The sequence below is a fragment of the Mytilus californianus genome, unplaced genomic scaffold (genome assembly GCF_021869535.1).
Source record: "Mytilus californianus isolate M0D057914Y unplaced genomic scaffold, xbMytCali1.0.p SCAF_6, whole genome shotgun sequence".
Lineage (NCBI taxonomy): Eukaryota > Metazoa > Mollusca > Bivalvia > Mytilida > Mytilidae > Mytilus > Mytilus californianus.
The window spans coordinates 108,867,436-108,930,152 of record NW_026262712.1 but is presented as its reverse complement, the minus strand read 5'-3'; the positions used below and the strand labels follow the sequence as shown (position 1 = coordinate 108,930,152).

General features: G+C 32.3%; 1 protein-coding gene across 5 annotated transcripts; it reads left to right on the top strand.

Annotated features, from left to right (window-relative positions):
- The first annotated feature begins 4,458 nt into the window (after positions 1-4,458).
- On the top strand, positions 4,459-45,769 carry LOC127704255 (SCY1-like protein 2). Of its 5 annotated transcripts, none has more exons than XM_052208217.1 (19): positions 4,459-4,548; positions 10,249-10,451; positions 13,133-13,290; positions 15,158-15,302; positions 16,140-16,292; positions 17,076-17,306; positions 20,078-20,194; positions 21,436-21,561; positions 28,743-28,919; positions 29,681-29,803; positions 31,480-31,593; positions 32,409-32,541; positions 33,049-33,167; positions 34,322-34,422; positions 35,448-35,483; positions 37,334-37,412; positions 39,367-39,516; positions 40,174-40,194; positions 42,786-45,769. In XM_052208217.1, exons 2-19 carry the CDS (start codon positions 10,299-10,301, stop codon positions 43,599-43,601), a joined length of 2,952 nt encoding a protein of 983 aa, XP_052064177.1. In that variant the 5' UTR covers positions 4,459-4,548; positions 10,249-10,298; the 3' UTR covers positions 43,602-45,769. The 5 variants fall into 5 exon arrangements, with proteins under 5 accessions (XP_052064177.1, XP_052064175.1, XP_052064178.1 ...); XM_052208215.1 differs by having other exon boundaries at positions 40,159-40,194; XM_052208216.1 differs by having other exon boundaries at positions 4,462-4,500; positions 40,159-40,194.
- The last annotated feature ends 16,948 nt before the right edge of the window (positions 45,770-62,717 follow it).

Below are 62,717 nucleotides of genomic sequence, written 5' to 3'. Positions count from 1 at the left end.
TTCCTGTACATGGGGCCTCGGATTTAACGTCCCCATCCGACGGACTCATACATACACACTTTAAACTCTATGTACACTATATACACATATGATACATCTAATCATCTACTCTTCACAGTGATCATTTCCTCCAAAACGCTTCCTCTTTTAAGGCTCATGACTACTTTCTTCCAAACACTACAGTATCTGTAATTAGTTCAACACCATCTGTAATTCCTGAATCATTTTCATTTTGGAAAGAATTAGAGGCTGAAGGCATAAAACTGTGTCTTAAGCTGTATTCCAATTTTTCAATTTCACTTGTTAAAACTGCAATATCCGAATCAAACAGATTTTCTGCCATTTCAATATCAACTGACTTAATGTTCCTTCTTACTTAAAAAGAAATGATCTATGACAACTAAGACAATAACTTAAAACATTGAAAATTACAACTGGTATAATCATACATGAATTTACAGTAACGAACTAAACACATGAAATCCCACCGCTGCCACCAAATTTGTAACGTGTAACGGGCGATCAATGGATCCGTATCTGAATAAATCAGGACCTCAAGTGTTCAACTCAATTTTTCACCGAAGCCAGTTGTCCTATTCAAAACAATTAACACATCCTTAAATGGATTCACAACGCAAAATATATACAATGTACATAAATCAAAATGCAAGGTGAAGTACCTCATTCACAATGCATAAACACAATGTTTCATAACTGAATATATATACACAATGTCACAATGCAATCACTATGCAACATGTATAAGACCGATTTATTCACAATGTCACTAACAGATCACTATGCAACATGCAACAGGCCCTTTATTACACAATGTCACCAACAGATTAATATGCAACATGCATCAGGTAAGTATCACACAAAACGTATGAACACAAAATCACATATATACAACTTCTATTTACAACGTCCACCAATATGTAGTATCACCTTGTTAGTCTGCAACTAACCACAATAACACAATGACACAAATACACATGCACAAATCCTTCAATGCACAAGGAATATATATATAAACACAGCTGAACTCACGCACTAACTATCCCTTTGAGTTCCCACACAATGAATATTATCCAAACTGGTAAGGTTTAACACAGTGCACTTTCACTTATACACTTCCACAATACAACAACTTGCAACACCAGCAAGCATACACCTTGTACTTTCACTGTACAATAACTTATTATATAAGTTTCACTTTATATCACAATCACTATTGCAATATCCACATATAAATCCGAACACTATTCATATATATCCTTTGGAATCACTAAATTCACTCTACTTACCAGTTGGAATATAATCCGTGATGTTATCACTTCAACGGTCCACATAAAACTGACAAAGTTTCTCTGTCTTGAGCTGGTTTATATACTACCATCTGGAACGGTCCATTATACTTGAAGGTGTGAAAATCAAGACTATACCAATTTTAGGGGTGTTTTAAGTAACAGATGGTGCTCCAACTATGGAGAAACTTATTTACATAAAGAAACACAATAAATAGGAAAAGACAATTGGTATTTCACATCAAAATAAATGAACTATGACCGATTTCTGTTACATTACTATTTTCTTTCTGCTTTGAACTATAGTCCAAATTTTTGAACTGTTTCCAAAGACCTTTTGGACTATTCTTATTTTCTTCAATCTTGTTCTCAAAATATGTAGATATGCGTGTCCTCAGACATATTCTTCTTTTATTTATACATGTATAATAAATTGTCTCTCAGACATATTCCTCTTTTATTTATACATGTATAATAAATGGTCTCGATGTTTTATTAGTTCCAAAATATATGATAAAATCCAGGGTTCTGTGTATTTTTTAACCCTAAATTCCCTCATTGGTGCTACCTCATTGAGAACTGATATAAAAATATCTCTAAATACACCCCAAAGCCAAATTCACATTTCTACACATATATGATTTTGACCAATGTGCTGCATTGAGTTTCTCAATAAACTCATTGTTATTCTAAGTTTTATTGGATCTTATTTTTATTTTATTTTTATTTTTACCACTGGAATTAGTTTTTTACCAATTTTCCTTGTACGGCATGGAAGGAAATGGTCACTCAAACCAATATTTAAGATTCCTGACTGACTAACATTTTCTTCACAATTTACAACAATATGGTCAATTATGGTTCTACTTTTATATGTTATTCTAGTTGGCTCTTTTATAAGCTATTTTAAATTAAACAAATTCAACATATTAGTATAGTTTTTACATAATAAAGACATTTTATATATTAAGTAAATGTTCATATCACCTAAAATAAACAGTTCATATCCAGGATTTATTTTATTTAATAGTTTTTCAAACAAATTTAAGAAATTATTATCTTTTTGTGGTCTGTAAACAGTTACAGCAAGTGTTGGCTTTGTCTTTGGAAGTAAAATGTCAATCCATAGGGCCTCAACATCGTCAGATTGAAGATCTGATCTAGGTGAAAATGCCAGGTCTTTTCGAACAAACATGATCACATCACCGCCATTTCTGCATCTATCTGATCTTACCACACAATAGCCATCGATGGAGATTTCAGCATTTGTGATTGTTTCGTCGAGCCATGTTTCTGTAACTGGTATAATTGCTGCTTTGTGGACGGGGTCGGAGGTTTGGTGCCGTAAAACGTAGTCCTCACGCCTCTATTTTATGATCTTTTGGCACAACCTGTCTCAAATTTGCATAGCCCTCTGGTGCTTTGTGAATAAAGACAGGATTACAATGAATATTCTGCTTCCACAAAATGCAGGTTATAGTTGTATACAAAAGTGATAATAAAAAATTTGTTCCCCCAAAATACCTCTTGCATTTGTTAAGATTAGGGACGACGGTCTAGAGAATTAAATTGGATTCAACCCATCGCTTTCATTTGCGAAGAGTCTGCCAGAGAAAGTGGGAAATGACAACCAATCGTGCATTAATTCACAATTCCAATCAGTATTTACAATAAAGTCAAACAACAACATTCCAAACATAGGTATAAAAAAAACTCACATCATATAATTTCCCAACTGGAAATATCAGTACCACGGAATACTCCATAGCATAAAATCCCTCCAAGGCAAGTCGTCCAAATAACATCAATGCGGAAAATTAAAGGAGCTTAAAGAACAAACGGCTCCAATACTCACTCTCATCTTCAAAACATCGCTAGAAAATGGAATAACACTCACAGATTGAAAACATGCAAATGTAGCAACTGTATCCAAAAAGGTAGAAAACTAAAAGATAAAGATTTATCGATCTATTTCACTGACGTTTATCTCAAAAGAACAATATATTTATCATCTCCAGGATGGCTTTCGTCAGTCTAGATCATGTAAAGCACAACTGATTTCATTCATACAGAAATTAGCATCAAATAACAATAGTAACATACAAACAGACCTTATCATAATGGACTTTAACAAAGTCCCTCATCACCGATTATTATACAAATTTCATATCTATGATATACAAAACGGAACACTAAACTGGGTCTCAGCCTTTCTCAACGAAAACAAACATGTGCATGGTGGAGAGTCATCTGACAGTCTTAATTTTAGTTTATATATCAATGATTTACCAGGATATTTGACATCTAGTAAACTCACACATCAGAACCTAAAATGACCTTGACCCCCTCAGTGCAATCTGATTTAGATGCTGCAGCCAGTTGTGTGGGAGAGTTACTGGTTGATGGCTTTCCAACCAGAAATGCAGAGTTCTCCTTTTGTTAAAACAAAATAGAAACCATACAAACATGACTACATTCTTCTTAACCCCAAAATTGAACCTTTTTCTTCAGCTAAATATGGGCATAATACTACAATCACCATAAACGATCAAAACATACATAGAACATCGTAGCCAATGGTAACAAATCACTAGGTGATCTAAAAAGAAATTTTAAAACATCAAGCCAGAACATCAAAAGGCAAATTGCACTTGTTTGTCCAATCCTAAACTGGAGAATTTATGCTCAGTTTAAGATCCTCATTCTGCAGAGCAGACTTCAAATATTGAGATGGCCAGAGGAAGAGCTACCAGATTATGATAAGTCTGCAATCGATACCACAAAATCGGTAGCCGGTATCAGAATGAAAAATACTTTCAACTGGACAGCATTGCGAGAACACGTCAAGACTAATTATGTTCTACAATATCGTCATAATATCATTGTAGAAATTTCATCCACTATACTTATACCAACTTTCAGTTATTGCATTTGTTATACTCTATTTTGAAGTTTGGAATTTAAATGACACGAACAGTTGTATACATTATATACCTACAGATCATTGGGACACCCAAATGTATACATAAAAGACTGACTGGGTATTAACAGACGTCTCTAAGTGCGCTTCCCTAAAGTGCACTACAAAATAACTATATTTCCGGAAAGACGGCGTCGTTCCCGTAAATGTTTATTTCTTACATATCAAGATGGCGCACCCCACATCGTCAAGAAAAATCGAATAATATTTTCAGTGCGTATAGCATATATCTTCGATGTACAAATACACCCACCATATAAAGTAATTACACATACCTAATTTATTGATTTCAGATGAAATGCTTAACCCTCAATGGAGAAATTTCTAATGATTTAAGTTGTTTCTTGCCGGCTGTCTATAATTTCTAAAAGTAAAAAAAAAAGGATAAATTATTCCAATTGAGATTGGGAGTTCACTGCAAAAGAAGTCCATTACTCCTTATTATAATAGTGACGAAATCAAGCACACCAAAGATGCACTACGATACCACATTATATATATATATATGGTATAGTAACAACATCTTGTGAAGATTGCCATTTCACCATTTGTCTTAATGATTTTGTTGCTGGGAAGGGAGAATTTATAAATACAACATGATCTTATTGTGTCAGGTTGTAGACTGGATCAATCAATATCTGTTAGCAGTATTTTGAACCATATTGTCGTGAATGTCATCAGAAACTACAGGCAAAATAAACCACCCTCCATTCTGAAAAGAATGAGCTACATTGTACATGTACCATTCTTAAAAGGGACACTAGTAAATATGACAACCAATTATTCCTTAATACACAATTCTAATAAGTATTTACAACAGACTCAAACAGCAATGTTCAGCAGAGATGCAGCTAATCGTTGGACCTGTCAGACATAAGGGGCAGAATTTTAGAGGGTCCGGCAAATGACATCTTTGTGTCAGACCCAATGACCGGCAAATATTTTTACTGTTTGGGGCTGTCAAAATTGAAATTGCTGTTGGTCCTGGTGACCTTGGCTTCTAAATCAATTATATAGTTTAAAAGTATTGAAACCAAAAGTTCTAATGACACATTTATTGCCGGTAATAGGTCAATGTGCAGCTGATGTAAACAGATTTCGATCTTCTCTGCGTTTATCTAATTAGCGTAAGTCATGTGATCATAATTATTTTCCTATTTCTCTGGATTTATCATTACCATGATTACAGCTAGCAATGATGAAAACGAAAGTAAATTTCCGGTAAAAATATTGCATAGAAGCATGTTTTCAGCTTCTTTTTGATAGCTGAGAAATAATTCTGATGATTACAATACAAGTGTTATCAGGATGCGCGGTTCATGCAATGGTGTGTCCAGACAGAAAACCATGCATCCAGGGCACGAATACACGCCTTGACAAGAACATTGTTAGTATGACAAATCAGTGGTGCATGAATTAAAGCAGTTGGAACAATAGATGGCCAAATCAATTATGTACATGTAGTTGAAAAGCATTAAAAACCAAAAGTTCTATTAAGGACCAGATTTATGTAAATTGAATTGAACAAAAACAAGTATTATTTTAGCTTTCTAAGAGTATTTTTTTCATTTTAGTTAATGTGTGAACATACATATTCGTTTTGACTTATATGTAGCTTGCCACTGTCTTCGTTTTTGATCTAATTGTCCTTATGCCAATTAATAAGACAACTATCCATAAAGTTAATGGATAGTTGTCTTATTGGCAAGTGTAGTACAACATTCTCATTTATTTATTTGATGTTGCAGGATAATTTAAATTGAATGTGGTGTCAGTCATTAAACCACCCCATGGTCATACATGTATCCTTATTTATCCTGGTCGTTCTAGTCAAGGTTTTAAGGCATATGTCACCAGGGGCCAACGTATCTTAATCCAACTGGGAAATAAACATTATTTTCCAAAAAAAGTAGGTCTAGCAAACAGTTGATAGGACTGGCAAAACTGTCTTGCATGCAGGACCCAATGTCTGACGGAAAAAAATTTATCTGCATCTCTGTTCAGAATTTCCAAACAAAGGTCTTACTTATACAAGTAAAAAAAATCATCCTTTCTTCTTTTCTTGAATTCTTAGGACTTCTTTGCTCTAATAGAATTTTTGATTGTCTGTCCTTTGCAGATGTTTTTACTAATCATTTAAGTGTAATTTCATGGACAATGAAAATCTCATTTGTCTGTCATCTTCAGAACACTGCTCATTTACAAGCCCCCAAGGGGCAATTTTTGAAGGCCTTGGCAAATACTTAAGATCTTTGCGCAATCAGTTTCTTTGTTGAATTAATGAGATGAAACATTGAACTCCTATCAAAAATTATGAGCTAACCTGAGAAAATTTGTTAAAGGCATGATTTTACATCTCAAAACTTGAGAATTTTTGTGGGATTGTAAAAAAAAATTACTTATACAAGTAAATTTTTGAGAAAATTAAGCGGAGATTATTCAAACATTATAATTAACTTATATAAGTATATTTTATTTACTTCTTTAAGTAAATAAAGATTACTTGTTCAAGTAGTACCCCTGACTGATATATAATAATCTATAAAAAAAAGCAGAGCAAAAGGCAAGAAATAAAAAAGAAAGAAATTTCAGCTATGAGGCAGCACTGGATAGAAACGGCATGAACTGCAATTACATTTTTGACCCCCAAATTTAAAAACCAGGAAATTATAAAATTCCTAAATAGGTTGTAGTAAGAAAAACAGATGGGTTCAAACAGAAAGATTTTGAAAGCAGAGAAAACTGTGCACCTTATAATCAGCATGACTTATCAGATGACAATACAAATACTTAAAATAAGGCGTAGGTACTTTCCAATTTGTTAGCCGGCATGACATAAAAACGATGAATCAAAGAATTCAGCTCTATATATAACTAATAAAGGGCAATGCTGTTGATTGAAAATTGCACCATTCCAGATTTGTATTTGATATCTAGATCATAGAAATTAGCAACAGGGGCATGAAGAAAAAGTCAGGAAAAATGATTGGTACATGTACCTTAAAGAAGTAACATTAAAAAAGAGGGACGAAAGATACCAGAGGGACAGTCAAACTCATAGATCAAAACAACGTCATGGCCAAAAATAAAAAGACAAACAGACAAATAATGTTTCCATGATAGTTGTGTTCATTAGACTTCTCTTGACATCATGAAATTTAGATCATTGACTGCATGTTTATGATAGGCACACAACTGCTGATTCCACTATTTTGAGCCGTGTCGTATCATAAGACAATAGCATGTATTACATGTAACTATTAATCTTAGGATACATTAAGAGACCCCCCTTATACAGGCATCCACCCTAGGCCACGCAGCACCCGATGACATATGTAGATATCATAAGATGCAATGTAAAGGAGCATATATCATTGCCAGGACACAGCATTACTTCTTCTTTGCCTCCCTGCCATCACTTGATGTATCTTAAACTTATACATCAAGGTTGGATACACCACACCGGTAACCGGCATGGATACAGTGGCCAAGCAGAACATAAAGTAATGGTGAAATAATATATAAATGTAAACAAAGACAGGTTTGGGAAAAGCTAACCACAGTTTATTAAGCATAGTTAAAATTTCAAATAAGGCAAGAAATATACAATACATGAACAAATGTATATGCATGATAAACAAAATTTTAAAACATGAATAACTGAAAGTGTAAGTCAAACTGTGGTTCTCCACAGTAATATAAAATCACTGCGGATAAAATTCTAAAACTACAATAATGCACATAGAGTCAAAACGCACAAAACTAGAAAATAAGGGAGCGGTGGGTGGGAAAAGAAATAGGATTATGCTTGATCGATTTGACATACAACTTGCTTGCTGCTTGCAAAATTTTTAAATGTTGCGAGATGCTGGGATGCATACTGTGCAAGATAAATTTGATTGAATTTATTGGATTAGGTTAAACTGGGAAATTTGAAAAATCAAAGCTGATTGGTAGATAAATATATCCCAGACAAAGCAAGATTCAAATAGGACAATCCGATTGGCTGTTGTCCGTAACCAGCCAAAACAAACGTGAAAAGGAGGTGCAGGGTTTTATAAAAAATAGCAATCAAATAATACGAAACTAAAGAATGTACAAATGCTTCTACAATACATGTATCTATATTAATACTGTATTTTCAAAAAATACTTCCGTAAATGAAAGAAAGAAATGGGATATAGGATGGTGTACAGAAACCAAATGTCATTAAAAATTACTGTTATAACCAATATATTAAAGAAACAGTGCTGTTATTTGTTGCTGTTTTACATCTTGCTAATTTCAGGAAGGTCGAACGAATTTTTACTTGTCAAAGATACTAAGTGTAGCCACATTTTTATTTTGAGGACACTTGCAGTCCCATTAATAATATATATAGGACAACAACTTTTAAAGTCAAATTCAAAAGGATGGACAGTCTATTAAATTGAAAATTAAAGTTCAGCTTTGAGAGTTAATGTAAAATATGTAATATGTAAAATAATGTAATGGACATAATTGTACTTACCACGAGCAAGACAACAGATGCCACTAGAAGAGCAGGATAGGCTCACCCTACTGGTCAAGTTCTGGACCACCTGAGATCACACCTAGTTTTTGGTGGGGTTTGTCAATTTGTGTTGCTTAGTCTTTAGTTTCTCCATGTAGTGTTTTATAAACATGTTTGTCTATTTGGTGCCTTTTGTTTTTGTCATGGTTTTGTCAGTTTCTCTAGACTTATTAGGTTTGAATGTCCCTTTGGTCTCTTTCTGCTCTTTTTTATGGATTCATATTTATTTATAGCAAACCAACCGAGCATGTATAGCATAAGGTTAAAATCAATAACAATTTCACATTTACCTCACCAACCCTATTAATAGATGGCAATCCTGTCATATTTTATTCAGTTTTTTATATGAATGCAAAAAAATTTTGGCGTATAATGCTATCACATCATCGTCGTTTGAAGACATTTGGTTTCCGGACAATAACTTTAGTTTATGTGTATGGATCTCTATGAAATTTATCCAAAAGGTTTAATACCACAAAAGATAGGTTGGGATTGTTTTTGGGGGTGATGGTCCCAACTGTTTAGGAATTAGGGGCCCAAAAGGGGGGAGGCAAACAAAAGTTTTTTTAGGGGGATCAATTTTTTTCCTCAAGATTTAAGAAACTGTCAATTTTTTTTCACAATTTATTTTGCTAATTCTTTGTATACAGTCTGAAAACAGATTTACTAAGTATTGCGCAACAGCACAGTGTATTGCACAAAAGCAAGAAATCTTCAACTGAATATAAATTCAAATCATATAACCAATTTCAAGTTCTTTGACTACATTTATTCTGTGTCAGAAACCTATAATGTGTCAAATATTTAATTACAATCCAAATTCAGACCTGTATCAAGCTTGAATATTGTGTCCATTTTTGCTCCAACTGTTCAGGGTTGGATCCTGCGGTCATATCCAACTGCGCTAGGCAAAGCAGTTTATCTGATAATATAAAAAAAAAAGGAAAATGTACAAAATGTATGATTGCCAATGAGACAAGTTTGTTATACAGAAATAAGCCATGACTTTGTAAGAAAGAATTCTACACCATGTCTTTAACAAATTGTTATTCTGATGTTAGTTAGCAGAAGCAAGTTACAATGTACCTATGATTCCTGATGAGTTCGCTTTAAAGTTCTGGTTCAACAAGTCTCCTGATATAAAAATATATTGGTACAATAAAAAATGGCTTTTAGAGAGAATAAAATAAGATTTTGAATGCCTTCACATTTTACAATTATAAGAAATAGCTTTTAGACAGAGAAAAAGAGCTTAAAAACTTTGATTCTGGTCAAATCAAAGAACAAACACTGGAATTGATGTTACCTGAATGGAAAAAAATGTCCATGCTTCAAAATTGTGCTTTACATGAACATTCATGAATATGTTAGTTTGAATACATTTATATGTGTATAATTTTTATTTTTAGGACTTAGTGAAGTATATGATCTGCATGTGAACATACAGAAGAAATTAACAATGGATATGTTTAACAAACTAAGAAGTGCAGTAAGCAGTGCTTTACCGGGAAACCCTTTGTCTAAAGATTTTGATGTTTTAAATCATATAGCTAGTGGTGGTCCTGGTCTTGTCTGGAAAATTTATAATGCTATCAAGAAAACTACCAAACAGGTGAGAATGCTTGACGGGAAGTAAATGTGGGATGTACTTCTTTAAAGTAAACTACCAAACAGGTGAGAATGCTTGACGGGAAGTAAATCATGTAAATGTGGGATGTACTTCTTTAAAGTAAACTACTAAACAGGTGAGAATTCTAGAGGGGAAGTAAATGTGGGATGTACTTCTTTGAAGTAAATTACCAAACAGGTGAGAATGCTAGAGGGGAAGTAAATGTGGGATGTACTTTTTTAAAGTAAATTACCAAACAAGTGAGAATGCTTGACGGGAAGTAAATGTGGGATGTACTTCTTTAAAGTAAACTACCAAACAGGTGAGAATGCTAGACGGGAAGTAAATGTGGAATGTACTTCTTTAAAGTAAACTACCAAACAGGTGAGAATGCTTGAGGGGAAGTAAATGTGGGATGTACTTCTTTAAAGTAAATTACCAAACAGGTGAGAATGCTAGAGGGGAAGTAAATGTGGGATGTACTTCTTTAAAGTAAACTACCAAACAGGTGAGAATGCTAGAGGGGAAGTAAATGTGGGATGTACTTCTTTAAAGTAAATTACCAAACAGGTGAGAATGCTTGACGGGAAGTAAATGTGGGATGTACTTATTTAAAGTAAATTACCGAACAGGTGAGAATGCTTGAGGGGAAGTAAATGTGGGATGTACTTATTTAAAGTAAATTACCAAACAAGTGAGAATGCTTGACTGGAAGTAAATGTGGGATGTACTTCTTTAAAGTAAACTACCAAACAGGTGAGAATGCTTGAGGGGAAGTAAATCATGTAAATGTGGGATGTACTTCTTTAAAGTAAACTACTAAACAGGTGAGAATGATAGAGGGGAAGTAAATGTGGGATGTACTTCTTTAAAGTAAATTACCAAACAGGTGAGAATGCTAGAGGGGAAGTAAATGTGGGATGTACTTCTTTAAAGTAAACTACCAAACAGGTGAGAATGCTAGAGGGGAAGTAAATGTGGGATGTACTTCTTTAAAGTAAATTACCAAACAGGTGAGAATGCTTGATGGGAAGTAAATGTGGGATGTACTTCTTTAAAGTAAATTACCAAACAGGTGAGAATGCTTGAGGGGAAGTAAATGTGGGATGTACTTATTTAAAGTAAATTACCAAACAGGTGAGAATACTTGAGGGGAAGTAAATGTGGGATGTACTTCTTTAAAGTAAACTACCAAACAGGTGAGAATGCTTGACGGGAAGTAAATGTGGGATGTACTTCTTTAAAGTAAACTACCAAACAGATGAGAATGCTTAACGGGAAGTAAATGTTAGATTTACTTCTTTAAAGTAAATTACCAAACAGGTGAGAATGCTTGACGGGAAGTAAATGTTGGATGTACTTCTTTAAAGTAAATTACCAAACAGGTGAGAATGCTTGACGGGAAGTAAATGAGGGATGTACTTCTTTAAAGTAAACTACCAAACAGGTGAGAATGCTTGACGGGAAGTAAATGTGGGATGTACTCCTTTAAAGTAAACTACCAAACACGTGAAAATGCTTGACGGGAAGTAAATGTGGGATGTACTTCTTTAAAGTAAATTTGTTAAAAATTTTGTCATTGTATTAAGCATTTGTTTACTGTAAATTCAGAAATTATTGCAAAAAATATGACAATATCAGGTTCGTAATAATTAGAACTGGCATTCATTATTTCAGTAGTGATTTTCCTTCTGATAATTTTTGCAATCGCATTAATTAGTGTTTAGACTATGCATTTTTGCCGGTGGTCAAGAATTTGCAATAATATTTGTTAATTGTACATTAATTTCTGAATTTACAGTATATATTCATAAATGTGAAATTTCATTTTACACTAGTCATTTATTATCATCATGAAAACTAATAAAGCCCATGTTACTCAAAAATAATTTATTAAAAAAAAATATGTTTTTTTTAAACATTCTCGTTTTATGCCTTTAGCAATATCAACTTTGAACATGACAGTGTATCATTTATGTAATCAAAATTTGAGAAAATTGCAAATATACGTACTGCACATTACTCATCAAATAATTTTAAAAACATGGTAAATATTTGACAAAGAATTTCAAACCTTACCTTACTTACACAAATGAACACTTGCCCTTTTTTAGATATATAATTAGACCATATAATTCATATCTATAATACAGCTGCCATGTATATGATGGCCAATGCATGTACATTTAAATCAAGTGATATTATTTCTCACTCGAGTACAGTAAACTAGACAATTCATTAATATTTGTGAAACATTGTAATTTCTTGTTGAATTCAAGTAAGGCCTGTTACAGAAATAAATGAATGGGGAGTTAGAAAGCACTTTTCATTTCATCCTGCCATGTATAAAAATCCTATAATTGTTAAGGCTATCTATTTTACATAATCACCCCTCCTCTTCCCCATTATATTCAATTGTGGAATAGCTTTAATTCCTATCAGTAGGTGAGATATGAGTTAAAAACTTATGAAATTATAAGGCATAAAAAATCATGCAAAACTACGAGAACATGACATGAGGTACTTTTGAACTAGTGAGTTATTGATAGATCATCTGAATCAGTAAAAGTCAATTTTTGTTACCAAAACAAGCAAGTTAATGGCATCTCTTACAAAACATATAGAAGATTGTACTATTATGACCTAATACTCTCCTGGAACTTTTTAACTCTTTTTGTTAACAGGAGGCTGCAGTTTTTGTATTCGAAAAAAAATTACTTGAGAAATATTCCCGAAGAGACAAAGAACTGATTGTAGAGACACTTAAGAAAGGCATATCACAACTGACAAGATTGAGACATCCAAAAATATTGTCAGTTTTACATCCATTAGAAGAATCAAGGTAAAATGATGTTCTCAATTTATTTGTAAATGAACTTTATTTTACAAGCGTTGTAATGTAACTTGTAGTATTGTTCACCAATTTTTCCTAATTTCTACCACTTACTATGAAGTCCTTAGCCATATTGGAATATTCCTTTGTAGTTAAAATCCCTCTGTGTTTGTTACTGTAAAAGGTATTATTTGCAGCACTTGAATTTCAAGATATCACGACCAAAACTGTTTGCACAGTTTCATGATTTCTGAATTTCTTATCCTTTATTTATATCTATCATAAAGATGACATTTAGGCACAGGAATTATTCACAATTTTATATAAATAGCAAAAGATACCTCTTAAGAAAATTTCACACATATTTTATGATGTATACTTTATATTTTATTGAAATTAAAACTTACTGACCTACCAACTACATTTTTCTCTGCATCTCAGCAGAACGACAAGTATATTGTTCATGGATGTTTTTCCTTTTAATAGATAACTTCTTGATCATGATGTAGATAAATATATATTTCTAATGGTAAACGTATGTATATGTACTTCTTTCTAAAAAATTATTTGAGATCTCTGATCTGGTAAGCTTTATAAGTACTTATAAAAGGGACATCCTCTATTTTGTATATGCAGTGATAACAAAGGGTATAAATTTTGCCACTGGAAATGAAGCAAATAACAAAGAATCAATCAAAGCAGATCAGATACATCTCTGTGTTAACATTTATGACTTTTGTTGAAGTTTCTAAATTGTAGTAGATGTCTATTTCAAAAATCAAAAGGATTATTGGTAATTTTATTTGTTTGTAAACTCATTGTATAAGATGTGCCAATCTCTACATTTTGGTGTACACTTTAGAAACTATTACCCAGAATGCATCAGATTCTGAAAAGGCAAATTTATGTATGTTGTTTAATCAAAGCTTAACCAACATTCCTTTTTATTCGTCAACATGTAGGACATTAACTCAAAAAACGCTTTAAATAATATGCATGAAACTTTGGTGAATTGTTTATATCTATTGACTTGAGCTCCCTTTCGTTTTTTATACATTTCAGATTTACCGTTGCTGAGTTTTGGGGTTTTATTCATTAAAAAAGGGGGAATTTTCCAGTTATCCGACAATAACTCAAGAATGCTTTCACCAACTTGCAAGAAATTTTGGTGAATTGTTTATATCTATTGACATGAGCTCCCTTTCGATTTTTATAAATTTTAGATTTTACGTTTATGAGTTACAGGGTTTTATTTATAAAAAAGGGGGATTTTCCAGTTTTCGGACAATAACTAAAAAATGCTTTCAGCAGTTCTCATGAAACTTTGGTGAATTGTTTATATCTGTTGATGTAAGCTCCCTTTAGAATTTAATAATTTTACTTATTACATTTCTGAGTTATGGGGTTTTATTCATTAAAAAAGGGGGCATTTTCCTGTTTTTGGACAATAACTCAAAAATGCTTTAAGCAGTTCGCCTGAAACTTTGGTGAATTATTTATAGCTATTGATGTAATCTCCCTATTGATTTTCATAAATTTCAAATATGACATTGATAAGAAATTGAACTTTATTTGTTTATAGTCTGACAACAGATTTACTAAGTATTGCGCAACAGCACAGTGTATTGCACAACAGCAAGAAATCTTGAATTGAATATAAATTCAATTCATATAACCAATTTCAAGTTCTTTGACTACATTTATTCAGAAACCTATAATATGTCAAATATTTAATTACAATCCAAATTCAGACCTGTATATTGAATATTGTGTCCATTTTTGCCCCAACTGTTCAGGGTTGGACCTCTGCGGGCGTATCCAGCTGCGCTCATCGAAGCAGATTATTATCTTTTTAACTACTACTTTCTCCTTTCAGGGAAACTTTAGCCTTTGCTACAGAACCAGTGTTTTCCTGTTTAGCCAATGTATTGAATAAGCATGATAATATGCCAACTCCATTACCTGCAGACTTCAAAGACTATAAATTGTATGAAGTTGAGATCAAGCATGGCTTGCTACAGGTGAGCTCATTTTTCATTGAAAGGAGGTAAAACAGATTTGGATTTGACTTTCAAAGGTTTTTTGTCTTGCCTCAACAAGGTTGAAAAAACAAGACTTAAGCATACTGTTAACAGCGGTGGCATCAACAATGTATTATTTTATATTAGGTCAGTTTATTGGGAATCACTAGTGGTAGGTTAATGATACTTGGAATGCAGTTGTATGGGCATTGGCATTTCCTTTCCCATTTCCACAGAGCTTATTCTGCCCTGCATCTTCAGTCATGGTTCATTAGTTTCGAATTTTTTCATTGTTAAAGTGTTGCCACTTCAATTCCAACATTTACATTTTACTATCAAAATTACATTACAGGCATGACATATGACTGTGTCAACAGTTTATTTTTACTTTAAAGATAATCTGAAAGACTGTTTGTTTGTGTATAAGGTTTCTTATTATTAATTATCTTGAACATATATGTTTTTTGACAGATGATTGTTTTTAGACATTTATATTGTGGTAAAGATTATTTCTGGTTCAGATAATTATCAATATGGATGTTTTTACTCATTCTGGTTATAAATCTGAAAAAAGTCATAAGACTTTGAAGTTTATTGGTAAAAAATGAGAAAATAAACTGATTTCAAGAAGTTAATTTTTTATGCACTGAACATCGAACATATATTTCTGTATATATATATATATATATATCTTAAAAGACATATCATGCTCTGAAAATAATGTCTTATTGAATTTTTTTTTAAAGAATGATTGTTCATAACACCTTTTATGAAAGAAAGTGCAAAGAGAACAACATTAAAAGGCTTTCATAATTTATCTTTTCCCTTATTTTATAGCTTGCTGAAGGATTGGCTTTTTTACATAATGATGTAAAGATGGTTCATTGTAATATATGTCCAGAATCTATCATTATTAACAAGAATGGATCATGGAAGATAGCAGGATTTGATTGTTGTATTCCTAATAGTAATCAACAGTCTGATCCCTCTGTAAGTATCAAGCTCATTATAAACAAGAATGGATCATGGAAAATAGCAGGATTTGATTGTTGTATTCCTAATAGTAATCAACAGTCTGATCCTTCTGTAAGTATCAAGTTGTGAAAAATCATTGATTTTAGATGTGGGAATGGAATGGATCAGATTGGAATAAGGTCTTTTAATGGAAAAAGTAATAACAGGTGCTTGTTATTTCCAATATAAGTGGCTTTACATTTTATGTTTCTTCTCACTATTGTCAACTTCAAAAATGAGCTTGAAAAATAAAAAGAATTTAGTGAAAAATTTTGACACCTCAAAGAGGTGTTTCTTTTTATTTTTAGTGATTTAGTATTAGTGGTTTTCGATACACATACATGGAAATCGTAAGAGTATTCAAATAAAAATTTCCAGATTTATTAGTTATGTTTTCTAAGAATTTAAATGAATAATATTTTTCTTGGAGTTTCATGTATGACCATTATTATATATGGTTGTAAATTTAATTTAGAAAGCTTGTAGACTTTCACAATAGGATCTGTTCAGTGTTGACCACTGCATCTTCACTTGAAAGAAAGGGAAATATACCATTAAATATTACCAAAGCATTTAAAAAATATGTACAATATGTGTTTTGGATCCAGCTTTTGTATTTTACTCAACATGGAAATGAGATTTATGTGTGCATGGCATGGTGTCCTATGGACACATTTTCTTGTTGATATTAAAATATATTTTATAGTATCCTTTGAATTAAAAAGATCTTCCTTTATGCTTTTTTGTTTGTCTTTGCAGTTTGTCAATGCTGAGCCAACATTCCCATACAGAGAATGGGATCCAGATTTACCCTCAATAATCCAGCCCTGCTTAGACTACCTAGCCCCAGAGTTTGCCCTAACTATGACATGTTGTAGAGGATCAGATATGTTTTCTATAGGAGTACTAATCCATGCCATCTTTAACTATGGTAAACCACTGTATGAATGTAACAATCAGCTCTCCATGTTCAAGAAATATTCTGAAGAGGTGAGGTATCTGTAATACTTTATAAGGGAAAGATTTTAATCAAATATACCATACTTTGATAGTCATCATTGACCTAACAAATAGCCAACAGAACGTCACAATTTCGTTTCACGTTTCAGGATAAGTAAACCAAATTAAAGAATTTGTGGTATCACTTATTTTTATCACAGTATGAAATATAAATATTGTCTTAAGTTATGATTAACTTATTTGAGTTATTGTAATCATTATAGGCTTTATATCAAGTGGAATTAGGAAAGTTATTTTATTTCAATATAATAATAAATGAGCTTTAGACAAGTTTATTTTTATTATTGAAAGAAGATAATGATTGCTTGGAATTTCCAAATCCACAAAACTTTGTTCTTGTCTTTTGCACCTAAACAGTATGACATCATAAGTCCGCTTCTGGTGTCAAACATTAACATCAGAAGTTTTAAAGCTTTTTGTACGCTTCAGAATGGAATTGAATATGACAAAAAGAATATTTGCAGGTGAAACATGCAAGTGATTTGTATATTATTGAAGAAATCACTAATCTGCTTTGCCTCAAGGTAAAGTAGTGTGTTGTGACCTTTGAAAGTCATCATTGACCAAATGAATAGCCAATGGAAATGTCACAATAACATTGCAGTATACGCTAACCAAATGGATGCATTTTTATGCCCCCGCCGTAGCAGAGGGGGCATTAAGTGTTACCCTTGTCCATCCGTCCTCTCCGTCTGTCCCAAAATGGTTTCCATTCTCTAACTTTAGTTTGCCTCAACCAAATGTTATAAAACTTATACACAATGCTTATTACCACACAACACAGATCAAGTTGAAATTGGCTGGCGTCACTTTTACCGTTCATGAGTTATACCCCTTTATAAACAAAAATTGCTGAAATTTTTCATTTCCTTCTCCTACTTTAGTTTGCCTGAACCAAATGTTATGAAACTTATACACAATGCTTATTACCACAAAACACAGATCAAATTAGAAATTGGGTGTTGTCACTTTTACCTTTCTTGAGTTATGCCCCTTTATAAATGGAAAAATTGCTAAATCTGTTGTTTCCGTTCTGTAACTTTAGTTTGCCTCAACCAAATGTTATGAAACTTATGCTTATAATTACAAAACTGTCTTAACTACATGAATCCTGCATCTGTATGTGGAAGTTGACTCATGCATATTTACAAGTGGGGGCATCTGTGGCCCATAGACACATTCTCCATTTGTTTTATAACTTATCACACTCTGTTCAGTGTGATATGCGAAATATCTCTTTATTCATGAAATACATGACAGGCCACAATCATAAAAGAATAGAGAATATATAGATTTTTGGACATCACAATAACATGATGAGTAGAGGCAGATGTAGAAATTTTTATAAAAACTAAACTGTTTCCAAAGTTGCCAAGGAAAACACACATTACAAAATATTCCATCTAAACAAAAAGATGGTTGACATATCATAATACCCTGTGTTATGTGTGTCATATTTATTTGTTGATTAACTGACTGCATTTGGTTTTTGTCTCGCCTACGACAAAAGTGGCTGTAGGCGAGACATAGGAATGGCTTTTCCAGCTACAACAACAACGACGTCTTTGTTGTTGACGTCAACAATTTTAAGTTTTCTGCTTAAGTTAGTTTGATAAGAACTACTTGTGATAGATCAATGAAATTTAACATGAAGTTGCATTACTATCAGTACATATTAGTTTGAAGACGATTTTGAGGCCATGCCCCCTAGGTCATGGTCTAGTGACTTTGAATTAATTAGCAATTTTCAATGTTAAGTTTTCTGCTTAAGTTAGTTTGAAAGAATTTCTTGTGATAGATCAATGATATTTTCTATAAAGTTGCATTACTATCAGTTCATATCAGTTTGACAACTATTTCAAGGCCCTGCCCACTAGGTCATGGTGCAGGGACTTTCAATTAATAAGCAATTTTCAAGGTTAAGTTTTCTGCTTAAGTTAATTTGATAGGAGCTAATTGGGATATCAATGATATTTTCTATAAAGATGCATTACTATCAGTTTGACGACTATTTCGACTCGTGCCCCAATAGGTCATGGTCCAGCGACTTTCAATTAATTAACAATTTTAAATGTTAAGTTTTCTGCTTAAGTTAGATTGATAAGTTAAACTAATGGTTTAGACAATGATATTTTCTATAAAGTTACATTACTGTTGGTACATCTCAGTTTGTTGACCATTTCAAGGCCCTGTCCACCAGTTCATGGTCCAGTGACTTTGAATTAATTAGCAATGTTGCTGTCCATCAGATTGTCTTTTTCTGAATTTTATGCCGACAGACGAGACATATCTTTGTCAACAGTTTATTAGTACTAGTCTGTTGTAAGGCGGTAATTGACACTACAGATGTGATTGGCTGATGAGCAAGCAATTGGTACTTGTTAACCACTGGTTGGTGAACATGTTGTTGGTAATGTACCTGCTGTTGACTTATATTTCCTGGGTTGTTGATGAATTGGTTTTAACCATGTTTAAGGATGATTACACCTTGAAAAATTAGACAACAACATTTAAGGAACATATTCTTGCTTTATGCGAAGATATCTTAAAATGACAAGATAAGATTTTCTGTAACATCACAAGTTGTGGTATACTACAAGTAACCTGGTATCAGCTATAACCCAAATTGGCCATAGATGAGTGAAATTTGCAAAAAAAACTTGGACTATCAGAATTGTTGAGCTTTTTTAAGATGTTCTTTTGTCAATAGATTTGAAGAGTTATTATGGTTTATTTTTCAGCTGAGAAAGTTTAGGTCATCATTGCTGGGTAATGTCCCTGTAGAGTTACATGAATATGTTAAATTATTACTGAATACAGAGCCATCTGTCAGGCCAGATTCTGACCAACTGACCAAGGTAATAAACTATTTTATAATGACAATACAGTTACACATTTAAAAATAAATACATGTATATATATATATATAAAGTTTATTTATAAGTATAATACCATTTTGCTTTATTTTTCAAGTACATGTATTTTTGCAGTTTTACTATACTGTTGTGTTGCTGTCCCTTTTTTATACATACATGTATTGATTAACATACAAAATATATTACTTTTTTCTGCTTAAGCTTTAGCTTACAATTTTTAGATACCCACTACCGAATAGGAATATAAGGATGTATATATCAATGAGACAGTGATCTGAAAATAATATAAAACTTTTTTAAAGAGACATCTACATGATCTGGATGTTTACATATGTCTTCAAATGTCCATACCTTATGTCAAGTTTAAAATCACCCACAGTTAAGAAAAAATTATGAGTTAATTAAAAAGGAACTCAAGCAAATCTGCTTAATTTGTTCATTTGAAACTAAGGCAAATCTGCAGTAAAGTTACTTATATCTAGAATGATATTGATTACAATACCTGATGAGTGTTTAGATAGATCTAATAAAAATCGTAATTGAAAGTTTCAAGAAAATTGGTTAACATATTTTGGAAAGTTGATTATTATTGTGTGTACTTTACTCTCTCCCTTTTTGTGAGAACCTGTGAAACAAACAAAAAATGCTTAGAAAAATTAACAGTAAAATTTATCAATCCAGCAAAAGCACATTATTCAATTATACCAGTATTGATTACAAACAACAAAAACACAGATACAAATAAAACAATACTAAATAATACCATATCAAAAAATGTTCACAGTTTATGAAGTCAATTTGTTTTATAAACTGGAAATTGATCTTGTCATCTCATTCACCTGTGTACTTACTTCAACAGATTTTAAAACTAGTCAATTTGCACTGTAAAAGGAAACTAAGATTATATAATTTTGACAAAAAAACTATATAACATAAATCACATTTAAGATAAAGTAACATTGTAAAATCATTGGAAAAACCTTGATTTTCTGTGTGTAAAATCTGCCCCAAACCATGAACTCACACAGTATTACACACACACACTATAAATTACTTATTATTTATGCCTCTAAAGAATTCTGTATTTCATTTATTTGATTTATATAAATTTTAGGGTAAAAATGACATTGCATGAATGATTGGATTGAGAGTGAAAATTCTGGTAGCATATAACTTTAAAGCATTTTCAAGAGAATTTATAATATAGATTGGATTATTTTCAGATTCCATACTTTGAAGATGTTGGTTCCATGACATTGCAGTTTATGGATACATTGTTCCAAAGAGACAATCTGCAGAAATCACATTTCTTCAAAGGATTACCTAAAATTATAGAAAAACTGCCAAAGGTATATCTATAAATTCAAAAAAATATTGTGGTTATTTATCAAGGGGAAAAAAATCCCAAGTTTCAGTTGACTTTATTTAAAATTCATATTTCATCCAGAGAAGGGAGATTAGTATACTTTACTCAAGTATTTGGCCTTATTAGTCGTATGTATAATGCATTCCAAATTTTGATTAACATTGTAGATATTATTAGTTGAGATTTTTGTTATAAAAGGGAACTAGGTCATGAGTGAAACTTTTCCATTCCTCATTACAAATGCATTACCTATAAATCTGTCAGATACTTCAGTGAAATATATGTATGTAATTTCTCCAGACACCTCTAATAAGAGTTTTCTCTGAGTCACATTAATAGAATTTGCATTTTAGTCAATTGTTGAGAAATCAGACATTGATTTTGAAGTTATCAATATGTACAGACGACTACAAGCATAACATATTGAAAAGGGAAGTGCTTTGTGATGTATATGGGAGTTATTTATGGATGCTATGAAATTGAAATTGCATCCCTAAATAAGAAATGCATTAGAATTGTTGGCTGGTTTATAAAGAAAGCAACCGTTAAATACCTTCACTCCAGTGTTTCTATATTTGGGAGTGTTTGCTGGTTATATCAGACATCTAGTTTTTGTTATTTTAAGACTCCTCTGACTTTTTCAATTCAACAGCATTAGAAAAATTTTCCCAGCATACCCCACTTTTCTTTTCATATCTTCTTTAAAAATATCTTAAACTACATTTTTGCAAAATCTGGTTAAAGCCTTATTATTTCTTCAAAGACTTTAATAGTGAAAACATCTATGTACAATATGTATAAAGAAAAAGGTAGAAGAGAAGTATTTCCTGCCAATTATTTTTTGAATTTTCAAACAACTGCAGGAACTTATATTTTTCTGGTTTAATCTAATTTTTTTAGCAAATGTCTTTCAATATATAATGACTATATATAAACTATTTTGAACTTTATTATTTTTAAATTCACCAGCAAACTTTCTTAATTTTATAACAAACGTGCATACATATATATTTCATAGCAGACATACATGTAGAACAAAATGGTTTTTAATTAGGGATGTCAACTCTGAGAGAATTACTAATCAGGTACATGTTGGCATTACAGAGCGATACTAGAGTATAGCTCGGGAAAATATTAACAAAATGAAAACACAAAATTATACCCATTTTACATATTGTGAGTTTTTGTCTAATGGACATAAAACCCTCAACATTGACATCTAGGACTAGATGAAGTCCCAGGAATTTGATACCAAAATTAATAGTTCATTTACTACATGTGCTAATTATGTACACAATAATCTAATCAATAATTTAATAAACTCCTATTGAAAAAATGATTACAATGTCAATTCAGATCAAGCAATATTATTTGTTAATCGTAAAAGAAACCACATTTTATAATTAACAAAGGGGTGATGATTAGAACTTACCGATGTGTTTAACTATTCTCTGAGGGTCACCACAGGGTGCAAAGAATTTGTTCTTATTTAGAAATATTATCCTGTCAACTTTTTGTGGGCATAGTCAGTTTCTCAACTTTGTTACGTAACTAACAGTCCTGCAGACAAAAAATATATGCTCTGATGGTACAGATGTGGGGGAATGGCTAATGAGCAAAAGTTTTAAGCCCAGAATAGATGCTCTCGCGCATAACCCACTTCTTTTGGAGGAACTTTAAATGACAATTAAGTGCAAACATCTGACACATATTTTAATTTTGATTAATCAAAGATTTATATCTATTTAAATTAACAGAGAGGCTCTCTCAATAAAAATTAATTTTATTTTAAAAAAGGCAACAGCATTCTAACAAGAAACCGATTATTCAAAGAACATTTTGGTATTGGATACTTAGTACTACCGAGGGATACTCAAGTATTTGTTGACATCCCTACTTTCAATAGAATATAGTGCACATTTTTTTGCTCACCTGGCCAAAAGGGCCAAGTGATCCTTTCTCATCACTTGTCGTCCATTGTCATCGTCGTCGTCCGTTAACTTTTACAAAAGTCTTCTCCTCTGAAACTACTGGACCAAATTTAACCAAACCTGGCCACAATCATCATTAGGGTATCTAGTTTAAAAAATGTGTCCGATGACCCTGCCTGCCGACCAAGATGGCTGACATGGCTAAAAATAGAACATAGGGGCAAAAGTTTTGTCTATTATCTTTAAAACTGTTATGAATAGAGAAAATCTGACTGTGGCAAAAATGTTGAGAATGTTGAGATCTTCCTGCTGTCCATTTATATCAAAACTGTCAGACAACTTCTCATAGGAGTTAAAACCCTTGAATGTCAAATTTTATCAATTTTTTTCATTTTTATGCCCCACCTAGGGGCATTATTTTTTCGATCTGTGCCTCCGTTAGTTTGTCCGTTCGTCCATCTGTCCCCTTCAGGTTAAAGTTTTTGGTCAAGGTAGTTTTTGATGAAGTTGAAGTCCAATCAACTTGAAACTTAGTACACATGTTCCTTATGATATGATCTTTCTAATTTAATGCCAAATTAGAGTTTTTACCCCAATTTCACGGTCCACTGAACATAGAAAATGATAGTGCGAGTGGGGCATCCGTGTACTATGGACACATTCTTGTTGTCTATTATTTTGAAAACTATAATAGATACAAGGAAAAATGATAAGCAAGACAAGACCTACAAATAAGTTAACATGGCTGAAATCATCAGTCATATTAAATCTATTTTTTTGAAAACCGTTATTAATAGAGAAAATCTGACTGAATGTAGAGCTCTACCAATTGTTCCTTGACGTCAAAACTATCGGGAGACTTCTTATAGGAGTTATTGCCCTTGAATGACAAATTTTACCAATTTTTTTTCATTTTTGCCCTTAATCTTGAAAACTATAACAGATAGAGAGAAACTTTAAGTTGCATAAATGATCAGCAAGACAAGATCTATGAATAAGTATGATGGTCAAAATTTGTCAGTCAACTCCTAATTAGAGTTATTGCCCTTTAATGACGATTTTTACCATGTTTTTGCGTTTTTGCCTTATGTCTTAAAAATTATAGTAGATAGATAGAAACTTAATTAGACTAAAATGATGAGCAAGACAAGATCTACATTTCAGACAAATGGAGGAAATTTTCCAACAACTCTTTTTTGGAGTTATTGCCCTTTAATGTTGAATTTTAATATTTTTTTGCGTTTTGCCTTATATGAGAAAAATTATAATATACAATTAGAAACTTCTAATAACAAAAATGATCAAGGCAAGATCCACAAACAAGTCAAATGTTGCCAATATAGTTATTAGACTGATACTCTTTACAGGAGTGATTGTCCTTAAATGAGGATTTTTTTCCCTCTTTTGGGTTTTGAGGAAAAAAAGAAGATAGAGAGAAAAATAAACACAAAAAATGATCAGCATTACAAGATCAACAAAAAAGAAATTTTTGTCATGAATTCTATCCTTGTCTACATTTTTGGAGACAGTCCATCTGATTCAGATTATGCACATAGATTTAGGTGAGCAACACAGGCTCTTTAGAGCCTCTAGTTTTAGATAACTGTTATAAGTACTAATCAACCAAAAGTTAATTAGAAATAATAGTTAATTAGAAATGACAGCTGGGATTCAAAGACATGATTGAAAAGGAAATTTAGGTAGAAAAAAAACCAGTATAGTATTTTTCCTTACCACATGTATGATTGACCTCTAACAGTAATACATTATGTAATCAAAGTTACACATTGTGGTTTACCATTTTGTCAGCAAATTACATGATTTCACTTTTGTTAAATAATTTTAAACCACATGCAATTAAAAGAATGTCATGTTTCTTAAGTAAAATGTAAAAATTTGATTTTATCTTTCTTTTTATGTCATTGAAAACTACGCTTTAAATTTATATTGATAAAAATGTTGAAGACAATGCAGGTGGACTATCTTGATACCAGGATATAGTTTCTCAGGGTATGACCTAATGTTTAACCCCTTCATATATCTTGCTCATCTTTTTTAGTAGAAAAAATAAATTATGAAAGGTAATTTTACTCTCTTTAATTAAATTATAAAGCGTTAGTTTCATTTAGAAATCTTATTGCTAAATGTCGCAAAAGAAACCTGATTATTATGAGACAAAATGATTTTTAGCTCATCTGGCCCATAGGGCCAAGTGAGCTTTTCTCATCACTTGGCGTCCGTCATCTGTCGTCTGTCGTCGTCTGTTAACTTTTACGAAAATCTTCTCCTCTGAAACTACTGGACCAAATTTAACCAAACTTGGCCACAATCATCATTGGGTATCTGGTTTTAAAAATGTTTCCAATGACTCTGCCTGCCAGAAATGTTCAGAATGTTGAGCTCTACCAATTGTCCATATATGTCAAAACTGTTAGATGACGACTTATAGGAATTATTGCCCTTAAATGACAAATTGTACCATTTTTTTGTCATTTTTATACGACCGCAAAAAAAATTTTGTGGTCGTATATTGGTATGACGTTGGCGTCGTCCGAAGACACATTGGTTTTCGCACTCTTACTTTAGTTTAAGTAAATGGAGCTCTATGAAATTTTACCACAAGGTTCAATACCACAAAAGGAAGGTTGGGATTGATTTTGGGGGTTATGGTACCAACAGTAAAGGAATTAGGGGCCAAAAATAGGCCAAAAATAAGCATTTTTGTAACTTCCAGTCTTAACTTGTGTGTTAGTGTATGGATCTCTCTGACATTGTACCACAAGGTTCCATATCACAAAAGGAATGCTGGGATTGATTTTGGGGGTAATTGCCTCAAAATTTTAGGAATTAGGGGCCAAAAAAGGGGCAAAAAAACAAGCATTTTTCTAGTTTCATGACAATAACTTGTTTGTAAGTGTATGGATCTTTCTGAAATTGTACTACAAGGTTCCATATCACAAAGGGAAAGCTGGAATTGAGTTTGGGGGTAATTGCCAAAACATTTAGGAATTGGGGGCCAAAAAGGGGCCAAAAATAAGCATTTTTCTAGTTTCCAGACAATAACTTGTGTTCAAGTGTATGGATCTCTCTGAAATTGTACTGCAAGGTACCATACCACAAAGGGAAGGCTGGGATTGATGATGGGGGTAATTGCCTCAATGTGTTAGGAATTAGGGGCAAAAAAGGGGCAAAAAACAAGCATTTTTCTAGTTTCAGGACAATAACTTGTGTGTAAGTGTATGGATCTTTCTGAAATTGTACTACAAGGTTTCATATCACAAAGGGAAAGCTGGGTTTGAGTTTGGGGGTAATCGCCCTAAACGTTTAGGAATTTGAGGCCAAAAAGGGGCCAAAAAACACATTTTTCTAGTTTCCAGACAATAACTTGTGTTCAAGTGTATGGATCTCTCTGAAATTGTTCTGCAAGGTACCATACCACAAAGGGAAGGCTGGGATTGAGTTTGGGGGTGATGAATCATAAGGGGGTTCAAAAAATTGGGGGGGGGTTTCCTTTTTTTTTTCTTTTAAAATTTTCCATTTTAAGTTGGTTATTTCTGATTTATATTTAAAAGCAAATAATAATGATATGGTAGGAGATACACACCAAACAGGATGTGTAAATTATTATATAATAAGTATTGTGCAATAGCAAGAAATTATTGCACAATAGCAAGAAATCTTCAATTGCACAGTATTGCGCAATAGCAAGAAATCTTCAATTGCACAGTATTGCGCAATAGCAAGAAATATCCAATAGCACAATATTGCGCAATAGCAAGGAATTGTCAATTGTACAGTATTGTGCAATAGCAAGAAATATTTAATTGCACAGTATTGTGCAAAAGAAGATACTTCGTATAAATTGCTTATTTCTTGACCAATTTCAATGGGGTTTTATTCTTGACTTCTTGGGGTTCTTTAATATGCTGAATCTAACCGTGTATTAAGTTTTTGGATTTTGGGTCCCGTTTTTAAATTGGTCCACATTGAGGTCCAAAGGGTCCAAAATTAAACTTTGTTTGATTTCATCAAAAATTGAATTATTGGGGTTCTTTGATATGCTGAATCTAACTGTGTATTTAGATTCTTAATTTTTGGTTCTGTTTTCAAATTGGTCTACATTAACATGATTAAGGTCCAAAGGGTCCAAAATTAAACTTAGTTTGATTTTAACAAAAATTGAATTCTTAGGGTTCTTTGATATTCTGAATCTAAACATGTATTTAGATTTTTGATTATGGGCCCAGTTTTCAAGTTGGTCCAAGTCGGGGTCCAAAATTAAACTTTGTTTGATTTCAACAAAAATTGAATATATGGGGTTCTTTGATATGCTGAATCTAACCATGTATTTAGATTTTTGATTTTTGGGCCCCGTTATCAACTTTGTCCACATTGAGGTCAAAAGGGTCCAAAATTAAACTTTGTTTGATTTCATCAAAAATTGAATTCTTGGGGTTCTTTGATATGCTGAATCTAACCATGTATTTAGATTTTGGATATTGGACCATAATAGGTGAATGTCCAATTTAAAATTTTTAAGTTCTTAGACCACATTCATTCTGTGTCAGAAACCTATGCTGTGTCAAATATTTAATCACAATCCAAATGCAAAGCTGTATCAAGCTTGAATGTTGTGTCCATACTTGCCCAAACTGTTCCGGGTTCGACCTCTGCGGTCGTATCAAGCTGCGCCCTGCGGAGCATTTTATTGTCTATTTATCTTGAAAGGTATAATAGATAGAGAGAATCTTTAAATTGCAAAAATGATCAGCAAGACAAGTTCTACAAATAAGTCTGGATGGTCGAAATCATCAGTCGACTCCTTGCACTTTGATGACGATTTTTACCTTTTTTTTTTGCGTTTTTGCCTTATAGTTAGAAGACTCACTCTTTATTGGAGTGATTGTCCTTAAATGAGGATTTTTTTTTGCCCTCTTATTTTGTATTGAGCAAAAACTAAAGAAGATAGAGAGAAACTATACAGACTACAAGATCATCAAAACAGAGATTTTGTCATGAATTCTATTCTCGTCTATAATACTGATGGCTGTTCTTTGTTGAATATGCTCATAGACCAAGGTAAGCGACACAGGCTCTTTAGAGCCTCTAGTTTTCTGATGTTAACAGAAGGACAAGTGTACCTGTATACTGACAGAATTTGGCCACCAACTATTTATTATAAGAATTTCAAAATTAAAACGAACTAATGAGATGTTTTTGTTAATTTCTTTAGAGAGTAAATTTACAACGAATATTACCAGCTTTAACCAAAGAATGTGTGAATGCAGATATGATTCCGTTTGTTTTACCCAGTATATTACTAATGGCTGAACAAGTGTCAGAAAAAGAATACATGATGTTTATCTTTCCAGAACTTAAACCTATGTTTAAAATCAAGGAACCAATACAGGTTCGTTTATATTTAACATTCCAAATTAATCTTGGTGTGTAGGGCCCTGCCACTGATAGTACTTTTGAGAATGCATTTGAACGTTGTACTTTTTGGGGGGTGCAAAGTTCAAGGTCATTGTTGACATGCTCCAGCATTATTTCTTGAATATGTTTTCCCTTTATCAAAAATCTTGTATTTCTCAGAGACATTGATCCATATAAAAAACAAATCACATCACAAAAGTACCAAAACTAAAGACTAACTAAAGACAAAAACTAAGACACATGTCACACAAACCTCACAGCTGTTGCATTAACTGTGACCTTCAGTCAATAATTCTTGTCATTTTAAGAAACAAAGGTAAACCTTTAAAAAATTCTGAAAATCCATACAATACAAATTTATAAAGTTGAATCTAAGGAACAGTTAAAAGAGAGATGGAAAAAGCAAGTGATAAATATTTATTCTTTGAAAATAGAAGTGGCATTCACTGTGCCATTAAGATTTAAAAACTTTTTAATAACAATTATAGAACATTTTTTGTTCTTACATGATTATAGCACAAACTTTAAAGTGTCATTTCTGGAACTGCATTTAAAAGATAAGCATCAGGATGAATTACTACAAAACAAACGTTTTAAAGTTGTATAATTTTTTACTAGAATTTACATTATGAATATCTAAGTGTTTTGTATTATATGTTAAATGACAATTTGTCTTGGCTTTTTTCTTTATCAAATCAGATTTGTAATTATTTTTTATTTGAACTATATTTGCAGATATTACTCCTGTTTATGCAAAATATGAATCTATTATTAAAGAAAACTCCTCAATCAGAAATAAAAAACCATGTTTTACCAATGATATATCAAGCATTGGATCAGAATAGTCCACAGCTACAGGTAAGGACCGTCAGAGATATTGAACAATATTTTACCCTTGATATATCAGATATAGAACAATATTTTACCAATGATATATCAAGCATTGGATCAGAATAGTCCACAGTTACAGGTAAGGACCATCACAAATATGGAACAATGTTTTACCCATGATATATCAAGCATTAGATCAGAATAGTCCACAGTTACAGGTAAGGACCGTCAGAGATATGGAACAATATTTTACCCTTGATATATCAGATATAGAACAATATTTTACCAATGATATATCAAGCATTGGATCAGAATAGTCCACAGTTACAGGTAAGGACAGTCACAGATACGGAACAATGTTTTACCCTTGATATATCAAGCATTAGATCAGAATAGTCCACAGTTACAGGTAAGGACTGTCACAGATAGGGAACAATGTTTTACCGTTGGCGTTGATATATCAATCATTAGATCAGAATAGTCCACAGTTACAGGTAAGAACCGTCAGAGATATGGAACAATGTTTTACCCTTGATATATCACGCATTAGATCAGAATAGTCCACAGTTACAGGTAAGGACAGTCACAGATAGGGAACAATGTTTTACCCTTGATATATCAAGCATTAGATCAGAATAGTCCACAGTTACAGGTAAGAACCGTCAGAGATATGGAACAATGTTTTACCCTTGATATATCACGCATTAGATCAGAATAGTCCACAGTTACAGGTAAGGACAGTCACAGATAGGGAACAATGTTTTACCCTTGATATATCAAGCATTAGATCAGAATAGTCCACAGTTACAGGTAAGGACAGTCACAGATAGGGAACAATGTTTTACCCATGATATATCACGCATTAGATCAGAATAGTCCACAGTTACATCTAAGGACAGTCACAGATACGGAACAATGTTTTACCCATGATATATCACGCATTAGATCAGAATAGTCCACAGTTACTTCTAAGGACAGTCACAGATACGGAACAATGTTTTACCCTTGATATATCAAGCATTAGATCAGAATAGTCCACAGTTACATCTAAGGACAGTCACAGATACGGAACAATGTTTTACCCTTGATATATCAAGCATTAGATCAGAATAGTCCACAGTTACAGGTAACTACATTTGAAAACAAATAACCCTAAGATTTACAAATAATTGCAATGTTTTATTAACTGTTGTCCGTCCTGTATTTATTATGTAATAAGGTTTTATCTTTCTTTGGAAAAGAAGTCTGTTAATTGAGAATTTATATCAGAAAATTGTTACTCAAGAGAGATATAACAGTTGTCTCTCTTTGAAGACTGTTAGAAAAAAATTTGCACTGACATTGTAATATATCAAGAATTTTTAAAAGCTTACAATTTGAAATTGAAACAAAGAATAATCCTTAGTTTACAATAAATATTTGTTCACTAACCACTAAAACAGCAACATTTAAATAAAAAAATGTATTGGTGACAAATTATCAGGGTTTTGACAACTTGTTGAAAAAAAAAGGTTTTCAAATAAGCAAGAGTTATACTCTTTTTACAAAGAAAAAAACATGACAACACTTATAGTTTATCCAGTTATATAGGTAATATGAATATATCCAGTTTTATGCTCTTTTATACGTATACTTTTATGCTTTGATTTAAGATGTTGTCTGAATTATGTAGAAAATATTCTAAATCACCATTTATTTTACAGGAAATCTGTTTAAACATCATTCCAACATTTGCTGAGTTAATAGACTTCTCTTCACTGAAGTCACACATATTACCAAGAATTAAAAAGATTTGTTTAGGAACATCTACACTCAAGGTAAATTATCATGATATGAATACATGTACTTGGAAGTAAGACTCAATATATACAAAAAAGACTTTTGCATTTTGGACATTTTTTTAAATAAATTTATATGCTAACTTTGACAAAACAATTGATTACTCATTTCAAATTTTATTCAAGGGCTATTTAAAAAATATAAGTTGTTATTTATACTTTTCAGGAGAACTGCTTGTTCAGTATTTACCTACTTTCAGTCTCAGTAATTATGCTTTTAGGCCTGAAAAGTTTTTTTTATAACACCAAATAAAAATAAAGCAGAATTTACAACTTGCAAGAAAATTGGTAAAACATATAAAAGATTACTTGTTTAAGGAATTTGAAAAGAATAGGAGCAGTGATTCACTTACTGTCTGAGTGTTTATAAGATTTGTTGGGAAAGTGTGACATTGTTGTATATGCAAGATGATTGATCATTATTTATCTGCTGTAACAAGAACAATTTCTTTATCTCTCACAAATTGTGTTACTGTGAATTCATTATTATTTGCTGGATACCAATTGGATTTGGTGGGTACAGGTGAACCACGAAATTAAATGTTCAACAAATTATAAATATGCAGACTTTGGCAAAACCACGAAATCAAATATCCAGGAAAATGCAAGTTTTCCTCAATCCACGAAAAGTGGAACCCAGGAAAATAAATGAATCCACAGTAGATATTTTTTCTCTTTTCTATAATTAAATACATTTTTTCAGTACATTTTGTTCAGTATTTATTATTTTATATTATCTTTTATATGATATGACATATTAATGCATATTCAGATCGAAACACTTTTCATTGCAGATTAGAGTTCATTGTCTACTATGTGTTGGTAAACTGTTAGAATACATGGATAAATGGACTGTGTTAGATGATATACTACCATTCCTTCCTCAAGTACCTTCCAAAGAACCAGCTGTTTTGATGAGTATATTAGGTAAACTATTTATTCTAAATTATGATTTATCTCCCTTTGACACCATGTAAATTAAAAATTCTTTTATTATATGAATATATGATGAACTAGTATTACTTGAGGATAATTGACAAAAACACACAAAGTTATTTATTGTCTTTAACATGTGCTACATTATTTACATTAATATTGCTTGAAACTTACAACATCAGAAATCAATCTTTACATTTACCATAAATATGAATCATAACAGAAATTAAGAGGTAGAATAATTAAGATAAATTGTCAAAACATTAATTTGATTTATATAGATTAAATCTGTTATTTGCCATTTATTGATGATACCACATGCTTCAAAATGGTAACTGGTATTCATAAAATATTAAAGTTTTAACAAAACTATGAAAGATATGATTTAACCTGTAGAAAAGACCCAATTTTTCAAAATAAATACCAATTATCAATATAAAGAAAGGACATTTTAACACTGAATAGAAGTTTCTTAATCATAGAAAATACTGATTTCAGGTATTTATCAGGTGACTATGACTCATGCTAAGTTGGGGATAACAAAAGACATAATGGCTACTAAAGTTTTACCATTCCTGATACCACTCAGCATCGATAATAATATTAATCTGTCTCAGGTTAGTTTATCATTAATGATTTATATAGTAAAAAATAGACTTGCTTTGCATTTTGTGACAATTAATGTAAATCGTTAATGAACCACCTTCCTGTTGTAAAAGGTTAAGGTAAGAGTAATATATATTGAATTGGCATAAAGCTTCATAAAGTCTGAAAGTAATAAAAGTATCTTTGTTTTTAATGTCCAATATTCTGTTAAGAATTCTGTTCCTTGATTCCATAAAAGGTGTGTTTCTGTGTTCTCTCTCAGATATTTGATGGGAGTAAATATCTGTGTCCATAGCAGATGTTAAGTTGCAACAGGGGGAGACAGCATTACCATAAACAGCCACAGTTAAAGAAAATCCAAACATATTACTATTGTCTCATTGACACTCATACTATAATCTTAGATTTATACATTTTTGTCGAGCCTGCGACTTTTGTCGCAAAAGTGAGACACAGCGATCCTTCATTCCATCGGCGGCGGCGTCCACAAATTTTCACTCTGTGGTTCAAGTTTTTGAAATTTTAATAACTTTCTTAAACTATCCTGGATTTGTACCAAACTTAGACAGAAGCTTGTTTATGATCATAAGATAGTATCCAGAAGTAAATTTTGAAAAAAAAAAATCCTGTTTATCTGTATTTTACTTATAAATGGACTTAGTTTTTCTGCCAGTTTACATTACATTCACTCTGTGGTGAAAGTTTTAAAAACTTTCTTAAACTATCCTGGATTTGTACCAAATTTAGACAGAAGCTTGTTTATGATCAAAAGCTAGTATCTAGAAGGAAATTTTGTAAAAACTTATTTCCTGTTTTTCTGTATATTACTTATAAATGGACTTAGTTTTTCTTCCAGTTAACATTACATACAGTCTGCAGTTAAAGTTTTTAAAACATTTATTAGATTCATCCTGGTTTTTTACCAAACTTGGACAGAAGCTTCTTACAATCAAAAGATAGTATCTAGAGGAAAATTTGTAATAATTTTTTCTCTATTTTTGTTGAGCCTGCAACTAACAGCAAAAGTAGGCGAGACACTGGGTTCCCCGGAACCCTTACAAATTTCTACTTAAATGATATTTTCTTAAATAAAGAGTGTATAAAAACCACATGGAATTACTGTCATGGTAGTAATAATAATTAATTTTACATGTATGTTTTGCAGTTTAATGCATTTTTTGGTGTAATTAAAGAAATGATGACAAAAGTGGAACAAGAACACAGAAGTAAACTAGAACAGTTGGACCAAATGAAAAAAGAACATAGGTATTCACTCAACTTCATATTATTATATGCCCACTCTTGAATTGGGTGCTATATTGCATTCACCTTGTCTGTCTGTCTGTCTGTCTGTTTGTCCAACAAATTTTCCGTCACATTTTTCAGAGACTACTGAACAGAATGATTTCATATTTAGTCAGCAGCTTAACAGTGATGAGTTGTAAAGTGTGAGCTCGTTTTGAATGTGTCAGTCACCTACTTCCTGTTTGCTAATAATAAAAATGTTTAGTCCCACATTTCTCTAGTACTACAAAACATCATTTCAAATTTGGTCAGCAGTATGACAGTGATGTGTGACATCTTTTTCGAATTGTCAACACCAATTCCTGTTTGCAGATACTATGATGCTATGTTTTGCATGATAATGTCATGTGACATCTTTTTGAATTGTCAACACCTACTTCCTGTTAGCTGATACTGTGATACTATGTTTAGCATGACAATGCATGCATTCTTGTTTGTAATGCTTTATAGCAAAGATTAAGCATAAAAAACTACCACAAACCTGCAATATAACATTTTATAAGTTTGAGGATTTTGAAGAATAACTAGGTCATCCAGTCACATGGTTAGAAAAAGAAATAACTGACCTGCGCCCAGAGACAAATATTATGATTAAATTAATTGATAAGAATCTAATTATTTGAATTTCAGTGAATTTTGAGTTTCCTCATATCTAAATATGGATGTTGCAAGCTCATCAAGAGCGTTTAATTTTGTGAGCAAAGATCACAGCAGTTTGAGTTTAGTCATGTTTACTTTGAGGCATAATGATCAATAAACATGTTTCCCCACACAAAAAATGGACTTTTTTTTATTGAAGGACTTGAATAAACCTCGTGGAAGTATATTGAAACAGTACAATCTTTTTCTGTATGACATTTTTTACCATACTTGAAATTATTTATTGAAGTAGTTTAATTGAAGCTTTTTATCTAGTCCAAATTGTTCATGACTTTAATACTAATATGCACTTGAGAAACTATCTGTCTTACTTATATCTTGTATAGTGTAAATGAAGAACAAATACTGCAGAGTATGAAAAGGTAATCTGTTAGTGGGTAGACAGTCCTTTCTAAAATGCTTTGTGTTCATAGCTCACTTTTGTCGCATACAATTTTCTTCTTCACTCCTAACTCTTATAAATATCTATTTATAACCAGAATTGTACAAAGACTCCCTAATTTAAATTGTATAAATATGTAAGAGTGAATGCAGAAATTGCATGAAGATTCAGTTCAGTTCATATTATAAATGTTGTGACATTTTTATTTTAATCCAGCAGTAAAATGGGAAAAGAATTAAAGGAAAAATTGAACCCTTCATGTATTAAAATAAAATTAAAAGTTTCTGTGGAATGTAAGAAACATAACAAGATCCACAAGATGTCTAAAGCTGATTAAATTTTCAGGTGACAAATCTTTACTGGAAATCTGCAGTCCATCAATTATTTGATCAAAAGACTATCCATGTATTATGTATTTTGTATTGAAGGAATGACTGTAATATTTTTTCTGTCTATGAAGAAATAACATCAAAAATGTGGTGCACACTGAATAACCGGTGTAGCGGGTTATTTTAAAGTGTGCACCACATTTTTTATGTTATTTGGTATAGACAGAAAATATATTACAGTCATTTCTTATAATTTAATTCTAAATGCCATTTTAAACCAGAGTAAACCATGAAAAAACGTTGATGACCTCACGGTCACATGACAAAATTATGTCTATGAGCTGATAAACAAAACAACGTCAGTCAATCAGAAGACGCTTTACATCCAAAATTAAATTATTTTTTTTATAAGGTTCACTCTTACATGTATGTACACAAACAATTTTGTTATGCTTTGTCACATTACAAACTAATATTTTAATACAATGTAGTGTAAAAGTTGTGAAGTGAATCTTTTATTGTGTTTTGTTTTGTGTGGGGGTGACAGGGTATATTATTCGGTCACAAAGTTTTCGGTATTATAATCCTGTTACTATATATATTTTAGGAAGTTCATTACATTTGTCATGATTTAGGAGATAATTATATGATATTTCAGGAATTGTTGGCATCATTTTATTATCTTGATGGTGGCAAATTGAGTTTTTTGGTAATGTATTGTTGGATCAAGTGAATGGATATTTGTGACCATCAAATCAAAATGCAACTGAAAGAAAACACAGCTAAATCATACATTTTAAAATCAGTGGAGCCAGTAAATGGATATTTGCGACCATCAAATCAATCCATCATTCACACAATGTATGTGCTTTGTTGCACAATATTCCCTTATGGAACTTCTAATATGGTTAATGCATACATTTCTACAAGTCCTACTCCTAATGTTGCCTTGTTGGTAACCCCTTTTTCAAAATCCTGGATCTTCAACTGAGAACATCAATTGGGTAATTGATGGGCTATAATTTTGTGGCATTATCCAATCAAAAAGAATGTTACAAATAATGTTGAACTACAAAGAATGAAATAAGATTGCTGCTTTAGATATGAATCATAGAACAGTGGGGATGTAAAATACTTATTCCACTTGGACTTGGTGTACCAATGTAAGATCACACCGTCATCCTGTAGCCATCAGGATGTTCTTATGCATACCTAGCTGTGGGGAAAATGTAAGAAGTTGATGAAGTGCATGTTTCTCACCAGTTGACATACTTGTTATAGAATTATAGTCATGGAAAAAAAAATAATAATCATATTTGCTGGAAACTGTGTTGTGTTGTTGTCTACAAAATATAATTTGGAGTTGGATTGGATTGGAATGGGTGAAAAAATGAAGTATATTAATTGATTGCTTTCACCAACATATACCTCCATGTAGTCAGATATAAGTAAACTAAAAAAATGAAGCTAGATGTTAATGTTGTTACTATTATTGTTTCAGTACTGTAGAAATCACCCAGCTGACTGGTAAAGAACAACAACAATTAGTTGGTAATGTAGGACAAGGACCACAATCTATGGTAATTATAATATGTTTGTCCTTTCCATTGACTTATGCTCTTACTAACCAGTTTTTCCCATGAAATGCGCAATGTTATGTTATAATATCCTGAAAAATTTAAAGGTTCATTTTAGTTGGTGATTATAGGACTGTTCACAAAAGAAATTATATACAAATTTGTTATTTGACAGTAAAATGATTAAATATATTTCCCTTATTCTTCTAAAAATAAGGAGATGTGGTATGATGCCAATGAGACAAATTTCCACTAGAGACCATATGACGCAAAATCAACTGAAGGTCACTGTACAGCCTTCAACAATGAGTTAAATCCATACTGAATAGCAAGTCATAAAAGTGCCTGACATGACAAATGTAAAACAATTCAATGGAGAGAACTTACAGCCTGATTTATGTACAAAACAACAAACAAACACAAAAATCATATACAGCAACAAACCATAACCACGAATTTCGGACATACAGATTGTGGCGGGGTTAAAACCCTCCCCTTACTTAGGACAGTGGTGTAACAACACAACATAAGAACAAACTATAAAAATCAGTTGAAAAAGACTTGACTTATCCGATCAACACAAAGCATACAAAAAAACAACAAACAAAAAGACACAAAGTACTGATCTGAGAATACTTGCAGTTATTGAAAGCTAGTTCAAAGCCAATAACTCATAAAAACAATCTTGTATCCAAGACTAAATATCAATCAGTACACATCCAATGGATTTAGTGAAAGATATCATCAACAGTCAGATAAAAACATGATCTTGTGCAATGCTAAAATATAAATATCAACATAATGTAGGACTGTAAATATTTATAGCTGCATATTGTTTGTTTTGTGGTGTTTAACGCCACCTTTTATATGTTATCCTGTCAGTAAGTTCTACTGCTGGTGGAAAGATCAGTATCTGGATTATGGTAGTAAATAACAAACTGTATTATACAAAAATAGTTACAAAGCTCACCTTGCCAATTTTGCAAATGGCTAGAACCAATCTCGAACCCCTTCCTTTAGTATGAACTTGCTAGAAACGGCAGATTAAATAATTAGTTATTAAGGATGTCAACGAGTACTCGAGTATTCGAAGATTGCTCGTTAGTACAGAGTATCAAATACCAAAATGATACTCGACTAATCGATTTTCTGTCAGAATATTGCTATCTTCTTTATATAAATTGATCTTCTTGAGAACCTCTTTTAGAAAATTAAATAGGCATCACTGATTAATCATACTAGCAAATAAAATACATTTTGTTTTGAATGCTATATTGTCATTTTAAATGCCTCCGAAAATACGTAGGCTTTACCTAAGCTAACACTTTAAACTAAACATGTCTTAGCCATTCCATCACATCGGTACCGTCATAGCAAATATTTTCGTCTGCAAGACTGTAATTTACAAAGTTGCAAAACCGACTGTCCCCAATAATAGTTGACAAGAAAATGTGACCAAATAAAATAAATTTCGTTGCATCCTCTGGTGACCCTCAGTGAATAGTAAACTTCTAATCCTTACGTCTTTGTAAACATTAAATGTGTTTTCTTAACGATTACCAAATACCATTGTTTGATATGGTTTTTCCTTGTTGTAATTTTTAAATAGGTGTTCATTAAATTATATATTGATTAGATTATTGTATTTTTTTACTTAATTAGTACTTGTAGGTAATGAGCTATTAATTATGGTGTGTAATTCCTTGTCCCAGATACTTACTTATGTAGATGATTTTCGTCCGTTGAACATTTAAAGTACGTATTTTCCGTGTTGTATATATATATTCCCGAGTGAGTACTCGAGTATCTCTCGATAAAACCAACTAGTACTCGGATTAGTAATGGTTCACCGAGTTGACATCCCTAGTTCTTTTAGATATTTTTTTTAACATAATGTTTTGTTTTTACTTGTACTGCTGAAATGAGAGGATTAACTCATGAAATTTTTACTTTTCAGATGGATAAATTCCTGAGTGGATTTGGCATGAGTGGATTAATGAACTCAAAAGCTGGAGGTGGAGGAGACAACTCTTCTACAGCCTCACCAGTGGATAGTCGGTCTAATTCACCAAAACCACCATCATCATCATCATCACAGTCAGCTAAGGTTTGGAAAAATAAAGATAGTATGAATTGTTTCAGCATTTACTGTCTTATTTTATCCTTTAGAGCTTCATTGATAAAACTTGCATAGAGGTGTAATACCACCATTGATTTTCCCCTATTAGTCTTTGTTAAATTTGCACTTTTCAAAAAATTGAGCAGAATTAATCTTTGTTTCAAATAAAGAAATACTTGGCATGAGTAAAAGTTTTATCCTGTCCAGTACTATAGACAAAATTTTACATAACATTTCATTGCATATAAGAAAATAACCATCACTGGAAGTTAACCAATCAAATTTTCACCCCTTTTTTTCCTGTGTACAAGCTTTAGTAACCTTGTAATCTCAAGTTTCCAAAATATTCTATAGAAACACCAAATAAAACAATAATGGTGCTTTGAAACACCCATATGCAACCGGATGTGATGTACTAATATTTGGTGGTATTACACATAGGTTAATTGATTTATTTCTGTTGACTAAATGCCCAGTAGCAAATAGTTCATGCAAATTCAGGAAAAGGCTTCCAAATTAAATATTATGTATCTTTATAAGTTGAGGAAGCATAGAGATAATTGAAAATGGGGAAAATCAGAATTTGTCATTTAGCCTATTTTTGATTTATCCTCTATTGTTTTATCATAGGAACATCTGTTGCAGGACCGAGTTATTAAGAGCAGGGTGAGATAATTCTCGTTCTAAAAGTTTGGTGAAATATTTTTTTTGTTTTTCAGAATGTATTTATTCTGCTTTCTTTTTACTCTGTTTTCACTGCTTAACACCTCAAAGCTCAACAAAGGATCTCCATTCTTTTTACTTGTCCACTAGGCTACTGTAAATTCAGAAATTATTCCGAGGTTTTTATTAATGTGAATAATGTGACTGAGTGAGTATCGCACAAATAAAACTCGCATTCTGATGTTAGATACATATAACTGTATGCAGTTTTTCCTGAAATGGGAATCATTAGTCTCGCAATTTTGTCCTTTCTTAAAAAATCGCAGTAATAAATGAACACAATAATTTCTGAATTTGCCGTACTTAACAAAGATCTTAAAATACCAGCTTTAGGGTCATATTCTGATGATCCCATGTCATGACCTTTTTTCAACAAATCATTAGATCTAGTCTTCTATTTTTATGGAAGATCGCTTTGTGAAGGGCAATAACTATATGCATTTTTTTTTTTATTTGGAAGTGCTTGTATTTTTTTATTTATGAATGATAAGTCTTTTTACAGATGACTTCTAGCATGTGAGCATCTGAGAAATAAAATGGATTTAAAAGGCCTATTTATATCTAGGTGCACTTATTTGAAATTAAACTTATGTTTTCGAACTTTTACATATAAGTGAAGTCTACTGGTGAATTGGTTGAAAAGAAATACCAGAATAAGAAGTTGAAGCTAACCCACAAGAAGACTGTTGCTTTTATAAAGCTGTAACTGATAGGATAAAAAAATCATCATGAATAATCATGATGTAGGGTCATCAGAATATTTATACCTTAAAGCCGGTGTTGCAAGATCTTCACTTTCAACATGTTCATTAGGGTAGTGGACAAGTAAAAAGTGAAATAAGATTGAATCTCCATTTAAGTGTATTACATGTTAAATCATTTTTTTTTTACCTTAAATGTAATATTTATACTTATAAACTGATACTTGCCATACTGAATTACCCACAGTTCAACAGTTCACTGGTATTGTCTTATCTGTTCAACCAAGCTTTGTGTCTGTGGGTTGTTGAATTTCAGTCCTAAATTAAACCTTATCTTGATATGTCTTATAATTTTAAAAAGAATATTTCCAAATATCTATATTGACTAGCTTTATATTTTGAACTTTGTAATTTTCTGCAGATAAGATTTGATTCAGTAATATTGCAATACAGTTTCATGCTGTATGCTTATTTAAGTAATTGAATGTTAATTTTGTAAATAGCACATATTGCATGAAGAACAGAGTGTTCTTTGTTTTATAATATGCTATGTCTTTTGCTATCTTATCATTAAAAACTCAAGAAATTCTAAAACTGTATTTTGTGAACTGGTTCTTGTATTACAAGCCAATGTCCCTTATTAAAGGGAGCATATGGGAAATGATATTAAACCTTTCTGAGTAAATATGAGGATCTTGCATGAGAAAATGTATTGCTGAGTCAGTTCTCATGTTTATAAAAAAATATTTTCTTAGTCTTTACATAATAATAACAGTCCTCGTTCACATGAAATTTGTATGAAAACAATGGAGTTTTTCCTTGTCTTCTTTGTGGCAGGTACTCAGGTAGCCAAATCATGGAGAAATATAAAACTGGTTCAAACCAAGCTTGTAAAAACTATTAATTGATTTAACTATATATTTCACATATTCATTTGTTTCATCAAAATGGTATTGTTTTTTACAACATCAAAATTGTTACAATAAATTTCATTTCATAGGAAACAACAGAATATATATAAAATGCAGACCTCCGTCTTAAAATTTCTTCTACACGTGTTGTAATTGTGAATTTAAGTTGTAGTACTGTATAAACAACAAATGTACATACTGTGGATTCATTTATTTTCGTGGGTACCAATTTTCGTGGATTGATGAAAACCTGTATTTTCGTGGATATTTAATTTCGTGGTTTTGCCGAAGTCTGCATACAACCTTATGGGAAATTTGTAATTCGTTAAACATTTAAATTCGTGGTTCACCTGTACCCACAAAATCCACGAAAATTGATATCCAACAAAAAATGATGAATCCACAGTACCCCTTAGAATTTTAACAAAAAGTATAAAAAAGGAAGTTCAGGATTTTAAGGAGACAACTGGCAAAAGGTAAAACAACCTACAAAAAAAAAGAAGCTAAATTTGAACTTATAATAAACTTTGTTGATATGCCGCAATAAATCCTGTGAAGTTTTCATTATTTATTTACTATTCTCTCTCTGTTTTATGTCTGCATTGGCGGCAGAAATAATTGTTATAAAGTTTGTGATTAGGTCAGTTTAAGCTAGGGAACATATTAATAATAATAGTAAATTCTTTATTTATAGAGGGTAAACAACTAATGGTAAATCAATAATATTGGTAGGCTCTTGTATTACCATTGGCAGATCTCATTTGCATGCAGATTATTAGACCCTGTCTCCTCAGTCCATTCAAATTGAAACTTTTGCATACTTTACACTTTATACAGGTGAGACAAACTGTGTCAGCAGTTTTTTTGTACAACTTGCACTAAAGTTTTATTGGCAAATAATAGAACTATAATATAATTTCAGGTACTTACAATGGAAGAAAAGCAAAGATTAGCCAAAGAACAAGAACAACAGAGAAATTTTAAGGCACAAACACCACTCACCATGACAACAGATAAACCTGCCCAAAGTAAACAGCAGACTACTAAACCAACCAATCAAGTTAAAGATTTGACATCATCATTAATGAATGCTAACTTAAGGGGAATGCAAACATCTCCTAAATCTGTACCAAATTATCAACAAATGGGTCAAAGTTCATCTAATTATAATGCAAACACTTCAGTGACTTCAAATTATAGTGCAGTGGGACAAAGTGGTAATAGACCAAATTATACAGGTGGTGGCATGATGGGTAATATGGCTTCTTCAGGAGGTCAAGGTCTTGGAAGTAGTAGGCAGTTTGGAGGCCAAGGTCAACAGACAACACAAAAAATGGATCTTTCGGCATTTGACAGTTTACTGCCAACTTCAGCACAACAGAAACCTACAATTAACCAAATGTCATCACCTGCCAGACAAATTAATCCTAGCTCTATGAATTATAGTCCTCAGAATTCCATGATGGGTGGAAATTTAAATGCATATGGTGGTAATTTTAATACAAGTTCAAATACTTATGGGCAGTTTCAGTCTCCTGGAATGCCAAACATGCAAACTGGGACTATGGGATATACCGGACATAATATGGGAGGAGGTGCAATGTTTAATAATCAACCAATTAATACAATGACTGGTCAAAATTCATTTGGTTTACAGCCAATGGGATCACAGCAATTTTCACAGACACAACCTACTAAGAAATTAGGTCAAAGTGACCTTGATGATTTGTTAGGTTAAATATAATGCTATTATTTGTTAAGTTTAATTTATTCTTGTGTATGCTTGTTTTAAAATCATATCATGTTTTGTGATTGACTGAACAGTTACTGTGATTGAGAGATTATTATTAAATATCTAGACTGCAAAGCGGTTCACTTTGATGAACTGTCTGTATTATCAATAAATTTTCAGGTGAAATTTGTATTAGGCACCAACCTTTCATCTTTTTTGGGAAGGAGGCATGTATTTTTTATTTTTAAATAATTTGTTGATTTTTTAGTTTCTTGAATAGAATTGATCTGTTTCAGCAGGGAAGTAAAACAAAATAATAGTTTGTTTCCTTTGAAAATTAGGTAAAAAAAAGATTCAACAGTGAGGTTCAAAAAAATATTATTGTTCCTCTTTGGTATTGAAAATATTTTTTTTTTTTTTTATTATTAAAGTCAGGGGAAAAAATGTTTTTCTGAGAAAAAAACCCATGCCCCCGACAAAAGATGAATGGTTGGAGCCTTATGAAATCAGTTTATCTGTTTAATGTGATCACTTTCACAATTCATTTTTATCTGTTTTATTTAGACACTTTCAGATCTAAATTTTTACAAATGCAAGACTTTTTTTTTTTTTCCTTGTAAAATTTTACATGTAATTTCACAATTTCCGGCAGTGTCAACAATATATTAGTTTGTGATTAGGTCGGTTTATGTGAAACCACTAGTGGTAGGCCCATAATATTTGGTATTCAGTTGTATAAGCATTGGCATGTCCATTTCGATAGAGATTATTTGGCCCGCCCCCTCAGTCAAAAAATGAAAATTTATGTATCAACAACATATAGTTTTTTAAGAAAAATCTATGTGTTTTAAATTAGAGATTTTATGATTTTAAGACAAATTCAAGAAGGTTTTTTGCCGATTTTATGTGCTTTCTATACAAATGTTCCCCTATTATGAAAGACTTCAATCAGCAATATTTCAGATGATAAAAAGAGATAAATGCATTATTTTTTCAATTTTCAGTTATAGTTCAATGAGCCAAAGTTGTATGCAAAATTTTACCAAAATCTGTGACATAGCCCATTTACTGTAACTTGTCGTTTAGGGGGAACATTAATGGTAGGTCAGTGATATTTGGTGTGCAGATGTATTAGCTTTCGCTCATCTTCATTGCAATGGAGATTATTTGGCTCCTCCCCCTCAGTTATGGTCTATTGACTTTGAATATTTTGCATTGTTTACAAGTTAAAAGTTTGTAATTAGATCAGTTTAACATAAACCACTAATATTATGTAAATGATAGATGGTATGCAGTTGCATAAGCATTTGCAATTCTCATTTTCATGGAGATTATATGGCCCCGCCCTATAATCATGGTTCATTGACTTTAAAACATTTGCATATTTTACTAGTTAAAGCTTGTTGTAGGTTAGTTAAAAGGGAACCACTTAAGTCAATGGTATTTGGTATGCAGTTTTATAAGAATTGGCATTTCTCATTTTGATGGAGTTTATTTGGCCCTGCACCTTCAGTCATGGTTTATTGCATAGTTTGCATGTTTAAAAATACCCGTTTTAATTTCAACATTTGCATTTTTTAAATCAAAATTTCAAATGCAAGACATATCTTCTCAACAGTTTATGAAATTTTTGCAAAAAACTGTTGACCGGACAATCTTGATGCATCTAAGAATCTATAGACTTTGAAGTTAAGAATATAATGAGGCCAACTTGATTATCAGAAGTACCAGATTTGTGAATTCATCTGAGTAAGAACCCTGTGATTGAAAAAACGCTCTCAAACATGATTAATTTTCTGCAAAAACTACATAAATTTCTTAAGAAACAATCGGAAACAACTTTTTCAGTAGATTTTATATTCAAGATAATAGAAATTGACACATATATGATACAGATGTTGCTGTGTATATTGTGCTTATTCTGTGCTCCCATTTATTATTTTCTACTTGACATATAAGTTGCACAATATGTTTTAATTCTTCTTTGCATTTTTCATATTAATCGCATACATCTTGACTGATTTTACAAATATATTTCATATAAATTCAAACTGTAAATAGATCTTTTTGTCTATTTTTCCATTTGATATAAGCATTATTTTCTTTGTTATACTTTAATTCAATATATTTATTTCATTGTTATAATATTGCATTAAAATTATCCTTGTCTTTCATTTATTTTTGTTCACATGAAGTTTAATACTCTGTAACTGCTTTTTGGGGATAAGATATATCTCCACTCAAGGCAGTTCAGTTTTTGTTTACCACCATCAAAGAATTATATACCTTGCTTTCCATTCTAGAACTATACAATATATTGAAACATGTGGTATGTAAGTTATTCTTTAGTGTTTTTTTACTTTCCTTGATTTGTGGTCTCATGTGACAAATACCACACAGATCTTTTATTAACTCACCTGGCCTAAAAGGTCTTGTGAGCTATTACCATCACTTGGCGTATCATTGTTCTAAACTTTTTATAAAATCTCCTCCTCTGGAACTGCTGGGCCAAGTGTTAACAATCTTTAACTGAATGTTCCTTAGGGAATATAGCTTAAAAATGATATTTAGGGATATGTTCTATCAACAATCATGACCACCTATGCTAAAAAATAGAACAAAGGTGATAACTGCAGTTTTTGGCTTGTACTTCAAAAACTAAAGCAGTTAGAGCAGTACTGACATGGGGGTATAAAAGATCAACAAGGTCCTATTTAATTTTCAGAAAAATCGGACAATTTACTATTGAAATATTGCCCCTAAAATTTTAGATTTTATGTTTCCGAGTTATGGGGTTTTATTCATTAAAAAGGGGGATTTTCTAGTTTTCAGACAATAACTCAAAAATGATTAGAACAGTTTTCATGAAACTTTGGTGAATTTGTTTATATCTATTGACCTTTCGATTTTTATAAATTTTAGATTTTACTTCTGAGTTATGGGGTTTTGTTCATTAAAAAATGGGGATTTTCCCTTTTACGGACAATTACTCAAAAATGCTTTGAGCAGTTCTCATGAAACTTCGGTGACTGGTTTATATCTATTGAAAAAGCGATGGGCGTTTCATGCGCTCATGGCGCAGCTGTATATTTTGTTTTGTTTTAGACTTATTGGTTGATTGATTTGATTTTTGGTGTTTTAACGCCACTTTTAAGCACCGCTTTTGGGCTATTTCGTGGCGGCCAGTTTTTATTGGTGGAGGAAGCTGGAGAAAACCACCAACCTTCGATAGGAAAACTGACAATCCTAGTCAATTAAGATTGGAGTCGAGTGCACCCGCACAAGCGGGGTTCCAACTCACAACCTCAGTGCTGACTGGCTAGTGATTACAGTAGTAACTACTTAGACCACTCGGCCACCGAGGCCCCTGTTTTAGACTTATTGAGTGTTTGTCAATGAAATCATTTGTCATTTTAGGTAAGGTTGTGGTCTACGTATTTTATACAGTTTATCCATTTCACCTCACTTTTCTGTGTCCAGTTTTAAGTTTAGGAAAGAAAGTATAGGATTATATAGTCCCATTGTCAGAATGGTAGAATTTGTTGAAAGACTTCAAAAGTTTCATTTGCAAATGATCATCGACGGTGTTTGCTGAAATATAGAAGAGAACTACAAGTGGAAGAGGGAACAATTTGATTTGCCTGTAAGATGTGATCTCCTTGGTTCCTTAAATTCTGCCACCGACTATAAAAAATGTGGTATGATTGCCAATGAGACAACTCTCCACAAGAGACCAAATGACACAGAAATTAACAACTATAGGTCCCGGTATGGCCTTCAACAATGAGTAAAACCCATACCGCATAGTCAGCTATAAAAGGCCCGTAAATGACAAATGTAAACCAATTCAAATGAGAAAACTAACAGCCTGATTTATGTACAAAATAATGAACGAAAAACAAATATGATATATAGCAACAAACGACAACTACTGAATTACAGGCTCCTGACTTGGGACAGGCACATACAGAATGTGGCGGGTTTAAACTAGTTTGAAGGCGCGCTAACCCTCCCCTAACCTGGGACAGTGGCGTAAAAGTACAGCACAAGAACAAACTATAATAAAATGCTCCCAGGGCGCAGCTTGATACGACCGCAGAGGTCGAACCCTGAACAGTTGGGGCAAGTATGGACACAACATTCAAGCTTGATACAGCTCTGAATTTGGATTGTGATTAAATATTTGACACAGCATAGGTTTCTGACACAGAATGAATGTGGTCTAAGAACTTAAAAATTTTAAATTGGACATTCACCTATTATGGTCCAATATCCAAAATCTAAATACATGGTTAGATTCAGCATATCAAAGAACCCCAAGAATTCAATTTTTGATGAAATCAAACAAAGTTTAATTTTGGACCCTTTTGACCTCAATGTGGACAAAGTTGATAACGGGGCCCAAATATCTAAATACATGGTTAGATTCAGCATATCAAAGAACCCCATATATTCAATTTTTGATGAAATCAAACAAAGTTTAATTTTGGACCCCGATTTGGACCAACTTGAAAACTGGGCCCATAATCAAAAATCTAAATACATGTTTAGATTCAGCAAATCAAAGTACACTAAAAATTCAATTTTTGTTAAAATCAAACTAAGTTTAATTTTGGACCCTTTGGACCTTAATGTAGACCAATTTGAAAACGGAACCAAAAATTAAGAATCTAAATACACGGTTAGATTCGGCATATCAAAGAACCCCAATAATTAAATTTTTGATGAAATCAAACAGTTAAATTTTGGACCCTTTGGACCTCAATGTGGACCAATTTAAAAACGGGGCCCAAAATCCAAAAACTTAATACATGGTTATATTCAGCATATTAAAGAACCCCAAGAATTCAAGAATAAAACCCCATTGAAATTGATCAAGAAATAAGCAATTTATAAGAAGTATCTTCTTTTGCACAATACTGTGCAATTGAATATTTCTTGCTATTGCGCAATACTGTACAATTGACAATTTCTTGCTATTGCCCAATATTGTGCTATTGGATATTTCTTGCTATTGCACAATACTGTGCAATTGAAGATTTCTTGCTATTGCGCAATACTGTGCAATTGAAGATTTCTTGCTATTGTGCAATACTGTGCAATTGAAAATTTCTTGCTATTGCACAATACTTATTATATAAAAATTTACACATCCTGTTTGGTGTGTATCTCCTACCATATCATTATTATTTGCTTTTAAATATAAATCAGAAATAACCAACTTAAAATGGAAAATTTTAAAAGAAAAAAAAAAGCAAAAAAAAAAAATCCCCCCCCCCAAATTTTTTGAACCTCCTTATGATTCATCACCCCCAAACTCAATCCCAGTCTTCCCTTTGTGGTATGGTACCTTGCAGTACAATTTCAGAGAGATCCATACACTTGAACACAATTTATTGTCTTGAAACTAGAAAAATGCTTATTTTTGGCCCCTTTTTGGCCCCCAATTCCTAAACGTTTCAGGCAATTACCCCCGAACTCAATTCCAGCTTTCCCTTTGTGATATGAAACCTTGTAGTACAATTTCAGAAATATCCAAACACTTACACACAAGTTATTGTCATGAAACTAGAAAAATGCTTGTTTTTTGCCCCTTTTTTGGCCCCTAATTCCTAAAATTTTGAGGCAATTACCCCCAAAATCAATAACAGCCTTCCCTTTGTGATATGGAACCTTGTGGTACAATGTCAGAGAGATCCATACACTTACACACAAGTTATTGTCTGAAAGTTACAAAAATGCTTATTTTTGGCCCCTTTTTGGCCCCTAATTCCTTAACTGTTGGTACCATAACCCCCAAAATCAATCCCAACCTTCCATTCGTGGTATTGAACCTTATGGTAAAATTTCATGGAGATCCATTCACTTAAACTAAAGTTAGAGTGCGAAAACCAATGTGTCTTCGGACGACGATGACGACGACTACGACGACGTCATACCAATATACGACCGCAAATTTTTTTGACAGCTAGTTCAAAGCCAATAACAACTAAAAAAAATCTTACTTAGACTAAAATATCAATCAATACACATCCAACATCCAATGTATTTAGTGTAAAGATGTCATTACCAGTCAGAGAAAAACATGACCTTGTGCAATGCCAAGATACAGGTATCTACAGATTTTAGAGCCATGAATGTGCATATGTATGTAAAAATAATATTTAGTTTGATTTTAATTTACTGATAACAAAATCAATATTAATACCAATAAAAACAATATTCAAAGATCTAATTATAGTGTTGAATTAATAACCTTTTAGAAAAAGTTTATTTAAAGGATCGATAAGTTTACCCGGATCGTATATAAATTTCCCGCCTCGGTAAACAACATCTCCGTAAAAATTAGGATGTGCTATCCCGTTGAAAATAATCTACAGGTACAACCAAACTTCCAAACCAAATCATTATATCTATGGAAGAATTTAGTAAATGTTATAAGTAATTTGTGGTAACAAAATCCCTGACTTAATATTACCAGTAATACATAGATTACGTTCATTGAAACCAAAACGTCACAACAGACACGGGCATAGCGAACGAGTTGTGATAAACACAGTAAGATGGTGCAAAACGAACACCCCTGTCCAAAAAAGGAAAATTAACAATAGAGAACGAAAAATCGTCCCTTTTGTTGTAAATTTTAGTGTATAGTTTCCCTTGAAAAACTGAAATATCTAAATCTAGGAAAGGACAGTTGTTACCGTTTATATTTGATTTCTTTAAAGTAAGTTGCTTTGTGTAAATTTCTGCAGTATATATTTAGAAAATTCTTGATTATTTAACGGAAAAAAATCAAGATAACGATAAGTGTTGTTGAGTTTATCAATTAAATGCAATTTTAAAAGACGGGTCTTTACTGAGTTTGGCCTTAAACCGTGATTCATAACAGTACAAGAACAAGTCTGCTATTAAACAGATCCAACTGCCTATAATTAATATAAGATGTGAGCTCCTCAATTCATTTAATTCTGCCACTATGTCTTTAATATATGAGCTCCTTGGTTTCTTAAATTCTGCCACCAACTGCCTATAATATGTGAGCTCCTCAGTTCATTTAATTCTACCACGATGTCTGTAAGATGTGAGCTCCTTAGTTCATAAAATTCTGCCACCAACTGCTTACAAGATGTGAGCTGCTTAGTTCTTTGCCAAGTCCTGATTCCAACTACCTGTAAAATATGAGCTCCTTAGTTCTTTGCTAAGACCTGCCATCAACTACCTGTAAGATGTGATCTCCTTAGTTCTTTGAAAAGTCCTGCCACCAACTGTTAAGATGAAGTACTGAGGTCAGTATAGTTTGAAATCACCGTTTCTATTATATGTTGATAAATCTTCCCTATGATGTTTGTCTCATGTATACCCATATCTTTTCCGAACCAATGCACATCCATCAAGGTATAACATCTGTAAGCGAGGGTTTCAATTTGTTACATTCTTTCTGTACTTTGTATCCTTCCTTCACTAAAGAGCATAAGCTTTAGATTGTAAAATAATAACTCGTCGATTATGATTTCGTTGGGTAAAGTATAATGCATGTACACATGAGTTTATAGTGATTGACCTATACTTTATTTTAAAGACATATCTCAATTGAATATTAATTGATTTATCATCATACAAAAATAAAAAAATGAATATACGACTGAGCTATATGCATATCTGCTTTTAATACAACTGAACTATCTGCTTTTAATACAACTGAGCTATATGTATATCTGCTTTTAATACAACTGAGCTATCTGCATAAAATTGAGAATGGAGATTGTGTCAAAGAGACAACAACCCGACCAAAGAGCAGAAAACAGCTGAAGGCCACCAATGGGTCTTCAACACAGCGAGAAAATCTCTCACCCGGAGGCGGGCTTCAGCTGGCCCCTAAACAAGAATGTATACTAGTTCACTATAAATGAACTTAAATTTAAAAAACATACAAGATTAACAAAGGCCAGACTTGGGACAGGCCCATAAATGCGGCGGGGTTAAACATGTTTTGTGAGATCTCAACCCTCCCCTATACCTCTAGCCAATGTAGAATAAACAAACACACAGCAATACGCACAGTAAAACTCAGTTTAAAACAAGTCCCGAGTCCGATGTCAGAATAGGTAACAAAAGAAACTAAGAAAAATGACAATGATACATAAATTAACAAAGGACTACTAGTATAGTAACTGACATGCCAGCTCCAGACCTCAATTAAACCGATTGAAAGATTATGTCTTCATCATATGAAAATCTCAAGCACAATCCCTCCCGTTAGGGGTTTAGTATCATACCATCATAAAATATATGAGAAGAACATAACCCGCATCATGCCAACAACTGGTTTTAGAATAAATGTGTGCATTTCCGATACAAAGACCCTATGAGTGAATCAATATTAATACCAAAATATGCCATCTTTAATGACCTGACAACAGTATCGTAACTATATCCCTTCTGAATAAGTCTGTTTAAAGGTTTGGTTAGCTTTTGAGGTGAATGTCGACATTTTTGTGCTTTGTATAGAATATTACCATTAAAGATTGGATGTGAAATACCAGAACGTATATCTGCTTTTAATACATCTGAGCCATCTGCATGTCTGCCGTTGTCGGGTATGTTATTTATTAAGTTAGTTTAGAAACAATTCATAAAATAAACTGCAGCTGATGTTACAATTACTCAGTCTCAGGATTTTTGCAACTGGTCCTTTCAAATGCTTTCTTCATTTTATTTGATGTAAATATCAACAAGGATGTTCAATGAATTGTTACAAACAGAATTTGTAAAATAATACATTTAATGAAAGGATACATGCTTTATCAATTTAATTTCTCTTTCCATTCGACTATCTTAAATATTGCAGGTAGAATAAAATTCCTTTTTCGCCGCTTTTCTGTATATCTATTACTAAATTAAAATCCGAAAAAAGGTGGGTCACCTGTTTTTTTACCTAGAACATTTTCATGATCTGTTGAAATAACAAGGGAGTTGATGTGGAATTTCTGCTTTGAGCTTAACATATTTACTTCCACAGTTTAAATAATTTACATGTAAATTTTACTATTACAAAGAAAAAGTATGATGAAGGTCAATTTTCCTTAGATCAGATCGAACATTTCACGTGATACATACATGTATTAGACTTTAATGTACAGTTTAATAACCATATTTTCCAATCGATTATATTACCGATGAATACTTCTATAAATCGATTTGTGTGTAAACGTTTTTTACACTACAAATTTATTTTAACAATATTGGGGTATGTATAAAGATAAATCAATCATGTGTGTTACTTAATCATGATGCCTTAGTTACCCTGAAAATTCGGGGTGAAATAGAGGGCGTGGGAAATGCTTTTAAAAACTTGTACTAAATTTACAACAAATAACCTAATTGGTCAGGTAACCTGGTCATATATTGTTTACACAGACTTAAAACTACATGTCCTATCGTATCGGGCTTAGCTAGGATTTAATATCTGCAAACACTTAGTCAATATAAGATTTGTTAATTACACAACATATTGTTGATTATAATACAAAAAGAATATACGAGGTGACAAACAAAATGAAACAGCTGAATTAAAAATTACATGTACATTGTACCTACCAGGAAAACTTTATTTTGTTCAGTTGTTTATATTTTTGATGAAATTATCTTTTATCATAATCAGGGACATATATAATGTCTTATGGACAGGGGATCATAGCGTGTTTGTGGTCCCAGAACAGCAATCGGGTTCAAAGAAAATTCCCGGGACCCCAATTTAGCATTTTAATTTTAATTGTTTGTGTTTTTTTCCTTGCATAAGAACTTGAATTAAACACTGAATTTCCACGATTTAGAAACATTCTGCATGGTGTAAATTTATCTCACAACACGCATACATTTTGTTGTTGGTTGTTTGTTTATTAAAACGTTTACCGGGACATTTTCCGTGCATTTAGGTCGCGAAAACTTTTAAACCATCAAATCGTCGGACCGATGGGTAGGTGCTCATTTATATCAAGTGGGTCGACCAGGATGAAGAGTGGGAAATAAAAGAACAACAAGTGGACAAAGAGGATATAAAGGATAGGGGCTGAATTTTAGCGATCGGATTAATTTAATTGCATAGCTTAAAATGTTTTAAACATTATCTTACCTTTCACAATACTTACCTTGAGACAATATTATTCCTCGATTTCCAAGAGAAATGTTGTTGATAGTTGCCCCCAGACAGACAATAATGAAGTGATACTGAATAAACATCACTCCTATAACTGGTCATCTGGGGGCCGTCGGGGCGTCTATCCTCACTCTGCTAGCACACATTCCCATGTGCGACTGCGCGACCGCTTTGAGAGGACAAAACAACCCCTCCAGCCAAAATAGAACTTGTGTACGCTTCTGCCAGCCGGCAGTTGGTCCGAAAGAGGCATACGCTCACTTTCGGATAGGCCCGAGACTACATGAAAATAGTCCCGAGCCAGTTTCGTTATCTCAAACGCCACATCATGGTTTGTGTGTTCGAAGTAAGCGGCTGACGAGCGTCGACCCTAAGTATCTAGTACTCAAGGATTTAACAACACTGGCGAATTAATCAGGAAATTTTATTTTATATCAACTGATAATCTTTCGGATCATTAAGACCTTTACATACAAGTTAACCAATAAAGTAGAAAGGAATCGAAAATTTTGCTGAGTCAAATAGAACACAACTATTCATTAAATAGTTTAACCGATATTCGCTGTAATGACTACTGCACCGGTGGAAATTATACTCTTAACTTGTAATGCAAATCGATTTTAAAATAAATGTTCGCAAATCTTTAAAATCTCCTACTTTTTCTACGTCAAATACAAAGTCGTTTGAAATAGTTTTTATCTAGGTGGGCCATTTAATATCTGAATTTCATAGACAAATTTCGAATTGATAGTTTGATCTATTTTAAAAGACAGGTTTATATATGGCATCACATGCCTCTGAATGAAATAATTTCGATTAAATGATTTTTCCCAGTAAAGGTTTCAGAATAAAACTATTTGAACGAGGAAATTGTCGCACAAACAGATGTTTGAAAATTACTTGTAAAACAAGAAGTTCGGAAATAGTTGTCTCCTTTCATAAATGCTGTTCATTGATAAACCTGACTATAACAATACCAATTAACTTTCCCTGATCACCAGCTAACCTTGTCATATCAAACTCAATTTCTATAAATTTGTCAATAATTTCAAAAAACAATTCTTTTGGCCTATGTTATTTCTATTTTGATTGCGTCGGCAGGTTTTTGTTATTAGTAACCTGTTTGAGCTATTTATATACTTAACGTCATTCTATTAAATCAATAATCCACGTGGTTACAGGAGATAATTTTCTTAATATTTTTTAAAAGAATCAGTTTAATTCGATATTTTTTTTTAATACTCATTTAAAAATAACAAAACAAAACAGGAAACAGGAAAAACTGGTATATTATGCAATGAATCAAGCAATTAAACGGCATTACCTTGCATTGTGCAATCGTCGTATATGCATCTTTTATTTATACATGTAAAAATTAGGAGAATGGTACGTAGGATTGTAATCTATTCTGAGAATCATTCCTAGGGTAGAAAATCCTTAGTATTTAGAAAAATTCAAAGTTTTTTAAACAGTTAATTTATAATTATGACCATATCAATGATAATTAATGTCAACACAGAAGTGCTGACGACTTGACTTGTGACTCGTCGTCCGAAGACACATTGGTTTTCGCACTCTAACTTTAGTTTAAGTGAATGGATCTCTATGAAATTTTACCATAAGGTTCAATACCACAAAAGGAAGGTTGGGATTGATTTTGGGGGTTATGGTACCAATAGTTAAGGAATTAGGGGCCAAAAATAAGCATTTTTGTAACTTGCAGACATAACTTGTGTGTTAGTGTATGGATCTCTCTGATATTGTACCACAAGGTTCCATATCACAAAGGGAATACTGGGATTGATTTTGGGGGTAATTGCCTCAAAATTTTAGGAATTAGGGGACAAAAAAGGGACAAAAAACAAGCATTTTTCTAGTTTCATGACAATAACTTGTGTGTAAGTGTATGGATCTTTCTGAAATTGTACTACAAGGTTCCATATCACAATGGGAAAGCGTGAATTGAGTTTGGGGGTAATTACCCAAAACGTTTAGGAAAAAGGGGCCAAAAATAAGCATTTTTCTAGTTTCCAGAGAATAACTTGTGTTCTAGTGTATGGATCTCTCTGAAATTGTACTGCAAGGTACCATACCACAAAGGGAAGGCTGGGATTGATTTTGGGGGTAATTGCCTCAAAGTTTTAGGAATTAGGGGCCAAAAATGGGCAAAAAAGAAGCATTTTTCTTGTTTCAGGACAATAACTTGTGTGTAAGTGTATGGATCTTTATGAAATTGTACTACAAGGTTCCATATCACAAAGGGAAAGCTGGAATTGAGTTTGGGGGTAATTGCCATAAACGATTAGGAATTTGGGGCCAAAAAGGGGCCTAAAAACAAGCATTTTTCTAGTTTCCAGACAATAACTTGTGTTCAAGTGTATGGATCTCTCTGAAATTGTACTGCAAGGTACCATATCACAAAGGGAAGGCTGGGATTGAGTTTGAGGGTGATGAATCATAAGGGGGTTCAAAAAATTTGGGGGAAGGATTTTTTTTTTTCCTTTTTTCTTTTTTTTTTCTTTAAAATTTTCCATTGTAAATTGGTTATTTCTGATTTATATATAAAAGCAAATAATAATGATATGGTTTGAATAGGAAAATTAAACATTTTTAAGTTCTTAGACCACATTCATTCTGTGTCAGAAACCTATGCTGTGTCAAATATTTAATCACAATCCAAATTCAGTGCTGTATCAAGCTTGAATGTTGTGTCCATACTTGCCCCAACTGTTTAGGGTTCGACCTCTGCGGTCGTATCAAGCTGCGCCTAGCGGAGCATTTTATTCTATATTTTTAGAAGAGAAATTGTCTTTTTAAATAATTTTTATACGCTCGTTTACGGGACGTATTATGGTATACCGTTGTCCGTCTGTCCGTCCGTCCGTCTGTCCGTCGTCAACATGTCGGACATTAACTCAAAAATGCTTTTACCAATTTGCATAAAACTTTGGTGAATTGTTTATATTTATTGACGTGAGCTCCCTTTCGTTTTTTATAAAATTCAGATTTTACGTTTCCGAGTTATGGGGTTTTATTCATTAAAAAAAGGGGGATTTTCCAGTTTTCGGACAATAAGTAAAGAATGCTTTCACCAACTTGCAAGAAATTGTGGTGAATTGTTTATATCTATTGCTATGAGCTCCCTTTCGATTTTTATAAATTTTAGATTTTACGTTTCCGAGTTACAGGGTTTTATTCATAAAAAAGGGGGGATTTTCCAGTTTTCAGACAAAAACTCAAATGAGCTTTCAGCAATTCTTATGAAACTTTGGTCCTTGATTTTTTTCCATGGAATTGTATATTTAAAAGGAAAGAAAACGCGGCTCGAGATCAATCGGGACTCCTGCGGAGCGATAATTCATGTTTGTTTCGGTCGGAAGTATGATAAATAATACAACGAATCATAACGAAGGTCCATTTCCTGTTATATTTATCGGTCATCTAAATTAAGAGAGTCATCTTCCTTGGGAAGATATAAAGGAGGACAAGTTGCTTTCTTTAAAAAAGAAATGCAATCGTGAACCTAAATGTCTTTTTTGGTTTATAAGATCAGATAATTGTTATACAAAGATGCATAATTTACCCCATTTTTGTACGACCGCAACAAATTTTGCGGTCGTATATTGGTATCACGTCGTCGTGACATTTGGTTTCCGGACAATAACTTTAGTAAATGTAAATAGAAATCTATGAAATTTAAACACAAGGTTTATAACCACAAAAGGAAGATTGGGATTGATTTTGGGGGTTATAGTCCTAACAGTTTAGGAATTAGGGGCCAAAAAGGGGCCCACATAAGCATTTTTCTACTTTCCAGACAATAACTTGTGGAACGGTGTATGGATCTCTCTGAAATTATACCACAAGTTTCCTTGCCACAAAGGGATGGTTAGGATTGGCTTTGGGGGTTATGGCTCAAACGGTTTAGAAATTAGGGGCAAAAAAGTGGGAAAAACAAGTGTTTCCTGGTTAATGGACAATTAATAAAAAGTACAATGTAATGTTTGGATTACCTCCTTTACACTACTTTTAAATTATGTATAAAGAAATGTTGTATTGTCTTGAGGTGATTAGCTGTCAATTTATTTTTAGATGTTACTATTTAAAAATGCTGATAAAGGAATATTAATTTTAGCCATGATTATGTATGTCATTTTCTATTTTAAGACTTTTATGATGTATTTAAATGGGTAATTATGGTTGCAAACTCGTATGGAAATTTGAATTGAGATTACGACCATATATCTTGAGGGAAAGAATTTTTTTTTTGGAAAAAGGGGGGAGGGTAAAAAAATAATTGTGAGGGGGGGGGGCAATTTTTTCTCATTTCAGATTTCAGAAATTAAAAAGAAAATTTCTTCAAATTATATTTTTTGCAAAAAAAAAGGGGGGTGGGTAATGTTTTTTTTTTTTTTTTTTTGGGGGGGGGGGGCAATTCGCACCAGCATAGTGTATTGCATAAAAGCAAAAAAAAGGGGGGTAATTTTTTTTTTTGGGGGGGGGGGGGTCAATTCGCAACAGCAACAGCATAGTGTATTGCACAAAAGCAAAAAATTGAATATAACCAATTCTAAGTTCTTTGACTACAGTTATTCTGTGTCAGAAACCTATTATGTGTCAAATATTTAATTACAATCCAAATTCAGAACTGTATCAAGCGCGAATATTGTGTCCATTCTTGTCCCAACTGTTCAGGGTTGGACCTCTGCGGTCGTATCCAGCTGCGCTCGGCGAAACAATTTATTTTCCATATAATATGCTACAACAGAAAAACTGATATGGATTCCCAATGAAACTGCTGTTCAATGTTGGTCATAACTTTCTTGTTAAATAAATAATTTCTCTCTCTCTCTCTCTCTCTCTCTCTCTCTCTCTCTCTCTCTCTCTCTCTCTCTCTCCCGACAGATAACATTACAAAATGCTAGGTTGGAGTCAACCACTGTGACTGACTGTATATTCCATTCTGATGTGCTGTTTTGGAAATTAGAGCTAGCTTTCTGTCTAAAGTCGACATGTATAAATGTAATTTTTCAAAAGAAATGTAAAGAAATGAATCATCATTATTTGATGCTGTAACCAGTTTTAAAAATAATTCCAACACTTCAGTTATATTCTTATTTGTTAATCCCGCACTAAAACCCTTCTATAAAACCAATTACGCTGTATGCTTGATCTCAATTTATTTTTACCTAAGACAACAAACTCCAAGAGTAAAACAATTTGAAACCTCCACTTAAATATGTTTGTTCAAACAAATCTCACTTTTTCATTTCATAACTTGTCCTATTGTAAATTAGCTAAAATATTATGAAATCGTTTATTTTTTTTATACGGTTGTGTGACAGACAGAGGTAAGCAGGAATAAAAGCGTATTCAGTAACGCTTATGTCCAGTGAGCAATTTAAAAATAAGTTGTTACCAAATTGTGCTATTTTTTTGCTTATGAATACAAGCGTTTTCTATCGTCTAATTTGTAAAGTTGTCGTCATATTTCCCGCCAAAACACTCTTAGGCCTCTGTCAACTAGATCCTCTACATTCGCGTATGAATACAGATTGCCTCAACTCCTTGAAAATAAATTGATGGAATTCCCAGAAACTTGCACTGATTCTTCTTTAGGTTGGACATGAAGTTGTGCACCTGCTACTTCAACTTTTAGTCTGATTTTGTGTGGGTGCGTGTTTAGGAGAAGACGTGGAGTGCATGTCACAAACTCGACCTCAAAACAAATATTATTCAGTGTGTCTGTTTATCGTTTGATATCAATGGAATTATTCTAAGGACGCATATTCATCTATGAATTGTTTCGATATAACATATAATTTCTGCATTTAACACACCCAAATAGGGCCTTTAAAATTTAGTCGCAATTTATAGGGTTAACCTGCATTTTTAAATAAGATTAACTATGGTTTCTTTATATAAACAAAAGGAAGTTGTGGTGTAATTGCCAATTAGACAACTCTCCAACAGAGACCAAATGACGTAGAACTAAAGTTAACAAAAATATGTTACAGTACGGCCTTCAAACATGAGCAAAACCCATACATTGTACCCTAAAGTAAGCTATAAAAGGCCTCGAAATGACAAGTGAAAAACAATTCATACGAGAAAACTAACTGCCTGGTGTCATCAAGTTGTATTTAATTATTGCTTTTGTTTCTTTAGTTATATCTTGATAAAAATGTGGATACTTAATTACTATAAATAGAAATTCTTTATCTTATCTATGACTGCATCTATCATCACCCAGTCTCTATAAAGACATTCGTTATTTTATCTCTTACCCTGTATTAGTATTTCACCACTGATATTGCAAATGCAAATCCGTTATCACAGACCTCACGCCTAAGCATTTAATTATTCTTTCAGAATCGTCATTACATCGCTAAAAAATGATAACGTAAAAAAAAAATAAAATGTTTCGTTGTGGCATCTTATATCTGCATTTTACGCATCTCAACGATTCCATTGTTCAGTTTGTTTTTCTTTATTTGTTCTATGTAATCTGTATTAATTTGTATTTTGATAACGACAAATGGAAGTTTGTTACGATATTTTACCAATTAAATATATATATAAGGGAGCTGCCATTTGATTTTTATGGGGGGGGGGGGGGGGGGGCTAGGATGAAATATTTGTCCTGCTTTTTTTTTATTTGTAATCTCTGTCCTGCCTTTTTATTTTTCACTCTATTCGGTCCTGCCTTTTTTTTTAGTTTATCCTGACTTTTTTTTACATAAATTGTCATCCTGCCTTTTTTTTTTACAAAGTGTCTCATCCTGCCTTTTTTTTTACCGAAAACTCCTGTCCTGCCTATTTTTTTCAAATTTCATCCTATTCATTATCTTATCTCTTACTGTATCTATCATCACTCAATCTCTATAAAAGACTATCGTTATTTTATCTCTGACCCTGTATTAGTATTTCACTCCTGCTAATGCATAATTTATGCATAATCAACTTTTCTATTATCCGCATCTCAGACATCAAGTCCTAAAATTTAATTATTCTTTCAGAATCATCATCATACCGCTAAAAATGTTTATTAAAAAATGAAACGTTTCGATCGTTGTAGCATCTCATATCTGCATTTTACACATCTCAACGATTTTTTAAGGTTCAGTTTGTTTTCTTTTATATATTTTCTTTTTATTTCAATTTGTATTTTGATAACATAAAAGATATTTTGTTCCAATAATGCCTTTTCGACCTTTGTTTGCAATAAACTTTTAATAAAAAGTCATATTAAAATAGACTTCGTTCGTCAAGTTTGCGAAAGGTTCATCCGGATTACAAAACAAAAAATACTGTGGTTTGATTTTTTGCGTGAACCCCCTTAAGGGTTCACGCTAAAGGGGGTTCACGCTTATATATTGGCGAGTTTTGGAAGTGTCTATGGGCCACTCGATATCCTCGAAATCACGATTCTCCGAACGTCTCGAAAATTTTCCATCATTTACATAGGTAGTTATTTATGTCTTTGATACGGTCCCTCTATGGATAGGCTACAACGTTACATTGTATATATCAACAATCCGACAAACGGTTCATATGTAGATTTGAAAGTAAAACAATAAAGACTAGGTTGCATTCTAAAAATCATTTATATGTTAGAACCTATTTACCTTTTGACAAAACATATATGTTTTTAATAATGTGAATGTTCATTAAATATCAAGTATAATGATATAATTCATGCTTTGAGACGGTCCCTCTACGCGTTGTGTGTGTTGTATTTAATAAACCTGGGAATAGTTTACTGATATACAATGACCCAGAATAAATTGATTATTTCTGAACGTTTATCATTTGATATTTAGTATTTCAATCATAGCATGAGAAAATGACGGAAAGAATGAAGAAAATTAAGAAAACGATATTTTTGTTAAAAATATTTATCTTAGGTCGGAAACACGTACAGTGGTCGGAAAGCAGAAAGATAATCAAACAAAAGGATTTTTCTGTAAAAAAATATCTAATTTCATTAATAGATACTACCAGACTAAGAGAATATTCATTGTTAAAGTAAAACTGAGACTGAATTTATTCCTAGTAGTTATAGAATATAATTAAAATAGTTATGTATACGTCTCACAGGTTTGATCAGTCATTACATTGATGAAAATTATATGTAACGTATGAGCACCAATGAGGAGGGATGCGTACCCAAAGTTAGCTAAATATCTAAATTTTAAACGGTCGTGAATGAAAAAAAATCTTTCGTGGTTTCAATTCACAAGGATTTTAAATCCATGTCACAAAAAACGTAATTAATATTTACAATAATCATAACAAAATTTAATTACTATCATAATGTTAATTATTTTTTTTATTTTTTTTTTATTTCTTTTATTAGTTCAACCTTATAGCATCTAAATATTTGTACTATGGTACGGTTTTGAAAATTGTATTCATTGTGTTGGTCAGCTATCCTACACGTCTTGATTCATTATAGATTATTACATGTCATTTTCCATATCGTCCCTGGTATCAGCCCTAGACTCCCATATCAAGCCAGAGGGCTTGATATGGGTCGTGAGCTGATACCAGGGACGATATGGAAAATGACATGTAATAATCTATTTATCACATATTTTCAAGCAAGAGAAAAAAGATAGCATATACCAAATTATGTTTGATATTTTCAACAAAAATTCAAAAAAACATTTAACGAAATAAATTTAAAAAATGTATCACAGTGAGTTAACATCCCAGTGAGTAAACATAGTTTTGTGAAAAGTTTAACAAATAATTAACAATAAATATATTAATTCTCAGAATTGTAAATATTAAACGACTTAAAGTGTTACATTTCCAATTAATGCTGACGAAGAATACACCATATCGCTACTATGATTTGGATATGTTCCGCTTGAACTTTCGATGTCATACAACAATCACTTTTTCATTGTGGCGTCATACATTTTCTAAATTCTTTATGACGTCCAAATTTTACGGGA

Bases quoted from the DNA above. Each gene is read 5' to 3' on its own strand.
- LOC127704255 (XM_052208215.1), top strand. From the start codon at position 10,299: ATGGATATGTTTAACAAACTAAGAAGTGCAGTAAGCAGTGCTTTACCG. The intron at 17,307-20,077 runs GTGAGGTATCTG...TTTATTTTTCAG, and splicing joins TCAAGAAATATTCTGAAGAG to CTGAGAAAGTTTAGGTCATC. The intron at 32,542-33,048 runs GTAAACTATTTA...TACTGATTTCAG, and splicing joins TGTTTTGATGAGTATATTAG to GTATTTATCAGGTGACTATG.